The sequence below is a fragment of the Cibotium barometz genome, chromosome 2, assembly GCF_041138505.1.
Source record: "Cibotium barometz isolate CiBa-2024 chromosome 2, ASM4113850v1, whole genome shotgun sequence".
Lineage (NCBI taxonomy): Eukaryota > Viridiplantae > Streptophyta > Polypodiopsida > Cyatheales > Cibotiaceae > Cibotium > Cibotium barometz.
In genome coordinates this window covers 43,484,052-43,545,604 of record NC_141047.1, presented here as the reverse complement: position 1 = coordinate 43,545,604, position 61,553 = coordinate 43,484,052, and the positions used below count along the sequence as shown (strand labels likewise).

At 40.6% G+C, this 61,553-nt stretch overlaps 1 protein-coding gene across 2 annotated transcripts; it reads left to right on the top strand.

The window, feature by feature from the left end:
* The first annotated feature begins 8,043 nt into the window (after positions 1 to 8,043).
* On the top strand, positions 8,044 to 30,994 carry LOC147641110 (protein CLT2, chloroplastic-like). 2 transcript variants are annotated; one of them, XM_086818199.1, is made up of 10 exons: positions 8,044 to 8,930; positions 12,430 to 12,575; positions 12,703 to 12,740; positions 12,847 to 12,962; positions 13,290 to 13,392; positions 13,575 to 13,610; positions 13,727 to 13,777; positions 13,962 to 14,085; positions 14,404 to 14,529; positions 30,764 to 30,994. In XM_086818199.1, the coding sequence occupies exons 1-10, from the start codon at positions 8,341 to 8,343 to the stop codon at positions 30,775 to 30,777; spliced, it is 1,344 nt and encodes a 447-aa protein (XP_086674325.1). In that variant the 5' UTR covers positions 8,044 to 8,340; the 3' UTR covers positions 30,778 to 30,994. The 2 variants fall into 2 exon arrangements, with proteins under 2 accessions (XP_086674325.1, XP_086674316.1); XM_086818190.1 differs by lacking the exon at positions 30,764 to 30,994 and adding an exon at positions 30,027 to 30,637.
* Positions 30,995 to 61,553: the final 30,559 nt, after the last annotated feature.

The window sequence follows — 61,553 nt, the reverse complement described above, 5'->3', positions numbered from 1 at the left end:
CTACAAAAAATTGTAGAGAGTGACATACACGATTCAATGTGGGCTATATGTCAAACATCTCTACACAGCAAGGTAACTTGCCAAGGACGGTTAGGTGGCCAAGATGGCAAATGCAAAAAGAGCATCAAGAACGGTGGGGGGCAAGGTGTTCCAGCTCCTTCTTTTTATGGTATGAGAGAATGGTCTAGGGGGCAAAGGCATCAGTTCATGTGGTTTTGTAATAGCAGCGTGGATCATACTTAGAGAGTATGTAACACCATTTGTCAATCACCTGCTAGACCCCCGGTTGGCCAGTGGGACGAGGTACAAACCTGACTGTGGATGAGATTCGAGAATTGGAGGCTGGTGGGTTTGTGTTGTAAAAGGGACAACGTTAGGAAGCAAATGATGTGGGCCAACAGTCAACAAGGTATAGAAGTGGCATATCAGATATGGAAGCTAGGTGAATAGATTCGGCAGTCTCAAGTACAGCTATGGTCTTTGAGCATTTGGTCATTAAAGTTGGGCAAATAGAAGTTTTTGTAATTGAGATTGAGAAATCACTAGTGCGCAATAAAAAATACCGGGTGACTATGGGAAAGAATCCATCATGCACATGTCCCGATTTTCAAATCAGGGTAGGTGGACAACCATATTGTGGATACAAGCACCTTTACTTTATATATTTGTGTATCCTTGGGTTAGATGCGAACCATAATATGTTTATACATCAACCCACTCTAAAAAAGGAGGACCTAATGAGAATGTTCAATAGCAGGAGAACAATGTGAAAAGAACCTAGTACTATTGATGACATTGTTGTAGTTTTAAAAAGATCCTTTATGTTGCAATAATAAAATGTCCGACTATTTACTTTTCATTTTTTTAAAATGTTCTAGCAGGACAATTAATATGGTTATATGTCAATGCCTTGAATATGTTCATTCCATTTATCTACTTTTTCAAAAAAAAGTGGATAGACATGCATCTACTTTTCTAAATTTAGGGAAAAGCCATGCATGTACTTTTCTAAATTTAGGGAAAAGCCAAGCATCTACTTTTCTAAATTTAGTGGGTAACCATGTAAAGTAGCTTTTTGTTTTATGTATCTATAAATTTGACCCGTGTCTCTTACTCTAATCCTCACTTCCAAATCTTGTTGCCTTCCTCTCCCTCTTGTTGCCTCCCTTGCCGTCTCATTGTATTTCTCTCCCTCTCTATTGTTCTCTTCATTACAACCCTCACGACAATCAAATACCTTTGCTCATCTCTAATGGCCCTAGCTATACTCTAAAGGAAACCTTGGAAAGGACTTGCAAAGATTTATGCAGCAAAACGGGTGGATATGCAACAAAACATCTCAGAATCACGACAGAGGCCCGCAATCTTTAGACAAAGATGCTAGCAGATGAGCCCGTTGATTCTGGAGATTTGTTCGTGTGGAACATATGAAGATTGGAAGCGCCATTGGTAATTGGTGAAGTTTCGGATACATTGCTGAAGAGACAGAGGAGCCCTACGGGAGGAGTTAAAAAATATAATAGCCCAAAAAAGTGTATAGGTGTAGGATCCGTAGGTAGTTATAGTATGTTTTCAATTTTAAACAACCTTTTTTTGGAATAAAATGGTTTCAAATATAGATCGCCATGTCTTTTGTATTAATTATGGGTTTGTTGTTGTTATGATTAATTATATCAAATTTTAGGTTTATTGTATGTTTTGAATAGCAACGCCATGTTCTTATCTTTCTCTCTCTCTCTCTCTCTCTCTCTCTCTCTCTCTCTCTCTCTCTCTCTCTCCCTCTTCCTCTCAAATAATTAGGCCATGATCTCAATAATAATCTAAAAATTATTGACCTTAATTAATTTACATTATTCATTGCTTCTTACGCAAGGCATAGTAAAAAGCTTGTATGTATAAATCTTGAAATTATTCACCTTGTTAATTGTACTCACATGCAAAGATATGCCGTCACATGCAAAGGCTTTAAATGCTATGAAGTCACGTGAAAAGACCATGGAGTACCTCACATGCACATATAATAACATCCACATGTAATAACATATGGATGAAGGGTGGAACAAGGAGAGGGAGGGTGAGAGAAGGAGAGAGAGGGAGTGTGGGAGAGTGAAAGGGAGGGAAGAGGATGGGACAAGGAGAGAGAGGGTAGTGTGGGACAAGGAAAGAGAGAGAGAGAGAGAGAGAGAGAGAGAGAGAGAGAGAGAGAGAGAGAGGATGGGAGAAGGAGAGAAGGGAGGGTGGGAGAGATGAGAGAGAGGGAGGGTGGGAGAGAGAAAGGAAGGGAGAGAGGAGAGAGAGGGAGGGTGGGAGACAGAAAGGGAGAGAAGGAGAGGAGAGAGAGAGGGAGGGTGGGTGGGAGAGTGAAAGGGAGGGAAGAGGATGGGAGAGAGAAGGAGAGAGAGGGTAGTGTGGGACAAGGAGAGAGAGAGAAAGAGGGTGGGAGAAGGAGAGAGAGGGTAGTGTGGGACAAGGAGAGAGAGAGAGAGAGAGAGAGAGAGAGAGAGAGGGAAGAGGGTGTGAGAAGGAGAGAAGGAGAGAAGGGAGGGTGGGAGAGAAAAAGGGAGGGTGGGAGAGATGAGAGAGAGGGTGGGTGGGAGAAGGAGAGAGAGGGAGGGTGGGAGAGTGAAAGAGAGGGAAGAGGATGGGAGAAGGAGAGAGAGGGTAGTGTGGGACAAGGAGAGAGAGAGGGAAGAGGGTGGGAGAAGGAGAGAAGGGAGGGTGGGAGAGATGAGAGAGAGGGAGGGTGAAATAAGGAGAGGGAGGGAGGGTGGGAGAGAGAAAGGAAGAGAGGGAAGGAGGGTGGGAGAGATGAGAGATAAGGAGGGTGGGAGAAGGAGAGAGAGGGATGGTGGGAGAGAGGGAGATGAGAGGGACGCTGGGAGAGAGGGAGATGAGAGAGAGGGAAGGTGGGAGAGTGAAAGGGAGGGAAGAGGGTGGGAGAAGGAGAGAGAGGGAGGGTGGGAGGTGAGAGAAAGGGAGAGAGGGAGAGGAGAGGGAGGTAGGTTGGGAGAGTGAAAGGGAGGGAAGAGGGTGGGAGAAGGAGAGAGAGGGAGGGTGGGAGAGAGAAAGGGAGAGAGGGAGAGGGAGTGTGAGAGAAGGAGAGAGAGAGAGAAGGAGTGTGAGAGAAGGAGAGAGAGAGAGAGAGAGAGAGAGAGGGAAGAGGGTGGAGAGAGGAGAGAGAGGGAGGGTGGGCTGGGCTGGGCAGTGGTGGCCGGAGATGGTGGTGGCAATAGTTAGAGAGAGATAGTTCAAGTAGAGAGAGAGGACAACCAAGAAAAGCTCCCTCCACCAAGAGGGAAGGTGGGAGAGAGGGAGATGAGAGAGAGGAAAGGTGGGAGAGTGAAAGGGAGGGAAGAGGGTGGGAGAAGGAGAGAGAGGGAGGGTGGGAGGAGAGAGAAAGGGAGAGAGGGAGAGGAGAGGGAGGTAGGGTGGGAGAGTGAAAGGGAGGGAAGAGGGTGGAAGAAGGAGAGAGAGGGAGGGTGGGAGAGAGAAAGGGAGAGAGGCAGAGGGAGTGTGAGAGAAGGATAGAGAGAGAGGGAGTGTGAGAGAAGGAGAGAGAGTAGGCTGGGCGGTGGTGGGTGGAGATGGTGGTGGCAATAGTTAGAGAGAGATAGTTCAAGTAGAGAGAGAGGACAACCAAGAAAAGCTCCCTCCACCAAGCTCCCTCAAAAATCACACTCTTTCTAGGCATGTAACACTCTTAAACTATTCATATCTTGCCCTTAACCTAAAAGGAGTGCTTTTTAGTTGAGTTTTTGGAGTGAATGCTCCTCCAATTTTTTTGTTAGTTTGTCTAAGCTTGATCATCTCTTTCTGGATGATTGAAGTAGTCCTTCTAACTTATTTACTTGCTGAGTTTCTGAGATCACAATGTCTTCTAACCCTTTAACAGATTTCTTATACACACTAAGAATGGTTTCAGCCATGTGTGTGTGTTAATAATGGGAAATAGTAGCTTGATTGTTCAATCTTGAGCAGTACCCAAATAAACCTTCTCTTCCATCCCTAATGAATTGAACAAGATCATGCAAAGTGCTAAATGATGGAGGCTTACCAGTTGATGGGTCAAGAGGATATAGACCTCTTTGAACCCACAAATCCACATGCTTCTTCCCTTTCTGCATAGTCTTTGAGCTTTATCCTCATCATGTAGAGCTTTATGATGAATACTTTTCCATGTGCAATAGTCTTTGTCAAGCACCAAGTTGATATGTTGTCTTTTATTTGAGTGAAGGTCAACCCCTTGAGTCTCCATAGCACGAATAGAAAAGAAAGTAGTATTGAATACAAAATGATGAAGATTCAAAGAGAAAGCAAGAGATGGCGAGGAGGGAGAAAAAGACAGTAAAAAGAAAAGAGAGGGAAAAACTCACGTCATGCCCTATGGAAGAGAGAAGTATGTTATGGACTCAAATATTTGAAATAAGATTATTTTAGAAAACATTCAAGAGTGTATAAAGTAGGAAAAACGACTGCCAAATATAGGTGAATTAAAGACACTATAGATACGTGATGGATGGAATATTAAAGACACTATCCTCTAAATATAGGTAAAAGGGACACATTTAATATGGCTATTTGTCTCTACTGTTTTAGTTAAATCACTTTGATTAAAAAAGTTAATCTAATCCTTACATGGCCCTTTTGTTTTCATTTTTGGTCCTAATGTGAGCACTTCCTTTGTTGTTACAAAATTGCCCAATAGATCTGACTCATTGCTTAGGCCAAGAACATGGATGTACTAAGGGAGGCTTCACAAATGTTTGTGAATGCCGAAGGTCGCTACATTCACTAATCGGGTTGGTATCCACTACCATGATCTTCATAAAGGGTGAACACTTTTTTTGGTTAATACTAATAATTGTAATCATTTTTCACAAATTAATGGTGGGTCTAGTGGTTAGAGCATTTGGGATTAGCAAAGACCTTGACCCACTATATGATGCTTTGTTTCTCTCTCTAAGTACCAAAATTACCTTACTTATACATGGGTTAGTTAAACAAGTTCCCACAATAATAAGCATAAATCAAAGTTCTTATGCTTTGTTTCTCTCTCTAAGTACCAAAATTACCTTACTTATACATGGGTTAGTTAAACAAGTTCCCACAATAATAAGCATAAATCAAAGTTCTTATTCATTGTAAATCTCCTCAAATCACAATATGTGTCCAACTATATCTATCTATATATAGCTCTAGATAGCTTGTCCATGAAAAACCACAAGTTGAGATCTAACTTACGTCTTATGTGGCATCTCAACATCTCAACACATCTCCATATCTAATTATCCTCATCCACCACAGACCTTAATCATATTTTTGACTTCTTCCACATTCTCCTTCAACCCATTAAGTCTCTCTAGACAATATAATTTTCCCCCCAAATAAGCCTTTTAACACACACTATTAAACTAAGAACGATGCTCCTCCTCAACACATAATGTGCCATCACCACATATTCTAAAAACTCTAAATCGTTTCAAGGAGGTACTGTCCATAAGTACCATATTTCTTCATTAATTTGTTTATAATCAAGCCAAATATATGCTTATGTAACTTTGTAAATTAAAAATTATTCTTCTATATAAAGAATGACATTTTAAATCTTCAAATTATCACATTGCAAGATAGCTTAAATTTCACTTTGAAGTTTTGCTCCTTGATAGTCACAATCAGTACACAATTAGGGTGCTTTTCAATGGTGTGCAATGTGAGCATTCATGTTTGATGAATGATCCAAGACTTCACAACTTTACAACCGGGATACCTATTGAGTAAAGCCTTTTAAAAGACCAAGAATCTACCTTTATAGAGGGGTTCTTTTTCCATGTATTAGTCCTAGCCACCACATAGGGATTTAAGCTATGTTGTGGAGTAGGCAGTTAGGAATTATTGCTTGTCCAAGTCCTTGTTTAGGATAGATCGAGGAAAGGATTTGAGATGATTACTGCACTCTACATTATTATGCACTAAAAATCCCTCGCCCCCACTTTCTACATTTTACATTTTACGTACCTTTAGATATGAAGTAAAAGTCGTCACATCTACATTTTACATTCTACATATACCTTTAGATATGAAGTAAAAGTCGTCACATCTACATTTTACATTCTACATATACCTTTAGATATGAAGTAAAAGTCATCATATCTAAGGTGTCAAAGGTGATACAAAATGTGAGCACACATGCCATACCATGGCTTAGTTAGCAAGAAATAGAAGTGTTGAGCCACTTGTATTTGAAAAATAGCACTAATGTTCAATCAAAACAAATATTCATTGATGGTCCATGATCCTTGCCACTAGAGACTTTCATTCATGATGGATATATTTCTGTCTCTTATGTGCATCTCTCTCTCTCTCTCTCTCTCTCTCTCTCTCTCTCTCTCTCTCTCTCTCTCTCTCTCTCTCTCTCTATTTGTCACACACACACACACACACACACACGCACACACAACACGCACCCCACAATGGGTCTATATCTCTTCCTACTTTGATGAGTTTAACCCTTGTCTTCATTAATGTGCATATCATCAAGGAAAGAATATCTTGCGTACCTTCATAATTTGGAAATCATTATAGTATATGAGGAGCTAAAGTTAGATCAGTACTAATATGTTATGCAAGTGACAATAATGCAATATGCTAATGTGTTTGTTCATGATGAGTTTCTTTAAAAATAATGTGTTTAGCCTGCAAGTGTCACCTTATAGAGAGGACACCGAAGGAAATGCTAATGCACCTTTTTGCGGGTGTGGTGGGCAAGGATTGAACCCATGACCTTTTCATTCCTTGCTTACTCCCTTAGTTAACCCATCATAACACCCGTGGGTTTGTGCATGATGAGTTGATATCATTAAAAAATGGGAGTTTGGGTTTTGCAAACACTTGGAGAAAGAAGTCCATGCTAAATTGGATGTCTAACTAGAAATGCTAATGCACCTTTTTGCGGGTGTGGTGGGCAAGGATTGAACCCATGACCTTTTCATTCCTTGCGTATTCCCTTAGTTAACCCATCATAACACCCATGGGTTTGTGCATGATGAGTTGATGTGATGAACACACATGCATCATTTAGCTATTTTTATGTGAGTCATTTGATAAAATATTGGATTTTATGAGCAAAATTAACTCATAAATCTAACCATCTACGAAAGAGATGAGTAATCTTCATCGAGCAAATTTAAAGGAAAATTTTACCATCTACAAGATTTGACTTGTCTCATCTTTAAAGGAAAATTTTACCATCTACAAGATTTGACTTGTCTCATCTTCTTATTATTATTATTAGTTTAACTGTAAACACAATTAGTTTTTGAAGAGCAACTAAGCAACAACCAATTAGTCAAAAGCTTTCAAACTAAGTACTATTATTGGTGAGCATATCAAAGAGTGGCTTTGTGAGTTTGGTTTCTTTATAGTTACAATGAGGAAGCAACTTGGGTCCTTGGTTAATCAAGCTTTTGGTGTTAAGCAATATGAGGGTCCGGAGTATGCAATGTGGGACAATCGTGTTTGGTCAATGATTCATGAGTTTACAACTTTACAATTGGAATACCTATTTGAGCTAACAGAAGAAGAATCTACCTTTTGAGCGGCTATTTTTCCTAACCATTTTGTGGGATGGGATGGGAGGCACGCAATCTCGCTTGTCCCACGTCCTTGTTTAGGAGAAATCAAGGAAATGATACAATTCACTTCTACCCTTTTTTCTTTTCAGACTTTTGGGCCTGTCAGGCAGCCGTTGTTGCGCTTGCCCGCGCCGTCGTGGACTTCAACCCTTTGGGTTTTATCCACACCACAAGGACATCACTCTAGGTCCTAGGTACATTTGTCCTTGAGAAAAGCCCTCACAATTGGACATTTTTGTTAACCTAATGTAATATGTATGAAATGTTATAACTGATGCTTATTTGGATGACGTGGACAGGTGACGCAAATCAACACGAATCAAAAGAAGCCACGTCGCAAGTCAGTACGGGTCCCACGTGTACTAGAAGCCCATACGTATATATAAATATTATATTTTTTCTTTTTCATTTTGCAGGAGGGAACTCCTGCTATGCTAAGGTAGTGATTATATGATTGGGATTTGCTTAATCCCCTGTCTAATCCTCTACACAGCAACAATCGCTCATTTGCGCACGTTAAAAGAGCTAGCTTTGCATCGCTATTTGCTGAAATCTGCAAAATACTTTCGGCAATCGCCTTAGTTTAATGGAGAATCTGCCCAGAAAACGAAATAAAATCGGCTGGTTAAGCTAGCAATTGTAAGAAACATTGTTGATTTAAGTCAGAAACCGGATCAAATTCTTTTGAACTTACTTCAACGCCATAGCCATGGCTTGCTTTGCCAAGCAACAGTTCTTCTCTGTGCATCCATCGCAAGAAGAATTTGCTGCTGCCTGCACCAAGAAAAACAGACTACCATTTCATCCAATTTATCATCATCAATCAGTCGACATATCAACGAGATGGTTTCCATGGAAAACTTTGTATCTGCAGAAGAAGGAATTTCGCAGTTCTGTAGCTATGGTGCCCTTGCTGAACGGAGGAGCGCTAAAAAACTCTCCTTTGCACAGAAAAACCCTAAATTCTCCGCATCTGCACAGGGAAATCCTAAATATCTCCTCTCTGCACAGAGAAACCCCGAAATTTCCCCCTCTGCACAGGAAAAAACTAGATTTTCAGCAATCTAGGTCAAAGAAGGGCTTGTTTCTGGCGTCTGGTTCAAGCGCCTCCTACAGTGAGACTGTGGAAGGGGGATTGCTGAGATTAGGAGGGGTTTGTTTGTCCCGAAGGGATTTGCAGATTGCTAGTGGAGCTGGCAGCACCATCATCTTTGCTGTCGCCAACAAAGTTCTCTACAAGATGGCCCTGGTGCCCCTCAAGGAGTATCCATTCTTCCTTGCATTGATCAACACATTTGGGTAATTATGTATTTATTTTTATTGCTTATTTTAAAAATTAGTTAATATTTAATCTCATATAGTTCCATTTCCTCTCTTTTTTTTCTTTCAATTTTTAAAAAGACAATAAATTTGTAAATAAAATGTACCAGAGCACTCTAATGTTTGTTTGATCAATTTATTTATTCATTTATTCTAATTTCTCAAAGAATATTGTTTAATTGAAAAATGTGAATAATAATGCAGGTATCAGTCTGGTATACAGTGTAATATTGACGTCTTATCTCATAAAGTAACATTTTTTACTAGTAAAATGAGTAAAAAGCCTCACACATTGTGCTGTGCCCCAAAACACCACCATCATCACACCCCCCCCCCCCCCCAAAAAAAAAAAAAAAAAAATTACTAATAAAATGCACCATGTGTCCTTGCTCCCTAATCTACCTAATCTACTTTATATTACCAAAACATGCTATATTTACAATGATCTTGCTGATTCACAACTTCATGATGCATACCAAAGATCCTTACAGCCCTCTACTTGCAATCGGACTTGCTGAGCCACCACGGTGTCCTTGTTGTTGCCTATGGATCCTCTTGATCGTTGAATGATGATCCTAATGAATGCCTAATGATCCTATTTATAGGGAAAAGGTTTGAATTTGTAATCAAGTCAGGGCTTACGAGGAGGATGGTGGGGGACTAGTCCTTCGGGTCTCTCACTTCCGCATTTTCGGCAATACCAGTCACACTGCCCCATCTAGAGACCACTGGCATCCGGGCTCATGTCAAAAATAGGAGATTTGCATTAGCATCGCAGCCTGGCACATATGGCGAGCTAGATGCAGCGAAGCCATCGAGGGTACTCACACTCCGCCTAGGGAGTCCATCAGGAGCATTTGGCTCAACATCATTCATACCCTCCGCGGTCAGTGTGGGAAGTTGCAGGGAAGCTCTGACCGCATGCGAACGCGGCAGGAAGCTTTCTTGAGGCTTTGGCGGCCTGGTCCCTTCTCACCGATAGAGGTGGTTATCCCACTTGGCACTACAAACCACCAGTGTGGTTATTCCCCCCCTCCTCCTCTATGAGATAGCCTTCCCCTCATAGAGCGGCCATACATAGGGGAAGTGTATCTTTCTCCTTTTGATTATTTGATCCCCACCTTGTACGGGTGGCAAGTTTGTATCTAGCCCTTCGTAGTTGTATTTAGCCCATTGTGGCTGGTTTTTTTCAGTAACTAATAGAAGCATCTTTTTCCCGGGAAAAAAAAAGAAATTGGTGATGGTCAGCTAGCAAGGAAGGAGGGGTGGTGGTTGTGGCCGACACTCTCTTAGGAGTGTATCTCTGTGTTTGTGAAGCTCCAATAAGAAAAGTCCCAAGCGGTACCTCCCATGGATCTCCTAGTACACTGGGCAGTGACAAGTGTAGTGCTCCTCTATCTCAACCCCTATGTGGCATAATCTGCAGATCCTCTCTTTCTGAGGTCTCCGTATGAGCTCTCCATCTCTGAATATGCGCTCTGCCCGCCCTGTCTCCATCCTTAGGCGGTGTGAGGATACCCGGCCTCAGGTGAGGCACTCTAACCTCAGTTTAAATTCTACTACGATATTTTATTTAGATGTAGGGGGTAGGGGTCTCACATCTAGTATCAGAGCTAAGGTTTTGAAATCATAAAGAACTACGCACATCTTATGCTAAGAATTATCATTAAGCTTGATTTAAATAGAGATTTAAGTATTGAGTTTCTCCTCTTTTTTTTAGATGGCCCAACAACACCCACATCTAGCTGAATCATCCTTGTTTGGAATCCCTGAATTATCCATGAAAGACAAAATGATAGTGTTTACAGTGACATGTGAATACCCAGGTAGCCTGGCTGGTGGATGAAGCCATCCTCTATGAGCCTAAGGAAATTGTAGAAGTGCATTTTCGGTCGGAGCTCCGAAGGTGCAATCCATATGCTGTGTATGTGGAGACTAAGGAGGTTGAACTGAATAGTGGAGAGCTGGAGAAAAGGGGACTCTAGACTGTCGTACTAGAGGCGGGAGGTGGTCCATCTGGAGCCCATGTCCTGAGAATCAGGTGGAAACTCGGGCGTACCATGCTCCAGTGTCACCCTCCAGTGCAAACTATCTTGAGGACTCCAGGGCAAGTCTCGGGTATCTGTGGGGGCTCATCGTGTTGATGCGCTGGACGTAGGTGACTGTCTGAAAAACTGCAGCCACCACCATCAGGGCTGCAGTGAACTCTGTGTGAATGATCGCATGTGGGACTGATGGTTTGCTGCAAAGCATGCAAGAGAACATCATGACCTGGGGCCTCTCCACCGTGCTTTGATATAACTGGTCCCCAGAAAGGTGCTCCATACATCAAGGCTGGTGTGATGAGGGTGTCGAAGAACCAACCCTTCATCCTGGGCTCCTGGAAATGGGCCTGGAAGCAGTGACGCTCAAGTAGGGCCAAAGCTGCATATCGCCGTGTCACTCTAGTGTGTGCTGTTGTGGTCATGGTAAAGCTGGGGCTACTTAAAGTAACTCCGAGGTACACATATGATGGCACAATCTCCATTGGGGCTCCCCTATACGTGAAGCTCAATCTGGATGTGTAGGGGTGGGAGGTGCTGAAAACCATGACCTTGGTTTTACCAAGGTTAACAGTGAGATCTCACTGTGTACAGAAAACCTGTAGAGCATCCAGGTGTCTCTGAAGCCCCAGGCTGAATCTGACATGAGCACAATGTCATCTGCATAGAGAGGAGGAGGGGAATGAGTATGCCTACAAGTAGAGCACCTGGCCCGCCTAATCTGTCAATGAAGGTCGAGATCTCATCATTGAAAGGGCAAAGAGAGTGGGTGAAGGGCAGCCCTGTTTCACCCCAATAGTACTAGAGATCTCTTGTGACATCCCTACTGGGGCTTTCACCCATCCTGTGACTGACTCATAAAGAGTGATGATGCTCCAAATCATGTTGGATGGAGCTCCAATGTCCTGTAGGCGCTGGAGTACTCTGGCCCGAGGAACAGTATCAAAAGCTTTGTGGAAGTCCACAAAGATCCTCTGATGGCATGCTAATGATGGCTCAAAGGGTGAAGATGTGGTCGAGGGTAGAATAGCTCCTTTGGAAGCCTTGTCTCTCTGCAAAGGAACTCAGCTCTATCTCTACCACCGATCCATATATAACTTGGCCAATGTGTGGCCAATCATGATCATCCTGGAGTTATTGGGGTCAAGTGGATCTCCGGCTTTGAGGATGAGAGTGATGGTGCTAGTGGACCAGGAAGGTGGGAATCCCTCACACATGGCTCTATTGAACATGTAGGCTAGTAAGGGCGCAAGAGACAGAGAGAGAGAGAGAGAGGGCTCAGATGGTCCTCTTGAGACGTTTGCCGATCCATGTATGCTGCAAGCCTTTAGTTTGGACTGAATGGCACGGAGAGAAAAGTGTGGGTTTCTTTTAAAAACTAAGATTTGTATGCCATTGCTGGGGGTGATTTGTTGGCATCATTGCGGTGTGCACAGGTATGTTCTGGTTTACTTTTCTATTTTATACATACGATACCAGGCGGGTATTGTGACAGATGAGATGTTGGAACTTCCAAAGTCGCATTTTGTTCTTTCAGGTGCCCTCGAGGCTCTTGGTGTTGCTTCAGGCATGGCAGCTGCAGGTACAATAAAGCCCTGGATTTAGAAATATATCTTCCAAGTAGGAATTTATATGCACAAGGCCCAAGTTTTATTAATGTGTTAACATTATACACTTGTTTGTTTGTGTGATTGGGTTCAAACAAGCAGCCGTTCTGCCTGGGACATCGATATCTATTTTGTTACAGGTGTTAATTTTATGACATTTGTATTCATTTATTTTTTAACTATGTTTGGATGTCTTGAGTTTCCTGAGCTCAAGAAAAGCTGAGATTCTTGGGTCTGTTTGTGCAGACTTTTTTAGTCTGGCAACTGGTACTTTCTATGGTATTCTTGAAGAAACGTTATTCATTCAGTCAAATTGTGGGTTGCACAATGGTTCTCGCTGGAGTTGCTATTGCTCTTTCCGGGTAAGTTTTTATATGAAGTTTCCTCTTCATGTTACCTTTTTTTTCCAAGGTGTCGATACTCTATGGGTTGTGCAATGTGTAAAAAGGGCTAGCAGTTGGCTTTAGGAGAGTTTGTCAATAATCCCATAAAAGCAGCATTGCTAATACTGCCTGGGGCCTAAATAAATGAGTGGGTGTTCACGTAATTGAATGTTGAGTGTGTGGGTGTAAATCTAGTCTAGCCTAGAAGCGGCTAGTGGGTTGCCAAACCCTTGGTTGTTGTAAGCCTCTTAGATCTTAGATTGTATTATATCAAGAAAACTGACACAGGTATATATTTGTATGCAGGAGTGGAAGTGGATTGGGATCGTCTGCTGATCAGACGGGTCCTTTCTGGCCATTGCTAATGATTTTTTCATGTGCTTTTCAAGCTAGCTCAACCGTTGTCAAGGTACAAGTGTGTTTGTTGGTGGGTTTCCATCTACAAGTGACTTTGATATGGAAGATTTTTGAAGTCAATCATGGTAATTTATCAACCAAATTAAAGAAGATAAAGGTTTCTTGCAGCCCAGGCTTAAAACTTCCATCAATTTTCTCTTTGTTTTCTGACTCAAATTACATCGTTGGCTACAGGAATTTGTGTTCCGGGATGCTCCAAAGCACTTGAAGGTGTTATTACATGAGTCTGCTTTTAGTCCTCTTTTGTACCTGTTGATCAATGATTTACCTTGCTAATTACAGCTGTTGCTATATCTGATCAAGTCAATGGATTTATATTTGCTCAGGGTAGTTCAGTGGATATCTTTGTTGTGAACTCTTTTGGGTCAGCCTTTCAGGTACGGCATGTGTAATGAGAAGTATCCTTTACAAGCCCCCATTTTTAAATCAAATGAGACTTCCTGCATTAGCATGCCATGCATATCTCTTGCAGATAGAAAAACTGTATCACTAGGGATTTGCATAAGCTGTGGTGTCATCTGTTTGCTTTCGATGACTCTCCTTACCTCACTCGATTTGCAGGCTATTTTTGTTCTTTTAATGTTACCCTTTCTGTCGCGATTGCGGGGAATTCCATTCAGTGAGCTACGCGGCTACATGACAGATGGAGCAGGTTGCTTGTTTAATATTGGCTCCATGAGTAGAGGTACTGAAATTCACATCTGCTTTTTATTTTTATTTTTGCCTACTACTTACTGTGTATAAGAAGGACTGCATTTTTCATTTTATTTGTTCCTACTACGTACTGTGTATAAGAAGGGAGCTCTGTTGGGGTTTACCGCTTTTTTCATTTTATTTGTGCCCACTACTTACTGTGTTTAAGAAGGGAGTGCTTTTGGGGTTTTGTAATATAAAATTTTGTGGCCTTTAAATTACTATTGAAAATCTTTTCATGCAAGCAAGATCATCCTATGATGCCAAGCTTCATTTTGCTTAATGAATTGAGTTTTTTTTTTGCCTGCAGAATGTTCTGGAGCAACACTGCTGACATTCAGTTACGTGGTGGTGAACTTGGCATTCAATATTTCGCTTCTCTCACTTTTGAAGATGTCATCTGCAGTGGTTTCTTCTCTCTGTTCAACCCTTGCAGGTAAATAAGCTGTCCCAGTTATCGGTGCTTTTTTTTTGGGTGTGGGGGGGAGTCATTCAAGGGGATAAAATGTAGAAAAATTTCAGCCCCCATTTTCTAATATTCCCACAAACTTCTTTAAGTGTCTTATATGATCTTGAAGAGTTACTGAGAATATCATTTTATCATCAATATAAGCAATTATAAATTCCCTGAATTCTCAAAACATCATATCTATCTTCTTATGGAATTCTGATGGAGTATTCTTCAGGACGAACGGCATGGAGATCCATTGATAATGTCCTTTTGAGGCGCAACAAGCCCTGTTTTGTACCTATGCTCCTTAGCAATCTTAAATTGCCAAAATCCACTTTTCAAATCACAGACAGTAAACACCCTAGCATACTTGATCAAGGAAATTAGCTCTTTCTAGTTTGGGATAGGATGCTTGACGTCTTTCAGTTGTGCATTAAAAGTTCTGTAGTCAATTATTAAGCTCTTCTTGCCTCTTTTGAGCTTGGAATGCTTTGTAAATAGAATGCCGGCCCCAGACACGCCCAATCTGATGTAGACGGCTCAATCACTCCTTTTTCTAGAAGTTCCTCTATTTCCTTCTTACAATCCACTATCACTTCAGGATTCATTCCTGGATGTGAAGCCTTGGTAGGGTTGGTGTTTGGTGTCTCAGGCAGCGTGACTTCAAATTTGGCTGTCCCAGTATGGCAATGGTTTGGCAACGTGACTTCAAATTTGGCTATGTCCCAGTATGGCAATGATTTCTCACTGCAGTTTTTCTTAATTTCTCCAAGTAGTTCATTGAGTTGAGGTGCTACTTTAGTCTTTTCTTCTTCCAGATGGAGCCTGGCTAAATTGACATCCTTGGGGGGATACTTGATCTGTAGAGATGATAGTATGCTGGCATACCTGGCTTTTCTTCTAGTAGCAATTCTCTGGCCTTCAACTGTAAAGTAGACTTTGTGCAAATTCACCATTATAGGGTAAAGGTTTTGCAACGTTGCACAACCCAGCAAGATATCCTGAGACTGGGTGTTGTTCCCAAACAACCTAGCTTTGAAGTGTCTGCCTTCAACCCTTAGGAGGATGTTGAAGTATTTTGTGAGGAATGTCTGCTTGCCTGACCCCTATGTACATCCTACCGATTCTGGGGCTGTGAGCGCAAAAATTTAGTGAAAAGACCCCTCTTTTGATGAGCGACATACTTGCAGTGCTGTATATCATAGCATCGATGTAGAATTCCCTAGTCTTCTGGCCTGACCCCTATGTACATCCTACCGATTCTGGGGCTGTGAGCGTAAAATTTAGTGAAAAGACCCCTCTTTTGATGAGCGACATACTTGCAGCGCTGTATATCATAGCATCGATGTAGAATTCCCTTAGTCTTAGCTTGGAGGATACAGAAATAATAGGCATTTCTACAAGCCTGTGATCTCATGCTGGTTGATCTCTTCAAATCTATTGATGGTTCCTCCTTGTGGTTCTGGTAAGACATGTTCATATTGTTCCATCTCTTCTTGTTCCTTCGCTGCTTCTGCCTCTAATCTGGCTGCTTCTTCTTTTAAGATTCTGGCTCAGCGAGCTTGTGCAATTTTTCTGTTACCTCTGTCAATCCTGTCTTGCCAGTTTATCCTTTGCTTTTCAAATTCATCATCTTCTTCATTAGGTAGAGATTGTTATGGCAAGGCTGGTTGTTTCTGCAGAGGTGGAATGGTGCTTTTATCAGCAAGCGGTTTTGGTAGCTATAGAGCCAGTTCTTTAACCATCCTTTTTACTTTTGCTTAACCATCCTTTGTTTTGACCTCTTTAGCAAATTCCTCAGGTGTTTTCTTTTTTCTTCCTTCCCTTGAAAGTAACCTCTTTAGATCACCATATGGATCTTCATTGATAGGGATTATGACTACCTTATCGACCTCCGGCTCCAAGAACTCGAATAATGCACATCACCTTACTCCAGACCAAAGGCTCAAGCCGGCAAGACAGGTGGTAAGCTCAGCCCTGAGGAGCACAATATAAGGAGGAGGGGAGATGCTTCTCATAGGTGGCCAAAGAGTTGGCCTCCTATTTGACAGCGGCAATATGGAGGACATGGAACACACCGCTCAGCGTGCTCATTTCCCGTTGACTTTGGTAGGTAAGCAAGTGGAGGGATTTAGCACAGGCATGACAATGAGCATCAAGTTTGAAGCTCATCGTGCTAAGTTAGTCATGCAGGGTACATAATTCATGCGAGATTTTATGGTGGCCCCTCTTGTAGGTGCATACATTATCTTAGGGATCCACAAGTTTACCCCAGACATTCACTAGGAGCAACACACTTTCCGGATTACCCGAAATGTGTACAAGGTTCCCGTGGTCATAAAATTTGAGCCAGGAAAACCTAACTTTCCGGTCATTAGCCATATCTAGGCTAAACGAGAGATTCAGAAAGGTGCACAATGTGTGGTGATCTGTGTTCAAACCACCCAAACATTTGCTAGTGCTTCGGAGAAGTACAAGGCCCTACGTGACCGGTTCCAAACGATCTTTGGTTGGGACAACCTCCCCCCTAAGCTTCCCCCATCTAGACTAGAGGACCACCAAAATTGAACTCCTCCTAGGTTTCGAACCCCCGAGCAAGTTTCCATATTTCCTTAGCAAGGCCATGGAAACAGAGTTGGACCGCCAACTCCAAGAGTTGCTATAATCAGGTTTCATACACTCTAGTGTGTCTCCATTCACAGCCCCGATCCTTTTGGTCAAAAAGAAGAATGGACTCTCCTGACTTTGCGTAGACTATCGTGCTCTCAATAAGCTAATAGTCAAAAGCAAGTTCCCAATGCCTCCGATGGACTACATATTAGAGAGATTGAATGGAGTTAAGGTGTTTTCGAAGATTGACCTAAAAAGTGGGTATCATCAGGTACGAATTTTGGACGGGGACATTCCCAAAACCGCATTCTGAACTGAACGGGCCCACTACAAGTTTGTGGTCATGCCCTTCGATTTGTCAAACACCCTAGCTACATTTAATCGCATGATGATGCATGTGTTCAGGGACTTAATCGGCAAGTGTATCTTCATCTTCTTGGATGACATACTGATTTTTTGACCTACGGAAGAGCAAGACGACATTCACGTAGAGAAAGTGATGAAATTGGAAAGCAATGAGTTGTATGTCAATGAGAAAAAATTGGAGTTTTATGTATATGAGATTCATTACCTTGGATACATAATTAGTGCTGAAGGCATTGGATTAGATCCCACAAAGGTGGCAGAAATCCTAAATCGGGAGATCCCAGAAACTGCATAGGATATTCAATCGTTTGTGGGCATTTGCCAAGCATACTCCACTCACATTGACAATTGACATCTCAGCAGCTCTCTGTTGTGCTCAAAAGGTGTCAAGACTCGGAGGCAACATATTCACACGACCTCTTGTGGATTACAGGCTTTCAAGGACCTGAAGGTTGCATTATCTGAGGCTCCTTGTTTAGCACTAACCTCATGGAATGACCCATTCTAGGTGATCACTAATGCGAGGTCTTGCAGCAGCAGAATGGGCATGTAGTCGGTTGCATGTCCCATAAGTTGATTCTAGCCAAAAATAACTACTCGGTCTATGATCAGGAGCTCCTCGTGGTGATACAGGCCCTAAAGCATTGGAAGAACTTCCTCTATGGGTGCGATTTTGAGGTTCACACAGATCACCAAGCTCTATGTTGGCTTCATATGATGCCAAGTGCAAATTGGAGTGACCGACAGTACCACTGAAGCAAGATTTTCCAACAATTTGGTGGAATGATCAAGTACCCTTCAAGCAAGGCCAACTCTGTGAGCAGGAAAGGAACCGTGTCCCACATCCAATCTATACGGATGAATCTCATTGGTACAAGACTAGACGAGATGAAGCACAAGTATGTGGAATTCGGTACTACTCAGTGGGAACAGGCATTGGATGCCACAAGACTGCCACTTCTTGATACACGATGGTTGGCTTTTCTACAAAGGTCGCTTGCGTGTCTTGAAACAATTTCAGGCAACTCTTATCCATTGTCATGTGCAAGACATGCACTGATTAACCTCAGAGCTAATCCTGAGGAGAGAAACCAGATAAAGAAGGAACAGAACCAAAGATTTGGAGAAGCTAGAGAGAGTTTTATCGGCCAAGAATGAGGCAAGACGTGTTTACACATGTGCACTACTGATTGATTTGTCAGAAGGTAAAAGCTCCCCGTGGGAAGAAATTAGGGTTGTTACAACCATTGCCAATTCTCAAAGGACCTTGGAGAAGTTAGCGAGACAATTTTATTGGCCAAGAATGAGACGAGACGTGTTTACAGATGTGCAATACTGTTTGATTTGTCAGAAGGTAAAAACTCCCTACAGGAAAAAAGTAGGGTTATTACAACTATTGCCAATTCCCAAAGGACCTTTTCAGGATATCTCTATGGATTTTGTGACGAATCTACCTCCTAGTCCGGGTAAGCATAATACGCAGTGTTTAACGATTGTTGATCGTTTTAGCAGGTTTGTTATGTTTATTCCTTGCAGGGCCAACGTTACTACCAAGGATGTTGCTAGGTTATTTATGAAGCATTGGTACCCCATACATGGCATTCCTCATAGGGCCAACGTTGGCACCTTACCTCTTCCTATTCGTCGTCGAGGCCATGAGTAGTTTTCTCTCCACTTAGGAGACTGGGCTTTAGGGATTGTGTCTCCTCCGCACGCAGGAGGAGCTGCTGGACTCAGAGTTTGCTAACAACACAGCAGCTTTCCTTGCAGGAGATGTGGGGAACCTACAGAGAGTGGCCAGCCGGAGGAGAAGCATCTCTTCTTCTCATGATCATTTGATTCCCGCCCTTAAATGAGGCGAGTTTGTATTTAGCCCTTTATGGCTGTTTTTTCTTTAACTAATTTGAAGGATCTTTTTCCCATTAAAAAAAATATATATGATTTATCAAGGCTGCAACAATACTGTCAAAAGATGGAATACTTGATGCTGATGGGAGAAGGAACCTGAATTAGGGTTTAGAGTTCATTCATGGGAGATATACACAGAGAAGCAAGGGAGAGAGAGAGAGAGTTGTGGGGATAAGTCAACTCATGAAAAGCATGAGTGTGTGACTCCCCTATCACACATGTATATTGCACTTAGTACACATAGTGCACTTAGTACATTAAAAGTACTAAGTGTACTATGTACTATAACTTATGGGCTTGTACACACTATAAGGGTGGGCATAACGCCTTTACCCCAACAACCTCCCACTTAAAGGCAAAGTGCCCTTAAGTAAAGGAAAAGAAAAAATCAGCATGTACATGATAATATACAAGGCCATATCAAGGCTGAAAATGGCCTCATCCAATGCCCATCAAGTGTCTGCAATGAGCAAACCGCTCCGGAGGCAAACTCTTCGTCAACAGATCAGCCGGGTTGTCATCCGTATGAATCTTAACAAGCTGAATTTGCTTGTTCTCTATCACCTCTCTGATGAAGTGATACTTCACATCCACATGCTTCGTCTTTGCATGAAAAACAGGGTTCTTTGCCAACTGAATGGCACTCTGACTGTCACAATGCAACAATGGAATATCCCCTGTATAACCCAAATCAACCACTAACCGAGATAGCCATAATGCCTCCTTGCAAGCCTCTGTGGCTGCAATATACTCGGCCTCTGTAGTAGATAAGGCTGTGCACTTCTGCATCCTGGATATCCATGACACAGCACCTCCTGTGAATGTAAATACATAACCGGTAGTAGACTTCCGGTTATCTGGATGACCGGCATAATCCGAATCCGTGTAACCATGCACTAATGCATCCTGTTTGCCAAAGCAAATGCACAAATCCTGTGTGCCCTTCAGGTATCTCATGACACCTTTCACTGCTTCCCAATGCTTCTTGCCAGGGTTGGCCATGTATCTAGAAACCACTCCCACTGCAAATGCAATGTCCGGTCTAGTAGCAACCATGGCATACATGAGACTGCCACAAGCTGAAGCATACGGAATCTTGGCCATATCAGCCCTGTCTCTATCTGACTGTGGGCTGTCCATAGCACTGAGTTTCACATATGGAGGCAAAGGAGTACTAGCTTTCTTCCCCCCGTCCATATTGAACCTCTGCAAGACTTTGCCAATGTATTCCTTCTGAGACAAATACAACACATGCTGATTTCTGTCCCGAAGTATCCGCATACCCAAGATGTGATTTGCATCACCCAAATCCTTCATATCAAAGGTTTGATGCAGCCTCTGCTTCAAGGCATCCATCTCTTTACGAGATTTCCCAGCAATCAACATATCATCAACATACAAAATGAGAATCAATAGACTGCCATCCAAAGCTTTTTTGGTGTACAAGCAGTGATCTATGTCACTTCTCCTGAATTTTTGTGATTTCATGAATGTATCAAATTTATGATACCATTCTCGTGGTGCCTGTTTGAGCCCATAAAGACTCTTTTTCAGCTTGCATACAAGCTTCTCCTTTCCACTCACTGCATAACCCTCTGGCTGCTGCATATATATCTCCTCATGGAGATCACCGTGAAGAAAAGCAGTCTTCACATCCATCTGAATCAAGTCCAGATCATCATGCGCAACCAAAGCCAACACAGCTCTAAGTGTGGTCATTTTGACCACTGGAGAGAAGATCTCCTCAAAGTCCACACCATATTCCTGCTTGAAGCCCTTAGCCACTAACCTGGCTTTGTATCTTGGCTTAGCATCTGATGCAACTTTGAGCCTGTATACCCACTTGCATGGCAAAACCTTCTTGCCTGCAGGCAAAGGCACCAACTTCCAAGTTCCATTTTTGTGCAGAGAATCCATCTCTGACTTCATGGCACGCTCCCATAGAGCTTTGTCTGCCCTCTGTAAAGCCTCTTTATAACATGAGGGCTCCCCACAGTCAGTTAGCATCAAATAGTCAACCCCTGGAACAAACCTGTCAGGGACTCTGGAGGGTCTAGTGGACCTCCGTACCCAATGACCATCATTTGCAGGTTGCTGTCCAGCCTGCATATCACCCATTGGTGGCTCCTGTTCCATGCCATAAGGCTGAAAAATCATGCCCGGTATCTCCTCTAACTGTGGTATATCCATAGGGATATCTTCTGCCATCTCTGGCTGTCCATTTGGACCATTTTCAGCACCATTTAAGGGCTGGTTTTCCTGCTGTAATGGCTGATTTACAGCCCTTTGTTGTTGTCCATGATGTCCATCATCATCAAAGATGACTCTGCCAGGCTCCTGTTGCCTTGCAGGCTCCTTATACATGCATGTTTCATCAAAAATGACATCATTGCTGCGTATGATCTTTTTATTCATGGGATCCCAAAGTCTATACCCCATTTCACCTCTGTCACCATATCCTAGGAATATGCATTTGTGAGACTTGGGATCAAGTTTGGTGCGCATTTCCCTGCGTATGTGCACGTACGCAACGCAACCAAACACTCTCAAGTGCTTGTATGACGGAGGCTTCCCTGTCCATACTTCTTCTGGCACTTTCCCACCAAGCCTCGTGTTAGGTGACCTGTTTATAAGGTGAACGGCTGTCATAACAGCTTCAGCCCAAAAACCATGAGGTAATGCAGCATGTGACAACATAGAACGGACCTTCTCCTGTATGGTCCTGTTCATCCTCTCTGCTGTCCCGTTTTGTGGAGGATCATAAGGAGTAGAGAGCTCCCTCTTGATGCCTTTAGCATCACAAAAGTCCTGAAACTGTTTGGACGTATACTCTCCACCATTGTCGGAACGCAAAGCCTTCAGTGTTTTGCCAGTTTGATTCTCAACAAGAGCAACAAACTTCTCAAACACTGAGAATGTATCACTCTTCAAACGAAGAGGATAAACCCACACCTTGCGTGTGGCATCATCAATAAAAGACACAAAGTATTTTGCCCCTCCCAAAGAAAGCTGAGGCATCTCACATACATCTGTATGCACAAGCTCTAACTGAGCATCTTTCTGTCCAAGAGCTTTCTTGTGGGGGCACTGTAGTTGCCTACCATATATACAATGCTCACAAAACTGAAAACTTGAAAACTTTAGAGAAGGCAAGTAACCCAAACGAGACAATTGCTCCATTCCTTTGACACTCATGTGTCCCAACCGGCTATGCCACATAGAGATTTCCGGCAGCTCGGTTGCATTTACATTAGCATGGTGACAAACACCTGCATGCATGAAATAAAGAGTGTCCACCTTAGAGCCTCTGGCAACAACCAGTGAGCCCTTACTAATCTTCCACTTTCCACTACCAAATGTGGTAACATAATCAGCATCATCAAGCTGTCCAGTAGAAAGCAGATTCTTCTTGATCTCAGGCACATGCCTGACATCATGGAGCATAAGCTGTGAGCCATCTGAAAATACAAGCCTCACATCACCTCTGCCAAGTATCTTGCATGCATGGTTATCACCCAAATAAACCACTCCTTCATTGCCAGCAGTGTACCTGACAAACAAGTCTCTGCAACCTGTGACATGAAAGGAGGCACCTGAATCAATGATCCATGAGTGCATACCATGACCACCTGTAAGAAGTGAATGGGCATCAAGTGAAGACGTAAAGAGGACCTCATCCTCACTGCCACCTGCATGTGACACATTGATTTCTTCGATCTTGACTCCACTTTTGCCCTTTGGCTTTACATCTTTGGCTTCATCTTTCTCTTTGTCTTTGCCTTTTCCCTTTTCTTTTTGATCATTTTTCCATTTGTAGCATTGTTTTTTGATGTGTCCCTTCTTGCCACAATAATGGCATTCCAAATCCTTTTTCGAGCGAGATTTGCTCCTTCCCCTTTCTTGGCTTTTCCCCCTTTGTTGGGATCTCCCACGTGCATTCATTGCATTAGACTTGCCAACAGAGTTGTTTTTCCTGTTCATCTCTTCTTGAAGAAGAGCACCCTCAACATCTGCATATGACAGCATAGCATTCGAATTGCTAGTGGCTGTCCTGAATGTGTCCCAACTCTCTGGCAAAGTGCATAACAAAAAAGTGGCTTTGAACTCATCGTCCATCGCCAACTTTTGATTGATGACCTGGCTGACAATACCATTAAACTCATTGAGATGGGCTGTCATAGAAGCCCCTTCCTTCATCTGAAGGCCTATGAGTTTCTTCAACCAATACACTTTGCTTGAGGCACTTTGTTGGGCATACAAGTCCTGCAATCTCTGCCACATTCCCCAAGCTGTCTTCTCTTCACGAATGCTGAAAAGTAATGAGTCTGACACAGACAACATGATAGTAGATCTTGCTAGCTCATCCATATCTTCCCACTCTTCAGCTGTAAGAGAAGCGGGCATCACACCCCTTTCTTTGATAGGCTTGTGCTGCTTTTTCTGGAGCAACACATTGTAGCACTGGGTTTGCCAAATATCATAGTTATGCGAGCCTTCAAGCTTTTTGATGTGAAGCAATGAAGAGCTCTCACCTGTGGTTGCCATAACAATATGCAACCTTTAATGCCTGACTCCCTGCAAATGTGCAAACACTGCACCCAAGATGTGCAAACACTGCACCCAAAGCACACAAAGTGCTCACGAATGTTCTCCCAAGCTTTATCTCCCACTGCGGAAGCAAGAATGCAACTTTTCTCCCACTTTTTGTGATGAAAACACCAAAATCTGGTTGCTGCAGATTTTGGACAGCACCTTAAATGTGCTCTTTTGCCCTTCCAAAGTACTGTACAGCAGTACCAAGTGCTCACCAATGATGTACCAAACCTGTACCGGCAATTTCAGCAGCTGAATTTGAACCTTTTGATCACTCAAAACAGTGTACAGCCATGCCAAAACATGTACAAATCTGTACCAAATCTGTACCAGCAGGTACAATAGCAATAAATGCTCTCCTGGCTGTCCAAATGAGTGAAAATCAGACTTTTACAGTCCTGTATACTGCATACAACAGTTCCGAACAGAAATTGGGCAAAAGCCCCTTGACTGCAAGCTGATTTCTGAGGATTCAAGGCATAAATGTCTTGCCTGCTGCTTTGCCAAGCTCAACAAGCATACAAACTTGAAAAGCCCCTTGATTTGAGATCAATTTCTGATCATGCATGGTACATTGACGCACATGAAGGCATCCTGTGTGTTCACGATGCTTCCCCCTGGCCACATATACATCAAATACATGAAAGCCCTTTGATTTACAGGCACATTGAGTGCTTGTAAGGCATCAGCACATTATCCACAGCATCAAATGCGATTGCCGGCATGCAAATCAACCAAATCGGCACAAAAGCCCCTTGATTTGCACTGCAATTTGCTGCAATTTTGCCCAAATGTGCGATTTTTTACATCATACAGCATGTATGAGTGCTTAATTGCACAATTACATCAAAAGCCCCAAATTTCGACATCCAATTTCCTGCAAATTGATCCTGATTTGACCAATTTCCTGCAAATTTATCCTGATTGTGACCAATGTCACCCAATTTTGCCAATTTTGCTCAAAAATTGAGCAATTGGGCACCTGTACCTGCTCAATTGCTTGATTTGACAAGGAAAATCCAAAATTGAAGCAAAATACCTTTGATTTCTGATTTCTGTTGCAATTTGCAGGCTAAATTTTTGTTGTTGGAGGAAAAGGGGTAATGATGATGCTGCTTGTTGTGCAGGTAGGCAATAGCCTTCGCCTAGCGCATCTACGCCCAGCGCTACACGCTTGTAGTCGTGGTGATGGAGCTGTGCGAGGGGGGAGACCTGCTCAAGCATCTCAGGGACAACGACACAATGGGGCTGCTAAAATCCTCCGCCATGACCTGGCTCGTAACGGACTCATTCAGAGGTTTCCACTCTGCAGTGTTGCTGCCCATTATGGCCACCTGAAGGCGCTGATTAATTGCCTGTACATGGGCGGCGTCCCTCTTCAGACTCTCCGTGAGCGAGTCACGGGCGGACAAGCTCTGGGGCTTGGAAGCGGCGAGGCTATCTCGGTTCGCAGCCAGGCGAAAGGCGAATACGTGGCAAAGGGGAGCGAGGTAGCATGGCGTGCCCTCCACGTCGTCGAAGACTCGACAGTAAGAGAAGTCAGCACGCGTGTTCGTTCACCTGCCTTCGCCTGTGTTCAGCGCAGTAGTGGCTGCCCAACGAGTCTTCGCTCCAATGCTCAGATGCCCAACGAGTCTTCGCTCCAATGCTGCGTTGACTGTCCTTGCGCCAGTTGTTGTAGGCGCCTGTGCTCGTGGCTGCTGGGCAGCCAGCCTGGCTGCTGGGCAGTCCTCGCTTGGCTGCTGGGCAGCTGGAGCAGCCCACGCTGATGGCTGGGCAGCAGTTGAGCCAGCCCACGCCTACTGGCTGGGCAGAGACCAGAAAAATACAGGCAGTTCTGTCAGAGATTCAGCAGGCGACCAGCTCCAAGAGAGATTCAGCAGGCGACCATGCTCTGATACCAGTTGATGGGAGAAGGAACCTGAATTAGGGTTTAGAGTTCATTCATGGGAGATATACACAGAGAAGCAAGGGAGAGAGAGAGAGAGTTGTGGGGATAAGTCAACTCATGAAAAGCATGAGTGTGTGACTCCCCTATCACACATGTATATTGCACTTAGTACACATAGTGCACTTAGTACATTAAAAGTACTAAGTGTACTATGTACTATAACTTATGGGCTTGTACACACTATAAGGGTGGGCATAACGCCTTTACCCCAACAGATGCATGTGGCGGGAAAAGAAGGAGAACCAACATATAAAACATATTTTGTCAACAGCCTCCCTCTTAATCTCCAAAAACCAACGTCTATTACATATTAACCATGGACAACCAAGGCACAAGGAGAGGAGAGAAAAGAGAAATCATGGATTTCTAAAAAATAAGAGGAAAAAATCCCTTCGATTGACCCTTTGTATTTTGACTTCCATTCCTGCGTTTCACTTCTTAATGTCTTTTACATACCGCAGCAATGCACGGGTTGAGTACTAGTAAGAAAAAATGAATGACAATGGTGTAGAATACTAGTCTTGCCCGAATATACCAGTGTGTAAAGGAAGTAGTCAGAGACATGTGCAAAGACATCTGTAACCGATCGGGGACCCAAAAGAGAAGATAAACACTTCAATATGCAAACAAACTATAACATAGCAGGAAGCCACAACAATATAAAGATAGCACACTGAGCTGGAACGGCCGGCCCTCCGTAGGAATTTCTTTATTCAGAAGAAGCTTTACAAGAACTCAAGGCAAGGGTGCACATAGCACCAGATTTTCCACAGCTATACTGAGCAACCTTCCACAAAGCATAAACAAGTTTCAGACCCAGATCTCTTTCCAGAACCAAAGACAAATCAGTCCCGAAAGCTGTCCAAAATCTTTCTCAAAACAGTCCCGAATCAGCCCTGTAGGTAACCAAGAGAAAATAGACACCACACGGCGCAACCACCAATTTGAAGGTGAGCACAAGATGGATATTTGGGCACTGTTGCTGGTCAGTCAGCCTTTGCCACAACAAAGCGGAAGAGATAGAAGACCCAGCAGCTGTACAGCCAGTTTGCAGAAAGAGAGGACTGCTGCTGTGCTGTACACAGCCAGGGGAGAGCCAGTTGACTAGCTCATGAGATGGGAGGTGGACCCTCAAACATGCCCTACAACCCGAGAACAATGTGTTCTCAATTTGTTGTCGAGCACTCACTAATGCGGTCACATAGGCCGCACAAGCAGACATCCTACTTGGCAACGTGCCAAGTCTACATAAGCCATCTCCTAACCATTTGGCCACACTTGGCCATCATCTAGTGTCCAAACTGGGAACTGCCGAGCGCCCAAGTGCTAACCACAATGACTATTCCTCATAAAGGGGGCCTTACAAAATAGAGCACATCTATCACCCACATTAACAACATGAGGGTGAAGCATTGAGCAAATGCTTTTTCAACACCCCCCCCCCCCCCCTCAATAACCACCCAACGCCTAGTCGATGAAGATGGTACTCCAGTAAATCTTTCCCAAGAGCCTCTGTGAAAATATCTACACAATTCTCTGTCGTTGGGCAGTAGACAAGCTCCACCTCTTCATCCATGATAAGTTCACGCACATAATGATATTGTATCTCAATGTGCTTCGTGCGAGCATGAAACACTGGGTTCTTGGCAATCGCCATGAAACTTTGATTGTCACACAGCAACACTCCTCTGTAGAAGAAAGTGCCATTGTAGGCTGCTTATTGTTGGTCTAGGATGTAATTCCAAAACCAATAAGAAAATGGTAACCAGAAACAAATATCTTGCTATGACAATCTCCTGCCCAATCTAAGGTTAAAAAATCCCTATCACGATCTCCTACCCAATCTAAGTCACAAAATCGAGTTGAGTTTCCTCATTTGTAAGTGATGCCATACCCAATGGTATCTTTGATGTACTTTAACACCCTCATCCCTACCTTCCAGAGCTTCTCTCAGGGCTGATTTGAGAACCTGCTAAGGACACCAATTGCAAAGCTGATATCAAGCTGCATATTGCACAGAAAGATCAAACTCCCCACCAACTTCTTGTACGCCTTCATATCCACAAGTGGAGAAGCATCTTCCACAAAAAGCTTCACATGAACCTCCATGGGTATAACCCACTGACTTGCACTCGGGCATGCTAAATTCCTTCAGAATTTCTCGTGCATACTTTTGCTGAAAAATAAAGATTCCATCTAACTTATGCCAAACCTCATTAAATAGAAATCCATTAGCCCAAGGTCTATCATTTCAAACTTTGAACTCAACATCTCTTGTGTATGTCAGATCTTCTCTTCATGGTTTCCCATCATAATGAGGTCGTCTACATATTAAACAATGACCATGTACCTGCCCTACTCAAAGAAAATATTCAAATTTGCATCTGATGGACTTTTAGAAAGACCACTACTTACAAAGAAAGCATCTATCTGTTGGTACCATGTCCGAGGGGCCTGTTTCAGCCCGTACAATGCCTTCAGGATTTTTCACACTTTGTTTTCTGAATCGGGTATCTCAAACCCAGGTGGCTGCGCCATGTAAACCTCCTCCTTGAGATGGCCATTTAGAAATGCTGACTAAACATCCATTTGCAATACCAGCCACTTCCCATGAGTGGCCAAGGCTAGTACTTTGTGAAGTGGTCAATCTAGTTGTGGAGACAACTGTCTCTTAAAAGTCAAACCCTTCGACCTGTGCAAACCTTTTGCCACAAGCCTCTCTTGTACTTATCCAACGTACCATCAGACTTGTACCTATCCTTCCAAACCCACTTGGTGCCAAGAACCTTCCGTTTTGGATGATGATCCACAAGCTCTTAAGTGTGGTTTCTCAAAATTGAGTCATACTTGACTCCATGGCCCCCCTCCAGTTCAGATCTACTAATACTTCCTCCAAGATGGTTGGCTCACTATTGGGCAGCATCCTGATGCTTTCATTAATCCTCCTTGGAGACCTCTATTTGCTGCATTTTAGGAAAACGCTGCTGGTCTCCCTCTACCGGACCAGTAGTATGGCTGGAAACTTGTTGCAGCCAGTAACCTTTTCCAGAGGCTTCCACTGGAAAAACCAGTCTTTTTAACCTTTCTGAATGGTCAAACAAGTGTTGCACACCTTCTAGGGTGCATGCACAATGCAGATTTTTACTTGGCTGTCCACTGCTAGGCAGTTTGCTGCAGCAGTTTTGCAGGCATTGCCCCAAAAATGAGAGCAAGAGCTCCCCGGGTAGCAGCCCACACCCTCCTTTGCTCTCCTGCATGCTCATGCCCTCCCTATGCACACCCCCTGACCACCCCATCCCTTCTTCTCACATCCCTTCTTGCACGCACTTTCCGTGCCCTCCCTTTACTTTGTGCCCCTGCCTCCGCATCCTGCTGCCCCCCTTCCCCTTCCTTTCTGCCCAGCTTCCTGCTCTCCTTTCCCCACCCTATTTATTGACCAGCTGACTGCCTTTGCATTCTTCTCCCCACCCGTTAGCAGATCCCTCTTTTTCCTCCCTCTCTTTCCAGGCACCCACTCCCTCTTCTTCACCCAATTTTCGACCTTCTTCCTTGCTGCGCTCTTCTAGCCACCCTCTTCCGGGTTCCCTGCTGCTCATGTTTGTTCTTCAATGCACAAGATTTTGCAGTTCATGGGTACTTGATTTCCATGTGTTGGGCAAGCTTGACAGCATCCGCAAAAGATTGCAGGTGGAAGACTGGTGTCCAATCCGAAGAGAAAGGCACCCTATTTTCTCCCAACCGAGTGACACCTTGTTGGCAAAACGGAATCGGTACTCGTCCTTGAGACGATTGATGCACCTGAAAAAAGCTCTAGAAAGTGAATTAATATTTTCTTTTGAGAATCAATAGAGTTCCTCTTTTGATACCAGGTCAATGCCGGTCGGCAGGCCTGGTCGTAATCAATAGAGCAAGTCTTTCTAAAAGCTTGAATCTCATAAAACTCAGGTGTATCTAATGTACTTGAAATTGCAGCTTGAACTAGAGTCATATCTGGATATAGTTAGTCCCTCCTACAGGGATGTGTGATTCTCTTCTTTTTTTGGGGTGAATGCAGTGCCGATTTCAATCTACATGTTCACTCTCCCTCTCCCATATGTTGGTGCCACAGCTTCTCTGCATCCACGTTTTTTAGTCGGCACCACAATCCTACTAAGCGGGCTTGCTTTTTACAATTATTTTGGTTGTCTCAAGAAGTTCTTGAAGCATGAGTAAGTCAAAGCACCAGAGCAGGTGCAAACAGCAAGGATTAGCAGCAGCTAAACTCACTTGATCAGCATATCAAATATCATAGTGGCAGAAGAAACACTGATTCACAATTACATGGACACTTATTTCATCTATTTGATTTGCCCCTTGCAACCTGCAAATCAGGAGAAAACTGGTGGGGCTCTTCAGAAGTCTTTTGCAATAGCATGCTTTAAGCAGCCTTCTTAATCCTTGTGTATGGATGAACATGATTACTTGGTAGCTTTTGGACATTGCCCTTTTTGGCACAGTTAGTGTCATGTGGCAACCACCCATGGTTGGGTTCAATAGGCTGATCAATCTGCAAGTGATTAAAACATAGCTCCACTGATGCACTATATTGGCCAAACAATATTTGAAGAATTACAAGAAATATGCACACTCTTTTACTAATATTACATTCAAAAAATTGCGAATTTTCTACATCTATCTTAGCAGCATCCATTTTTTTTTGCGAATTTTCTATATCTATCATGCCAGCACATCCACTAGTTTTTATTTATTATTAGGTGCAATGATTTTTTTAATGACACACAATTCTCACAGGCAAACAACGGTGAGGTCAAATACATGGGGATAGTGCATTCTATCCAACATTATTATACTTCAAGGTGTGTTTCTCACAAATTATGATTGGTATATTTGTTGGTATACATGATATGGAGAACACATGTCATCATTATGCATGACATTAACACCTCTGTTTTCAGATATTTATGTATTTCTTTGATAAGGGAAGAAATGGGGAGGGGGGCATTTCCAACATATAGCCTCACTCCTTGTTTCTATTTTTATAAATTTAGGGCATTAGGAGCACCACTAGAAGAATGATTTTTTCATCCCCCACATTGTAATAGTCTCTAAGCAAAAGATTAGTTCTTGCTCTTTGGAATAGTGAAAATGGGAGTTTCGTGCCAAATAATTTCTTAGGGTGAAAAAAACAACATAGAGCATGCTCCAATTGAGCACATGTTCCAATCTCCATTTCTTGGGAATGCAAGCCCAAGCACAACTTGGATGGGAATTCACAAACTTCTCCATCCAATAATATCATCTTCTTCAAAATTTGCAAGCACCATGTGGCCACCCTAAATACAAAAAGTTAGGCCCATGCACAAGCTCAAATTGATGACATGCTGACTTCAAGATAGGTTTGTCCACAAAGCCTCTCTTCTCTAACTTTAGCCTCCCTTTGAGATTTTCTTTTAAGCTCAAGTGCTTGCTTCTTTTACTCTTTCTTCTTCTGGATTTGAAACAATATGTCTTCAACGCCTAGTTTTCTTGGTCTCTTGGACTTGTTTGGAGGTGTTTAATGTTTCTAATCCTAATTAAAGGAGTCTATGTGAGTGATTGGATGTTTAATGGTTGTCTTTGTTGATTTTTTTATACGCTTGAATGCTACCAAATGCAAATGATACATGAACAAGATTACAAAATAACTTCCACACAATTAGAGCTTATAGTAGGCAATGTTTTTGGAGCAAGGTAGTAGTTTAAGACACCAATAAAATAGCAGTAGTTGGGTTGGCAAATGTTTTTATATATGAACCTAAAACTTTAGAAACTTGGGTGAATCTTTGAAATTTTACATCTTATATGGAAGAGTGTAGTGTACTTTTGGCGAATTTGTTTCCAAAATTCACTAAAAACTAGAAAATGTTGGGCAATCTCTTCTTTAAAAAACGTTTCTAGTGAAATAGCCCGACAATATCAAAGACTCCTCTAAAATAGCCCTTGGGCTAAAAATAATCCCTAATTTTTTTCGTATTTTGGAGTGGGTGTCACTCCTAATCACAAAAATGCCAAGAAAACTCTTGGCTTAATGAGTACTTGGAGGCATAGTACATGCAAGAGGCACATTGTGAGGTATAACAAGTGCAGAAGAAGCTCATTACCAAGACATAGTGATAGAAGATGTTAAAGAAGATGAGGACATGGAGAAATACCTATATAACCTCACAATCAACAGGTACTCAAAGGAGATTAGTGTGCTTAAAAGGGAACGTAGACTAGTATTCTCAAGATTTCAATCTCAATCAAGGGCTTAATAAGAAAGGCCAAAGAGCATACATTCTAATTCAAAGAAGTCCTTACTATTGTGGTCAATCGAATAGATCCGTTAAAGAAGGAAAAATCTTGCCAATTGTAGTGGCTCCACAAGTGTCCAATCATAGCATAAGAAATAATTCAAAAACTTAATGCATTCATAAGCAACAATATACCCTTTTGAGAAAGAGAGGCAGAAGAGGTTCAAAAGAAAAATCAAGTCAACCAATTCTCTATGCTAAACTAATGCCACCACTATTTACTATACAATATACTTTTTGATAAAGAAGAACATTTCTTCCAAGTGGTGAAAAATTGCACGGAGGTAGTTGATCACAAATCCATCTCCCTTGATGTCCATATTAACAAGTTTCTCAAGAGAGACTCCCTCGCATTAGGTCACACAAGAGGTGCACGAGAAAGTGGCAACTACTATGAATTAGAACGAGCACCTCGCTCCCACAGCTGTATACATCATGGGCAAGAGGATGAGCCAGTGCAAGTAATGTTATCACCTTGTCAGCCTTGTCCACTTTAAGTTCCCCTTCAAGGGGGCCCTTCAAGAGGAGGTTCCACTGCCTTACACTCCACTCCATATTTGGCCACCAATACGTCTTCGCCCTCTAGTAGTGCAAGATGACATAATGGAAAGCATTGTTTATTCCACCTTTCCCACTAGTAGGTGCAATCTATTTTCCCACAATGTTGATATGTCTTTCGACATGTGGGTGCTAGATCATGTTGAGGAGATTAATGTGTAAACCCATTGCTCGAAATCTACATTGCGATTCATTATCACTTTGTGTGCAAGCTTACATTGGGATTCATTATCGCTTTGTGTGCAAGCTCATCATGTTCATGGAGGTCACACCCCAAGTAATCCAAATTGAGACAAGATATTGCTACGTCTATATTACAAAACCTAGAAGAAATTTGCCATTTGATCAAAGGATTTTAATTGTTTGTGCCTTTTGTATCTGTAATCAAAGAGGTACTTGTCACTCTTTTGTATCTGCAATCAAAGAGGTACTTGTCACTCCCATCTGCAATCAAAGAGGTACTTGTCACTTCCATTGACAAGTACCTCTTTTGTATTGGTAATCAAAGAGGTAATTGTTGTCACTTTCATTGACACCTACTTTTTTATGCATTGTATCCTTCTATATGGGCAATGGTAATCAAAGAGGTAATTGTTGTCACTTTCATTGACACCTACTTTTTTATGCATTGTATCCTTCTATATGGGCAATGGTACTCAATTGTCATCTATTTCATGCACTTAAAGAGTGCTAATGAAAGTTGATGAAGAAGAGGTTTATGGCCTCTAGTCAATCCAAATGACACAATAACCCCTCATCTCACCATTCAATATCTCTATTTCCATGCTCACAACCTTCACAGATTTTCCATTGTTGTTTTGAGATTTTTATTACAACGTAATGGACTAAAACTATGAGCTTCTACATCGGGCATTGTCTTGTCCCTCGAAAGATCAACATATTTGTATAACTCCTTTCCTTGCCAATATCATAAATATAAGAAGGAAGTAACAAGAAGAGGAGGAAGCACCAAGAGCACTTGGCTTGCATCCCTAATTTCCTTGTCAACATATTTGTATAACTCCTTTCCTTGTCAACATCATAGATATAAGAAGGAAGTAACAAGAAGAGGAGGAAGCACCAAGAGCACTTGGCTTGCATCCCTAATTTCACATCCACAGGATTATATGTGAAGGAGTGATGTTAACCCTACCCACCATCATAAAGGGAATAGGCAAGCCAACTACTTGTCATTCTTTGAGAAAGTTGGCAAGAAAACCATTACTATTGTAGAAAATTATAAAGTCCACAATGGCATAAGGATATGCATGTTAATGTGTCTAGGCTAACACTTTTTCCTTGATAGTGTTAATGAATAAAGTTATAAGTGAGTTATGAGTTAAGGACATCTATAAGGTGTCTATAAAAGGTATAAGTGAGTTAACTACATCTACAAGGTGTCAATTTCTTAATATTTCATGCTTACATTTACTTTCAGAGCTTTCCCTCTTGTTGTTATTTTTTGTTACACTATATTTTGGTACACTTTCATTGATTTGTAGGAATTATGGAATTTTCAAGTCCTCGAGCTCTCCAATGAGCCTTTTCTAGTTTAAGTTAGAAAGAGAAAATCTCTATGGCTTGGGATTAAAGTCTATGTTTTGTGTGGTAGACATGCATAAAGATTCAGCTAAGGAAAACCCTCTCACTTGAAATCCTTGCAAATGAGTGTAAGGAAGCTTTGGATGGGAAGCTAGCTCGCTTGAAATCCTTGCATTGAGTGTAAGGAAAGCTTTCAATGGGAAGCTAGTAGGAGACTAGCATAGATTGAATATGTGATAAAGTTTATGGATTGATGTGGGATTTTGAATTTGCAAGTATGAGTCCCAATGGGAAAGAACTATCTCACTGAGATATTTCTTTCCCATTGGACTCATAGATTGAAGATTTGAGAAAGTATATGGATTGATGTGGGATTTTGAGTTTGTAAGTATGAGTCCCAATGTGCAAAAAATATCTCATTGAGATTTTCATTAAGGTATTATGGACACATAAGGAAGAATATCCTTGGTGATGGATGCTTGGTAGAGAGTAGAGTAGCAAAATTTTGATTTTCACAAATTGGTCTAATTGATGGCACACCATGCCTTTATCAACTTGCCCAATGCCTAGGAGTCATGTCCTAAAATGTTCCATTAAAAAGTCTCTTACCAAGTCTTTTATAGAGTCCCTTGCTAAGTCTCCCATTGAGTTGGCCATAAGCCACCCTTGCTAAGTCTCCCATTGAGTTGGCCATAAGCCACCCTACAAAGTCTCTTACCAAGTCTTTTATAGAGTCCCTTACTAAGTCTCCCATTGAGTTGGCCATAAGCCACCCTACAAAGTCTCCTGCCAAGTTTCTTGACATGTCTTCCATCAAGTCCCCTATGGAGTCTCCTACCAAATTTCATGCCAACTTTCCCTCTACCTATCTCATCTCGTTTATATCACACGCGTTTGAACTGACAAAGGGCTCAAGGTAATTAGTTTTTCTTCTCTTATAGACAAGGAACTAAATGAGATTATGCACACTTTATAAAATTTCCATGGATGATATTAATAGTTGGCATTTAGTCTAGATAAAAGAAGAAATGAGAGAGTTGATCATAGGAGTAGGAGTAGGAGTAATAGTAGTCTTGTGATGAATTCACCAATTGTAGCATTCCTTTTTTGTGTTAACTAGAAGAGGGAGGAATAACTAGACCCAACAAACCACCTCCGGCCCTTACCACAATAGTGTAGCCTCTAACATGATTAGTGATGACAAACCCTAAGAAAGACATTTGTGTACTCAAAATGATTAGGTTAACAATGGTTGTCCCATGTTAGTTGCCAGATGATACCCACATAAGACATGTTTTGAGATGGCTTTTTGGATGGTGTTATCAGGTTTAAATTACTGTAGAAGATTTAATCATTGTTTGGTACCCAAGAAGTTATACACATAACTAATGATGTGTTAAAGATGATATCAGTTATTTTTCTAGCTATATGGCTTGGCCCACTTTCCTGACAAATAATCATGTTTAAGATGGAAATAAATAATCATTAAATATGATATTAAATCACTTTGAACCAACGCCTTGGCCCAAGTTGGTGGGCCAACTAAATCACTTTGAAATCAACTAGTTGGCTATCTAGTTGATCCCATATTAAATCACTTTGAACCAACTAATCGACCATCTAGGTGAGCCCAGCTAAATGGACTTATTGTGTTTTAAGATGCATCTCGATACTAATCTTCTTTCATGAGAATATAATCATGTTGATTTTTGCTTCTCTTTTCCTCCACTTTTAACCACACTACCATAGAAAATAGACCTAAAGCATATAAGATTGCATGATGTTGTTTTGTCTCCTCTTATTGTCGAGCTTATCAACAATCAAAGAGGAAATCAAGACTCAAGATTTAAGATTGTTAACCCCATTTTGGGTTAACTAGATTCTCTCTACCACATATCAAAGTGAAGAATAAGTGTCATGCAAAGGCACTATAAATATAAAGTTGTATCAATTTATGAGAAATCTAGCCACACCCAAACCCATTTAGTTAGGTTAAGAGTTTTGGGCGGTGCCCAAGTGCAAATAAGGACTAGTTTTGTGTATAAGACATTATTTCATAATGAATGGGCACAATCCCCCTTTGTGCTAAATGTATTCTCCGATTATCTACTTGTTCTTTGCTTCTTTTTGTGTGTGGAAAGAGAGAGAGTTAAGAGTAGAGAATCAATTGTTGTGTGTGGAAGGAGAGAGAGTTAAGAATAAAGACTCGATTGTTGTTTAGCACATGTTCCTATCCGCTCTTTATGTGAGAGAAAGTAGATCATGAGAGAAAACTCAATTGTTGTTTAGCACATGTTCCTATCCACTCTTTAAGTGAGAGAGAGTAGATAGTGAGAGAAGAGTGAGTCCTTGTGGCAAATTGTTACTTGGCACATTTTCATATCTACGCTTTGTTATGTGAGAGAGAATAGAAATGAGAGGAGAGTGAGTCCTTGTGTTCATAACTGCTCTGTTGTGAGAGAGAGAGAGAGTAGAAATGAAAGGAGAGTGAGTCCTTATGGCGAGGTGAAGCAACTTCCTCTATGGTCAGAGAGGAAGAGAGAACAATAAAGAGAGAAGTTAGTAGCCACCACTAATTAGGCTTGGATGGCTTAAAGAGACCAAAGCATAGAGGTGAGGTAAGTACCCCACGACTATTTTTACTTGTTTGTACAAATCTTTTTGAATGGTTAAGTCCTTTAAGAGGGCAAAGAAGGGCCATAACATTTTTGGCACCACTATCGGGGAGACATTCTTGCTTCATTCACATTCTTTAGAGCCTCCGCTCCCTTGTACAAGCATATTTTTCCATAGCCACTATTTCTAAGCAGTGTTGTGTTGGTTGAGAAGAGGATAGAGTTTTGAGCTTTGTGAGAAATTCGGTTATTTTTATGTTTTTATGTGTTGTTTGGGGTTCTGAGTACTTGGGTAACCTATAGTAAAGGGAACCAAACATTTCTATGCATATTTTCTTGTTTAGATCCCTGATTTTTGACACCATGAAATTGCAAGTTTTAGGCTTTTTGACTTTGTTTAGAAATCATCAAATTTTTCAAAAAAAATATGTGGCTCAATTGAGTCCCATTGATAAGAGAGTTGTAAAATTTATGCTAAAAGGACTCAAACTAAAAGCTTTAGACATGAAAAACACTCATTAATGTCATCAAATCATCAAAAAAACAAACCTGATCTTTCACGTCAGATAGTTTTTCACACTCATAAAAGTTTATTTTTTTCACTCTTTAAGACTCCAAAAAAATAGGCCATAATTTCAAAGATTACCTTGGTAAAATTAGAAACCTTCTTTAAGGAAATCTTATCCTTATCTCGAAGCAATCTTAGTTTTTCATGCCCGTAAAAAAACTTAAGGACTTATTTTTCATGTCCGTAAAAAACTCAATATAATATGATTAAGGATAGGTTTGATATGAAAATCATCATTTAACATCAAAGGACTTCAGTGTGCATCATTCCAATCATCCAAATCAAAACTAAAAAATTTACATATTTTCATGCCAGGAAATTCTTTTTCATGACCATGAAAAACCAACAAATTTTTCTTTGACATGAAAAACTCATTAGCTTTTCATGCCCATTCAATCTAATCTCAATAGAGAATGAAGCACTAAACACCCTCACCATACCCTCTTCTTCCTTGGGTGTAACCCCTTCACCACTCTCCTCAACACAACCTAAGCACCTCACCACTGCAGCTCTCACCCATCCCCAATTCAAGACCATGGGGGGAACATAACCATGAGTTGAAGAGCAAGGGGAAACCTCTTTGCCTATTCACAACTTGGTGGATCACACATTTTTTGGAAGCCTTCAAAGAGCTACAAGATGCTTCTCCCAAATGGTGGGATACACCTGTGCCAATTGGCCCACTTCTGCTCGCGACACAAAATCATCAACTTTCTCGATGGGGACTCTCCTTCAAGAAACTCAAGCTGGGGTGTCAATCTACCAATTGTTGGAAATTAACCACATTGCTAGCAGCAACAACTGGGTTTACTTCTCAACCAAATGGAGGGAGAGGCATCAATAGAATCTCATAGTGGTGGGCAAGCAAATTTGCAAGGTGCATGGGAGTTGGTTCATCCAGTGCCTCTCTCACAAATTACTGAAGTCCTCGGCTCACTATGAAAATTAATGGCACCTCTTTTCCTGGTGCAATAGTACATGGTGGATCAAGTGTCAACTTGATGCTTGAATCTACACTCCATGTAGTTGGACTTCAGATCACTCATCCGGCCAACTTCTATGTCCGCATGGCGGACTAGTGTAAAGTGAACACCCCTTGTGTTGGTGGAAGGAATCACCGTACAAATTTAGGATACCACCTTACTTGATTTCGTGGTTATCAGACTTCCAACAACAGTCAAAGGTGCTTACTCCTTACTCATTGGTAGACCCTAGTTAAGAGGTGTAGGTGTACTGCATGATTGGGGGAGAGATAAGTTATACCTTCCTCAATAGAACAGGGCTCTAAGGAATCCAAGTTGGAGGAGGGACTAGACCAAGGCATGCAAGGGGCTACGTTGACATCCACACTATCCATACTGACACTAACTAAAGGCATAGTGCCTATGGAGAGGAGTTAGAGCTATTGGATTGGTTGGAATCTACTCAGGAATTCACATGCTACATGGTGGAAATTTCTGAGTTTCCCCCTCCACTAGAACCCTCAGAAAAAAATGAAGTGGTTGGCCTAAGGGAACCAACTATGAACTGGCATTGGGGCAAGAAGTTTAACAATCACCCATTCTCTGCCCATCCAACCAAGGACGATAGTTCCACTCCTCTCTCTGGTGCCAACAACACTTTGATTCCCTAGATGAGCATGTCATCCGCCCATAGGGCTTCATGGAAACAAGAGCAATATAGGGGCTTTTCACTTGATCCACACCTTGCTCATGACCCAGCTGCCTTCTATAAAGTAGTAGATACAGGTGAACCTCTACCCATTCTAGCATGCCAAGATCCAGTGCAGGAATATAATCTTGGTACTTTTGAAGATTCTTGTCCCATCATGTTGCTGCTAGCATCTTGGTTGTGGGATCACCCCACCCTCTTCTTGGACCAAGCCACCTCTTTTTTTCATTCCTTCAAAGATGTGTTCTCTTGGACCTACAAGGATCTAGATGGTGTGCTGGCAGACATTGGGGTTCACACCATTCCTCTCCAAGAAGGTACAAAGCCACTTAGGGGATGTGCTTACAAGCTCAATCCACAGTATGCAGTGGCGGTCAAGGTGGAATTGGAAAATATGGAATCCACCAATATAATGTCTCTAGTGGAAAACTCAGAGTGGCTCTCCCCAATGGTCATCACCCCCAAAAAAGAAAACCAATAAGATTCAAGTGTGTGTTTATTTCCATTCTCTTAATACAGCAACAATCAAAGATGGGTTTCCTCTCCCTTTCATGGATAGGGTTCTCGAGAATGCAGTCACAATCTCCACAGCTTCATGGATGGGTTGAGTTCGCTACAACCAAGTGGCAATACACCCAGATGACCAAGCAAAAATAGCCTATGTTACACAATGGGGCACATACTTTTACAATAAGATGCCCTTTGGTTTGTGCAACACACCAACCACATTTCAACGCATTATCACTAATGCCTCCTCAATTTCCTCTGTGCTTTCATTGATGATTTTCCTAATTTCACTGGTACTCACTTATCCACTTGTCTAGAAGCCTTTGCTAAACACCTATTTCAACTATCCTTAATATTTGCCAAATGTTGGTCATCCAAGCTGCACCTTAACCCTTTTAAGTATCGTTTTTTAGTGGTTCAAGGTACCCTACTTGGTCACATCATCTCTACACAAGGCCTTGCACCTGACCTCGAAAAATTTGTAGCCATCCACAAGTTGCCCCCTATCATCAGTCTCCCAAAGGAACTCAAGTGTTGTCGGCCACACTAGTTATCATAGAAGATTCATCACGGGATGTATGCTAACATAGACCTACCACTAACCCATCTATTGCACCCTTCCACTCCCTTCCAATGGTCAACCAGAGAATCCAATGCTTTTTCTTATACTAAAAATGGCTCACTGAGGCTCCCATCCTCATCCCACCTAATTGGTTCGTCATCTTTCATTTCCATACAAATGCAAGCCACACTGTTGTTAGTGCAGTTTTGGCCCAGCCCAGCAAGGAACATCAAATGGACTGGCCAATCTATTATGACAGTCGCTTACTCAATATTGTAGAAAGGAATTACAGCACCACTGAGTGTGGGAAGGTCTGGCAATTATCTATGAATGTCAAAAAATTTGACACTATCTTTTGGGTGTTCATTTCATTGTGATCACCAACCATAATGCATTTAAATAATGCAAGTGGCTAGGAGGGTGTGGTGGTGGCTCCTCCTTTTTCAGGAGTTTGACTTCGAGATTCTTCTTCACCCAAGCAAACATCATGTCATGGAAGATCATGTTTCTAGAATCGACTTTGAAGAGCCAGGCACACCCTTAGGTATTGATAATGACCTCCACATTTCTCTAGCATGGTCACCCCTTGAAAGGGGGGGATTGATTTTGTTGGACGACCCATTAAACCCACTACCCATCCTAACATATGTAGCTACCTTCTCATGGCCACAGATTATGCAACAAAATGGGCGGAGTCTCAAGCAACAAAAGACTGCACCACCCAAACAGTGGCACTACTTCTCTATGACTAGGTTTAGATGTCCGCTTCTTAAAATCACAAGCGATCGGAGTATCTCACTTTGTCAAAAATCTCATCTCAACCCATCTGGCCAACTACCAAATCTTCTATATAAAATCATGTGCCTACTACCCCCGAGCCAATGGCTAGGCCGAAAGCACCAACAAACTTTTGTGCCAACTTTTAAAAAATATGTGTCACCACCACCCAAACAAATGGCTAGAAGCTCTTCTTGGCACCCTTTGGGCATACCACACTGCTTATAAGGCCACAACTCAACACAACCCATTCCAATCGGCTTTTGGCTTGGAAGCAGCCTCCCCTTTCAATTCAATAGTGGATCACTTCGGGTAGGTTCCATTTGCTTCACTCAACCCATGGCCATGCATACAACCAAAATCCTCTGTCTCTCTGTTTTGGAGGAAACATGGGCAAGGGCCTCTCCAAGCACTTTAGGCTAAGAAGAATAGAAGAAACGCATGGCATGACTGTCACTTACGTCGGCTAGACTTTGGGCCGAGAAGAATAGAAAAAAAGCATGGAATGACTATCACTTACATTAGCCACACTTTGGCACAAGTGAATAGTACTGGTGTGCTAGGCACGGTACTTCAAGCAGGCCAAAAAGTTAGTCCCACCATGGGAAGGACCATTCATCATTTAGCAAATCTTGGATGGTCAACCCCGACCCTTGGTCAATGGATCCAGGGTCAAGCTATACCGACAGAATTACCATTTCGACCCTCAAAGGCCATCGTGAGCCTACTTTAGCTAGTCCAAACTATCCTTATGTTCCCTTCTTTCTTCTCAACTTTGGTGTCCAATAGTTTAGTTTATTTTTAAGCCACATACTTTCTTTCCTAACGTCCCCTTGCTATGCCTACAACATTATTACCCAAAAAAGAAGCCATTTTGTTTCGTTACTTTTTTTATTTCCAGCTTTCCACCATCACATGGTTAACACATGTATTTTTCCTCTTCACTACTCAATTCCTCAAAGCCATGTTCAGGTCCCTCGATTATGCCACTTTATCTTCACCTCACACTGCTGTAAGTCATGGGGTTTATTTTCCAGCTTTCCACCATCACATGGTTAACACGTATTTTTCCTCTTCACTACTCAATTCCTCAAAGCCATGTTCAGGTCCCTCGATTATGCCACTTTATCTTCACCTCACACTGCTGTAAGTCATGGGTTAGTGGCCTCTCTTCTCAACTACATCTTTCCTCCACTTCCCAAGATACGTTGCTCACCGTCTCCCATGCCTCTTTCCACCCTTTGGTCACTTCCCCCTACCCATCTATTCACCACGTTTTTTTTTCAATGATGCCTCTTTCCACCCTTTGGTCACTTCCCCCTAACCCATCCACTTCACATTGCTGGGCCAACCCATTCAACCCACCCTTCAAAATTCGCCCCTACTGGTCACACTTTTTTATAGAGCAATAATATACTTGTATATACAACACAATGTCATGATTATAAATTGTCATTTTCATTTTTATCTTTTTAAAGTCACCCCCATAGCCAAACTCTATTATGGTCATACCTCTTAACAAGTCACCACCACTGCTTTTCCCCAAAAGTGTGCTTTTTATTGGTCTCAACTTCCATACCACCAAAATTGCTTGATCACCCACCCTCTTAAGCTCTATCCCATGTGGTCCTTCTGTTGCACATCCAAATTTTGCTTTAAGCACTTTCCATTATCTTCTCACACCCATCCACCCACCCTCACAATTTTGGTACACCGCCATCCCATCCAATTTCATTGGTGTGTTGGCACACCGCCACACCGAGTCATCAAATCTTCACCTTCTTTGGCACACCATCGCACCTTTTTTGGTGCACCACCTCGCCCATCACCCTCCTTGCCCTTTTTGGCACTCTCACCATTAATATCTTCCCCCCTTTTTGGCACACCATCACCTTTTTTGGTGCAGTTCCTCACCCATCACCCTCCTGGCCCTTTTTGGTGCACCATCTCACCATCATGATCTTCCCTCTTTTTGGCACACCGTCTCCCCTTTTTTGGTGCACCACCTCACCCATCACCCTCCTTGCCCTTTTTGGCTCACCATCTCACCATCACCATCTTCCCCCTTTTGGCACACCGTCTCACCTTTTTTGGTGCACTACCTCACCCATCACCCTCCTTGCCCTTTTTTGGTGCACCATCTCACCATCACCAACTTCCCCCTTTTTGGCACACTGTCTCACCTTTTTGGTGCACCGCCTCACCCATCACCCTCCTTGCCCTTTTTGCCACACCATCTCACCATCACCATCTTTTCCCTTTTTGGCACACCATCTCACCCATCACCATCTTTTTCCCTTTTATGGTGCACCGTCTCACCCATCACCCTCTTTTGCCTTTGGAACACCGTCTCACCCATTAACGAGTCATCACCTCTTCACCTTCTTTAGCACACGATCTCACCCACCATCAATGATATAAACAAAGTCCATAAGTGTATAACTACAATGATGTAAGCAAAGTCCATAAGTGTACAAATGTGTGTATCAAATTTATTTAAAAAGAGATAAAATGTTCAATAAGCCCTCCAAAGCAATGTAGATTATATGAGGCAACATCACTCTCATAAGTAGGCATTACACATGAGATAGCCTATGCATGAGCATTATAACCTAAAGATTTTACCTTAATATCTAATTCAAAGAAAAAAATTACATCATAAACACAAGAGAGAGATATATATATATATATAGAGAGAGAGAGAGAGAGGGGGGAGGGGGATGGACTAATCCGCTTGATTTCTCCCTTATTCCTACCCAATTCTCACTCTCACTTTCATTGTGGCCTATCCTTGCCATCTTTGCATGCATAATAACCTTTGGAGGCATATCTCTAAACAATAATTTGATTTGTGGGAGGGAATGTGAATGTTTTAAAAAAAGTCAAAGCTTTGAATTATTATTGTTATAACTAGTGCATATCTCTACACAACAATTTGATTTGTGAGAGAGGATGTGAAGATTTTAAAAAAAGTTAAAGCTTTGAACTATTATTAAAACTAGTGCATAGGAGGTGCTTTTTGTGGTACCATTTTACAGCTCCTCAAGGATCCTAGTACCCTCAAGCTAGAAGAGGATTTGGGATCGAGCAGATGTCGGGGTAGTTAAGCCATCCTAAAATTATTGGGAGCTTGTCTAATGATAGTTCCTCTCTAGTTAATTTGTAGACTTAGATTTCTGTAGCTAAGCCTATCACGGGAGTGAGATTTTTTAGAATATTTTATCATGGGATTGAATCCAAATAACTATGTGTGATGCATGGTTCATGTGTGAAGCATGGTAATGAATGATTTTCATTTGTTATAATTATTTTGTGAGTGATTCCAAAGTAATTATGATCTAACATTGTGGAGTATGTTAAGTATAGATCATGAGTTCAAGACGAGCAAGGTAGGCATTGGACGAGATTATCTAGCCAAGCACGTGTGCTAAATATTTAATTTTGTATGGTTTGGCCCATTGTACATATGTTGGGCAAGGGTTATTTTTTATGAGATGCTTTAAAAGCATTGGACTAAGGTTCAATTTTGTAAAAGCCCAATTTTGGAAAAGCTATGCTAATTATGGCTCCAAGGGCTAAATTTATTAATATGATTTAAATACCGCGTGTGGGGGTGGAGCCACACACGTCGGGGGGGAGATTGCACCCAGTCTTGTGTTCTTTGATCTTTCATGTTCTTGATTTATACTATGATGTTATGGTTTATTTCTTTTATTATTTAATTTGTGGAATAATCTGATCTCCATGTACCATGGTCCTGTTAACAGTGGTATCAGAGCACGAAAAATTCAAGTATTGAATTTGGGTCATGGAGATTTGAAGAAAAATCAAGAAATTAATTTTTACTCAAAGGTCATTGGCTTGGAGCAAATTTATCAAAGCTTTATACTAATCTTTAATAATTATTATATATATATATAGAAGTTTAATTAATAAGCTTATATATCCAAGCTTAATTTCAAAAAAACTTTTGAAGGTTTCAAAGGAGAGAAAGGGCCATAATTCAAAAAAAATCTTCATATTCGTTTAAAAGCTTCCTGCAACAAAGGTTTTGACCATTATTTCTGAGTAATATTTCTGAAGATCTTTCGAAGTAGTTTTGAACGAGCTCTTTTGGAATTGTCAACATCAAAACATACCGGATCATTATACTTATTCTTCGTGGGACGCTATCAACTTCAAGCACTTCAACGACACGAAAGTCAGATAAGTTTACTACCTTTTCTATTTTATTTCTGCAATTCCATAATATTTTACTTGTTTCTTTTGCAATGGCAATCTATCCACAACCACCCACCATCCAAGATCAAGTAAATGCACTTCAAGCTCAGTTGTTGAGTGAGAAGAGGCAAAGAGAAGATTTCAAGCGGAGATTTACTCGCAAGAAATGAAGGCATGCGTATTCTGAATCTAATTCTTTGGATTCTGACGACAATCCTATTCAAAGAACTGTGCGAGCTACTCTAAAAGCTCAAGAGCCTCAAAAGGAACACAAGATCAGCAAAAAGGCTTTTACTTTTCAGGATTATGATGGCAAAAGGGATGCACATGTCATACTCGCATGGTTGAGCCAACTTGATGATTATTTTTTTGGAGAAAAAGGATAAGGTTAAATGTGCTACTAAAAGTAGTGCATCTCTTTGGTGGAATGTTATTAGACAAGGCAAACACAAGCCAAAGTCATGGAAAGACTTCCAAAAGAAGCTGATCAAGAAGGATTTCTTACCTCCGTCACATAAGAGTAAAGCCAGACAGCAATGGGATATTTTTAGATAGCTCAAAAAGGAGAACATATCAGCCTATATTGACAAATTTTGGCAAACTTTATTGCAACTTCAAGCTATAGAGAAAGTGCGTGAAAAAGAGCAAAGTAGAAAGTTCATAGCAGGTCTCAAGCCAGTTATTAGAGCAGAAGTGAACATGTTTCATCCTCGTTCTCTTAGCAATGCCATCTCTCTAACAACATACTGCGAGAAGAAAAATGGATTTCCGAGGGATACTAGAGTGACAGATTTGCATATTCTTTCGTCTTCTCAATCTACACATTTTGAGAAGCTTCAACACAAAGAGAAAGCAAAGAAACACAATGGTCCACCAGTGAATGGAAAGAGTACTGAAGCTACAAAGAAGACCAATAATGGAGATCAAAAATCACATGTGATTACATGCTACAGATGCGACAAAGAAGGACATTATGCGTATGAGTGTCCCAAAAAGAAAAAGAATCAAGTTGCAGTCGTGAACGTGGTTCAAGACGAAGACAAAGGCGACCAACCTAAACAAGAGGGTACTCCCAACCATGATTTCTACCTCTAGAGAGGTAAGCCTAAAACTCATACTTATGCATTGTTTAATTTTATTATTATTATTATTATTATCAAAATATAGTTAAATTCAAATATAATGGTCAAGATAGTGTAATGATTGATATGTACTTTCTATACGCGAAACATATTAGACTATTCACTATCAAGACTTGAGTAAACTAACAATGATGCACATATATTTTTTGACTGATCACCAAAGAATGTATGTAACTTATTATTATTTCACATTTAACCTTTAAACTTTAACACCTTATTTAATACACTTTTTTCAAATTATTCACTTTCTATTTTTAAATAAGATTAACCAGGTATCTATGTGAAAGATAATTGTGTTGATGTCTGGTAAGAGAGATACTTGTGTTAGTATCTGTGAAAGATACTCGTACTGGTGTATGTGAAGGATACTCTGTTGATGTCCGAGACGGATAATCTAAGTGATATTTATCTGTGATAGATAACTTATCACACTCTGGTGTTGAGAGGAATTCTATCTATGACGGATTTATATCCTAACTCTCTTCACTATACGTAACTGAGATCAGTTGCAACCCGAACAAGAGGGAATGTTATGGTAATTAATTTCTTGGGTGATCCAATAAGGAATAACAATATCTTGGGTGACCCAAGTGTGATTAAGTTGGTTGTGAGTGAGTCCAACCAGCTGTGATACATGTAAGACGTGTGGTATACTTTTGAATACGTGAGACGCATATGAAAACATTGTGAGTGAATCCAATGTACGAGTTTGATTGTAAGTGAATCCAATCAACTCTTTTGAATTAATTCTTAATAAGGGTGACCCTAGTTGGTTGTGAGTGAGTCCAAAAAGCTATGACACATGTGAGACGTGTGGTATACTTTTGAATACATGTGATACGTATAAAAACATTGTGAGTGAATCCAATGTAGGAATTTGATCATGAGTGAGTCCGATCAACTTACACGTGTGATGCATGTGAGGATATGTGGGAGTGAATCCACTTAAATACATAATGACATACTTTGTGAATACGTGTGATGCATATGAAAACATTACGAGGAATCGAATGTGGGAATAATTAATGTGTTTAATCACCCGTGTGTGCTAATAGTACAACCAAGGACGGTTTTCTTCTCAAACAGGAGGACTATCATAGGAGTGATATTTTTTAGAATATTTTATCATGGGAGTGAATCCAAATAATTATGTGTGATGCATGGTTTATGTGTGAAGCATGGTAATGAATGATTTCCATTTGTTATAATTATTTTTGTGAGTGATTCCAAAGTAATTGTGATCTAACATTGTGGACTATGTTGAGTATAGATCATGTGTTCGAGATGACCAAGGTGGACATTGGACGAGATTATCTAGCCAAGCACATGTGTTCTAAATATTTAATTTTGTATGGTTTGGCCCATTGTACATATGTTGGACAAGGTTTATTTTTTATGTGATGCTTTAAAAGCATTGGACTAAGGTTAAATTTTGTAAAAGCCCAATTTTGGAAAAGCTATGCTAATTATGAGAGGTGAGAAGGATCGAACAAGAGAGCACGGAGGTGAGAGCTATGGCAGGATGGAGCAAGAGCAAGAGAGAGAGAGACACCAAATGTGGGAACTCCAACAGTAAAACAATGTGTGACCGGCCTTCCTTTATGTCACTGAAAGAATAAAGAATGAAGTGACAGTGATGGGCGCCCGTTGCCTGTAGTGTGCAGGTGCGGGTACTGTCAGTGTAGTAATACATGGTTAACTAGGCGGAGGCGCCTTTACCCCCAACAATCCAATGGCTCACCCATGCGTGACATACCAGACTTCCTATGCAAGTTCCTAGTCTGCCTGCCATATAAACAATGATCGCATGAATCGAAATGCGAGTAGTCAAAAGGCAGTAAGTACTGCAAAGCACTAAGCCTTTAAGAGACATGTGCTGCAAAGAGGCATGCCACAAAGATACATGTGGGATAGAACCCACAGACAAAACATGATCAAGAGTAGAACCAGATACAACCAAGGGGTAGAGGCTGCCAGACTTGGCACCTCTTGCAAGTACAAGCCTGCCATGCAGAGTCCCCAAAAGACACATGATATCCTGCATCATCAAGCTGTCCAGCTGACATAAGACTGCGGGTCAATGCAGGTACATGGCGTACATCACGCATAATAAAAGTGTTGCCAAAGGGAAACTGCAGCATAACATCACCTATGCCCACAATATCAAGAACCCTGTCATCACCAAGATGCACAGAACCAAGAACAGTGTGGTATATGAAACCACTCTCTACAAGGTATCACATGGAAGGACGCACCCGAATCCAAAAGCCAACACTGTGCATACATAGAGTGAGTGTCAGTCATCTGTGAGGCATCACATGAAGAGGCTGCAAGAATATAATCTCCATCAGAGTCCTCGGGCTGCATAACATTAATTTCCTCAATCTTAACACTGGACTTTGCAGGTACAATACTGCGATCAGAGGACTTCTCGTGCACTTTCTCTTTCCCCTTTTCTTTGCACCTTTCATTGCGCAGTTCATGACATTGTGGCCTAATGTGGCCCTTTTTCCCACAATGATGTCATGTAACATTTGCATTCCTGCCCATGGGATTTACTGCATGATTTCCCACGAGACTTGGAGGAGCGGGATCTCTGAGAATCCCGTCCACAGCTACTGCCACTACCATTCTTTGCATTTCCATCATTCCTGCCTCTAGCTGTCAATGCATGAGAGACACGTGAGGCATCCAAATTCTTTCTGTTTCTCTCTTCCTGAAGAAGAGCACTCTCAACATCACTGATAGCTTAAGTGTAGTAGCTGAAGCACACAAAGCAGTACGAAAGATATCCCAAGAGTCATTAAGAGTGCCAAGCAAGAACAAGGGAGTCACATCCTCCTTAAAATCAATGCCCTGCAAAACCAAATGTTTTAGGATAGCATGGAATTGGCTCAAATGAGCATGGAACTGGATCAAATGTTTTAGGATAGCATGGAACTGGCTCAAATGAGCAGACATAGTCACATTCTCCTTCATGCGGAGATCCATAAGCTATTTTAACCAGTACATCTGGGAAGCAGGACTTTTCTTGTCATACAAGTTCTTGATTTTCTCCCAAAGATCCCATGCACTCTGCGGTTCCTCAACTACATTGTAGTGTACCTATTCTGTGAGAGACAATATGATAGTGGACTTGCACAATTCATCAATCTCAAGCCATTGCTCATTAGTCATCGTTGTGGGCTACTGCCCACTCAATATTAGTGGTTTAACTTGTGATTTTTGCACCAACACTTGCCATATTTGGCTTTTCCAATAGCCATAGTTCGTACCATCCAACTTAGTGATGTTGAATATAGCATTATCAGTGGAAGAAATAGCCATAATGCAAGCTGGAAATAGTGCAAACTGTCAAAACTGCTTGCTGTATATACTGTTGTAAACAGCCCAAAATGCCACCAAATCAAGACAAACGAGCAAGGGTACAAGTGATCAATGCTGCTGTCCACCAAGTACTAGTGAAAGTACATCAAATGAAAGTGATTCAGCATGATAAATGCATGTTAGTCCAAAGTAAACAGCTTGCTGTAATAACCTACAGCAGTAGTAGGTAAAAGAGAGCTAACAGTGAGCAAATGAAGATCCAAAGTTGATCAATGACTGCCAAATCCAAAACCGGCATCAAGTGGGCATAGCATAGGCATATGACAGCCAAAATACATGAACCAACACCCAAGTATGTCAAAGAAGTCGGTGTCTGCTCAATGAAGACGGATCCAAATCAGCTCATAAGCATTCAAGACGGACCAAGTAGCATGAACTAAGCTTCATACACAGTGAGATCCTAGTCTCAAATCTCAAGTAGCTCAAGTATATGACCCGCAAGCTCTAGGTATGGCCAATGACAATAGGCATAACCTCTCCCACTGGCACAAAAGTCGGTAGGCAATCAAGCATCAATGCTCACAGAAGGCATGTAACTACACCAGTGATCAAGTATCCAAGACCGTACATCAACCGAGCATGAAGAGCATGTAAGCAGTCAAGCATCTCTGATAGCATCCAAGTACATCATAGAGTCCAACGCTTTTTTCCTCATCAAGAGGCACAGTTGTTGATTCCTTTCCATAGAACAAGGATTATCCGGGATTTACTTCAACTACTATCATAACTTAACAGAATTGAGTCTTATTTTAGGGATCCATCAATCCAGCCTAACCCCATCCAATCCCATGGGTTAGCCAACCGCCCACAACCACTGTAGTGATAAGATCCATTTAGGAATTTGGTTATGTTTTACCCTAGGTACCAGGGAAAAGAGTTCCCAAGCCCCCTAGCCGGCGCTTCAAGCAAAGTTCAAGACAGTCACACCACTTACACACCCAATATGAAATTGACTTTTTCATAGATTCAGCTATCTTTAAAACAATCTTTTAATGAAACCATAGTATCACTGATCATAATCCTCCAAAATATCTAGCTTGAATTCTAATTTCCAATCATTCCTTCATCGGTGTACCTATGGCATCATTGGCAACCAGAACGCTCACCACCTATTCATTCAGGGGCCTTTTCAATAGTTCCTAGCTCATAGTACCCGGCAATATAATCACATAAGAAAATCTAGATGGACTCTCCATTGAAAGATCAGCAAGATTAACCAACAAATCCATTTAAGAGAGCCATGGACTCATCCGTAGGACCAGTAAAAGGACAATCAACCATATCCATGCCCGAGTTCAGAAAATATCTGTAACACCTTGCCCTCTAGGCTCCTTCACAGGTCACCTAGTGCTTTACTCATAGGCCGCTTCCTTGGTCCCTCATCCACCGTACCGGAAGAGATATTTCTTTTGGCCAAGCATGCATAAAGACATTGAGGCATATGTACGTGCATGTATTACGTTTAAATCAAACCGAGGCTGGTAAAGACCTCGGTCGACCTTGCTACGCGAGACATCCTCCATTGACTCTCCGTCAGCTGTTGCAACTTTATCACTTAGGTCTTCACGACCTCATTCACAAGATGGTCAAAAATGCTTTCCCAGCACTCTTGACATAAAACAGTCATTTAAAAACAGGCTTCATAAATACAGTTTCTAACAAACTCTCATCTTTCCACATTGTTCCACATCATTTCTCGTTATTCCATATTCTTCTACATCAACTCACATTGCTTATTTCACATCCAGTCATATGTATTCCCATCATCTTCATCCATTCTCATCCAATCACATCATATTACATCTCATCATATCTATCCTCATCATCATATCTCATCCATTCACATCTACCCATATCCACATCACATCCATTCACATCACATCTCATCCATTCACATCTACCCTGATCCACATCACATCACCTCTCATCCATTCACAACATATCTCATCCATTCACATCTACCCATATCCACATCACATCCATTCACATCATATCATATCCATTCATTCACATCTCATCCATTCACATCTACCCGATCCACATCAATTCACATCACATCTCATCCATTCACATCTACCTAGATCCACATCACATCACATTCATCCACCTTACATCTCATCCATCCATTCACATTACATCACATCCATTTATATTCATTCAGATCCACATCACATCAGATCCACATCTCATCACATCACATCCATTTATATTCATTCAAATCCACATCTCATCACATCACATCCATCCACATCACATCTCATCCATTCACGTCTCATCACATCATATTCACATTCATTTGCATCTCATCATATCATATTCACATTCATTTGCATCTCATCACATCATATTCACATTCATTTGCATCTCATCATATCATATTCACATCTCATTCATTCATGTCTCATCACATCATATTCACATTCATTTGCATCTCATCATATCATATTCACATCTCATCACACCCATTCACATCCATCACACCCATTCACATCCATCACATTCATTGCATCCACATCACATCACATATATTCCATCCACATCTATTCTTCTCACATCCATTCATTCCATCCATATCACATCAAATTCATTCCATCCACATTACATCACGTCCACATCTATCCACATCACATCTCATTCATTCCATCCACATTACATCACATCCACATCTATCCATATCTCATCACATCCATTCACATCTCATCACATTCATCCACATCCATCCATTCAGTCACATGCATATCTATCACATCACATCTCATTCTCATCCATTCATATCACATCACATCCTTTCACATATCATCACATCTCATTCTCATCCATTTACATCACATCACATCCTTTCACATATCATCACATCTCATTCTCATCCATTTACATCATGTCATATCCTTTCACATATCATCACACCTTATTCACATCCTTTCACATATCATCACATCTCATTCTCATCCATTTACATCATGTCATATCCTTTCACATATCATCACACCTTATTCACATCTTATCACATTCACTTACACATTTGTTTACATCACATCACATCTCATCCACATCTCATCACATTCACATTCACATTCACATCCACATCCATTTACATCACATCACATCCCATCCACATCCACATCCATTTACATCACATCACATCTCATCACATCCACATCCACATCCATTTACATCACATCACATCTCATCACATCCACTCACATTACATTCACATCTTATCACATTCACATCCACATCTATTTACATCACATCACATTCCAATCCACATCCATTTAGATCACATCACATCCCATCCACATCTCATCATATCCACATCCACCACATCCATTTACATCACATCACATCTCATCACATCCACATCCACATCCATTTACACATCTCATCACATCCACTCACATCACATTCACATCGCATTCATATCTATTCACATTGCATTCACATCTAGTTTCGTTTTCTACTTTCGATATACCGATAGGACTTTTCTAAGTTTCTGCCAATTGCTTGGCCTAATTAAAGGTACTTTTTCTCGATGGATATTTTCATATTCTTTCTCAAATTTCTCAACTGAAATATATTCAATATTTTTCTTTTTTAATAAAAGATTCATGGGATTTACAAAAATCAATTCTACCTATATTTTTCAATTAATAATGCTCAAAATTTTACTTTTGATAAATACTCATAATTTGAATTATGCCAAAATTTTCTCTTTTACCATTTAATTTCTTGGATCTCAATTAACATGGGAATTTCTCTTTTTGCATAAAAATAAATTTACCAAAAATTACTCTTTTACCATTTAATTACTTGATTCTCAAATATCATGGAAATTTCTCTTTTGCATAAAAATAAATTTACCAAAAATTACTCTTTTACCATTTAATTACTTGATTCTCAATTATCATGAAAATTTCTCTTTTTGCATAAAAGTAAATTTACCAAAAATTACTCTTTTACCATTTAATTACTTGATTCTCAATTATCATGAAAATTTCTCTTTTTACATAAAAATAAATTTACCAAAAATTTCTCTTTTCTTTAATTAATTATTTATGCATAAACACTAAAATTTTGTTTCCCATGAATTTGATGAAAATCATTCTTTTAGCAGGATGTCCAATCCTAGAATATGGTAGAAAGTCCTCTTTTAGCATTATGCATAAAAATAAGATATGTATTATTTTCTAAAAATTTTACCATAGCTTCGTTGCTATTACTGATAAATTTTAATTTTTCTAAAAAGAATAAGACTTTGTAATACAATTATGATAGAAGAACTATTCTTAAACTTAAATCCAAATTATGAAATTAAATCATAAATTTACCATAATTTTATTAACATAAAAGCATAAAAATACTATTTTCTTAACCTCTAGCTTAACAAGCTTAGAGTTTGGTTTTGAATTAGGAATTTATCAATGAGAAGCATTTTTTTTCTAAAGAATTAGCCATAGGAATGACTATTCTTTTGGGAGAGAGAGATATACATAAAAAGCATTCTAAATAGCATAAAGATTAACTTTTTATGATTAATCAATAAAGTTCTTAGAGAAAGCTTGATTTGTATTAAAAACAACTAATTAGAAACTTCTCAAGCTTAAGAGGGGTTGAGAAGTGAAATCATTTGAGAATATTAACAAAAACCATGAAATTCCTTCTTACCTCTAGGTTTGGCTTCCTTCTTTATCTAAAAGTGAAGCCCCCAACCAATCAATTGGTTTAGTGAGTTGAGAAGAAAGCTCCAAGAGTTGTTGAAGAGAGAGAGAAGCTCCAAGCTCCCCAAAAGTAGAGGATTTTTAAGGGATAATAGAAAATATGATTATTTTAATGTAATACTGGCATGGTGTAGCTCACAGATGAGAATACAAAAGAATGAGGGTCTATTTATACGTGAGGGAGGTCACTAACTGAGTCCAACTAAGTTCTAGAATTTTTCAACTTCAGTTTGGCTGAATTTGGACAAGATTTGGACCAGTTTAGCTCCCATTTTGATCCAGTTTGATCCAGTTTAGCTCCCAGTTTGATCTAGGAGACAGGAGAGATAAAAATATCATAATTTTTTGAATTAAAAAAACCTTTCCACACATGTGAAGGAGGCGCCTACCTCAAAGGTCTCCCCCTCCTTACCAAGGTATCAAAAATTAATCATTTCTCCAAAATATCTCATTTTTTTAGTAATATCTCTTAATTTTTAACTAATAAACCTTGTACTCAGTCAACTCTTCATCTTATGTGAGCATTTACTCATTTTTGGGTATTTTCTTTTATTCTTTGGGTTTATCTCATCCCAACACTTAGATTAATCCTATTGGCCCATAGGAACCTTAATTGGACCATAATCCAGAAATTTCTGAAAATCTAGACCCTTAGACTAAGGTCCCTTATATCATTTTTAAAATTGATTCCTAATGCACATTGGAAAGTTCATTTTGAACTTCTGTTTCAGGGGAAACCATTTTAGACACTAGGAGGATTTTTATATCCAAAGATATCTCAATTTTAGATTACCTCTCTCTAGATATTTTCTCTCTCTAGGCCAAAATAGGGTAAAAAAAGATCTTTCTCCTATTTCAGAGAGGGGAATAATTACAATAATAAAAGGGGAGGTTCTTATACCTTTACTCCTCAAAAGATGGAGGGAAGAATCTCACATCCTACCCCACTTAAAAAATGCGAGATGTTCTCATCTCGTAGCTGGAGGATAATCTCTTTCACCTTAAGATCCAACTGATTCTGGGGTCCCTTATAGTCTGGTCAACCCACACAAAATCCTGGGATAAATATCCCTTCTACAAGAAGAACATACAGAACTCATTATTAGAGAATAATTTATTCAGAACATATCATTCATACCCTTAACACAATAATGGTCCATCAGACCGAGAATTTCATCTGAACATTCCTCCACGAGAATTACAGTTATGCAGGTTCTCAATTTGTCGTCCCTTAATTAGATCCACTGGATCAAAGGTTAATAGCAGCAATCTGTCAGCACAATCCACTAATCTCATAGTGATTTGCTGAAGTCATAATCGTCATCCCAATTACTAACATCATCACTGGGATTCGTCCCATTCATCCTCATTGCGGCTTTGTTCAACTTATCTTCCTTCAACCCCAGAATTCAGGAATCATCATCTTTCAATCAAAATCCAAATCAACTCATCAATTCTCAACCAGAATTCTAAAATCATATCAACCAGCATTCGAATTCATCCTCTGGATAGCATTTTTGCTTATCACTTCAAGGTCTTAGATTTACTCATATATATTATCAGTAAAGAGCTGCAGATATACCCACGATATATACGGGTCGGTCCTTGGAGCTATAAGGTAAATACCATCATATCTAGGCCTCAAGCAAGTCAGGGATTCCATACAATTACGGTACTTCCATCTGAAGACCCAATTTCCAATTTATGAATTTTCATTCTGAACATCAATTTGTATGAATTTCATCATACAATTACAATCTTTTACTTGTACTTCTTAAATTTTTGACATTTCTGGCTTCTCGATTGTTCCACTTTAGCCAATTCACTTAAAGATCCCTGCTCCCTCTGTACAATAAATTCCGAGGGTGCTAGCAGCGGAAGTAGCACTTCTTACGCATGGGAAAACCTCTCACTCGGGGCCTCGCCCATGGATATCCGAACAAGAGATTAATCCCTCGGTTCTTCCGAAACCAAACCCGAAAAAACTTCCCTCACCCAGCAGACATAGGCGATTCTTCCAGGATATTTTTATTCTAACATAGTGAAGAGCCTTAACTAACCAAACTAATCCGACCGAACCCGTAAGTCACATGGTCAGATCGAGGAAAAGACTTACACTTGGATCATAGAGTCCAATGCTTTTTTCCTCATCAAGAGGCACAGCCGTTGATTCTTTTCCATAGAACAAGCGTTATCCAGGATTTACTTCAACTATCGTAACTTAATAGAATTGAGTCTCATTTTAGGGATCCATTAGTCCAGTCTAATCCCATCCAATCCCATGGGTTAGCCAACTGCCCAACCACTGTAGTCATAGGATCTATTTAGGAATTTGGTTATGTTTTGCCGTGGGTACTAGGAAAAAGAGTTCCCAAGCCCCCTATCCGGCGCTTCAAGCAAAGTTCAAAATAGTCACACTACTTACACACCCAATGTGAAATTGCCTTTTTCACAGATTCAGATGTCTTTAAAACAATCTTTTAATGAAACCATAGTATCACTGATCATAATCCTCCAAAATATCTAGCTTGAATTCTAATTTCCAATCATTTCTTCATCGATGTATCTATGGCATCATTGGCAACCAGAACGCTCACCACCTGTTCACTCAAGGGCCTTTCAATAGTTCCTAGCTCATAGTACCCGGTAATATAATCACATAAGAAAATCCAGATGGACTCTCCGTTGAAGATCAGCAAGATCAACCAACAAATCCATATAAGAGAGCCATGGACTCATCCATTGAGGACTAGCAAGGACAATCAATCAGATCCATGCCCGAGTTCAGAAAACATCTCTAACACCTTGTTCCATTTTCTTCCTCGATGCACGCGTGGTTATCTTCGGTGACCTAGAGCCCGAGCACCGTATAGTCAGTACCCTCTAGGCTCCTTCGCAGGTCACCTAGCGCTTCACTCATAGGCTGCTTCTTTGGTCCCTCATCCATCGTACCGAAAGCTCACCATTTAAATTGAACTAAGGCTGGTCAAGACCTCGGCCGACCTTGCTACGCGAGACGTCCCGTTAGCTTTTGCAACTTTATCACTTAGGTCTTCAACGACCTCATTCACAAGATGGTCAACAATCATTTAAAAACAGGTTTCATAAATATAGTTTCTAACAAACTCTCATCTTTCTACATTGTTCCACATCATTTCTTGTTATTCCATATTCTTCTACATCCAATCACATTGCTTATTCCACATCTAGTCGTATGTATTCTCATCATCTTCATCCATTCTCATCCAATCACATCATATTACCTCTCATCCATTCTCATCCAATCACATCATATTACATCTCATCACATCTATCCACATCATATTACATCTCATCACATCATATTACATCTCATCACATCTATCCTCATCCATTCTCATCCAATCACATCATATTACATCTCATCACATCCATTCTCATCCAATCTCATCATATTACATCTCATCACATCATATTACATCTCATCACATCTATCCTCATCCATTCTCATCCAATCACATCATATTACATCTCATCACATCCAATCTCATCCAATCACATCATATTACATCTCATCCATTCTCATCCAATCACATCATATTACATCTCATCACATTCATTCTCATCATATTACATCTCATCACATCCATTCTCATCATATTACATCTCATCACATCCATTCTCATCCAATCACATCCATTCTCATCCAATCACATCATATTACATCTCATCACATCCATTCTCATCCAATCACATCATATTACATCTCATCACATCTATCCTCATCCATTCTCATCTAATCACATCATATTACATCTCATCACATCTATCCTCATCATATCTCATCCATTCACATCTACCCATATCCACATCACATCCATTCACATCACATCTCATCCATTCACATCTACCCCGATCCACATCACATCACATCTCATCCATTCACATCTACCCATATCCACATCACATCTCATCCATTCACATCTACTCGATCCACATCGCATCCATTCACATCATATCTCATCCATTCACATCTACCTAGATCCACATCACATCACATTCATCCACCTTACATCTCATCCATTATATCACATCCATTTATATTCATTCAGATCCACATCACATCCATCCACATCACATCTCATCCATTCACGTCTCATCACATCATATTCACATTCATTTATATCTCATCCATTCACGTCTCATCACATCATATTCACATCACATCATATTCACATTCATTTATATCTCATGATATTATATTCACATCACATCACATTCATTCACATCTCATTACACCCATTCATATCCATCACATTCATTGCATCTCATCACACCCATTCACATCCATCACATTCATTGCATCCACATCACATCACATATATTCCATCCACATCTATTCTTCTCACATCCATTCATTCCATCCATATCACATCACATTCATTCCATCCACATTACATCATGTCCACATCTATCCACATCACATCTCATTCATTCCATCCACATTACATCACATCCACATCTATCCATATCTCATCACATCCATTCACATCTCATCACATTCATCCACATCCATCCATTCATTCACATTCACATCCATCCACATCGATCCATTCATTCACATGCATATCTATCACATCACATCTCATTCTCATCCATTACATCACATCACATCCTTTCACATATCATCACATCTCATTCTCATCCATTTACATCACATCACATCCTTTCACATATCATTCTCATCCATTTACATCATGTCACATCCTTTCACATATCATCACACCTTATTCACATCTTATCACATTCACATCCACATCTATTTACATCACATCACATCTCATCACATTCACATCCACATCCATTTACATCACATCACATCCCATCCACATCACATCCCATCACATCTCATCACATCCACATCCACTTCCATTTACATCACATCACATCCACTCACATCGCATTCACATCTTATCACATTCATATCCACATCTATATACATCACATCACATCTCATCCACATCTCATCACATTCACATCCACATCCATTTACATCACATGACATCCCATCCACATCCACATCCATTTACATCACATCGCATCCCATCCACATCCACATCCATTTACATCTCATCACATCCACTCATATCTTATCACATCGCATTCACATCTTATCACATCGCATTCACATCTAGTACCGTTTTCCACTTTCGATACCGATGGGACTTTTCTAAGTTTCTACCAATTGCTTGGCCTAGTTAAAGGTACTTTTTCTCAATGGATATTTTTATATTCTTTCTCAAATTTCTCAACTAAAATATATTCAATATTCTTCTTTTTGAGTAGAAGATTCATGGGATTTACAAAAATCAATTCTACCCATATTTTCGCTCAAAATTTCACTTTTGATAAATACTCATAATTTGAATTATGCCAAAAATTTCTCTTTTACCATTTAATTTCTTGGATCTCAATTATCATGGAAATTCCTCTTTTTTGCATAAAAATAAATTTACCAAAAATTACTCTTTTACCATTTAATTACTTGATTCTCAAATATCATGGAAATTCCTCCTTTGCATAAAAATAAATTTACCAAAAATTTCTCTTTTACTTGATTCTCAATTATCATGAAAATTTCTCTTTTTGCATAAAAGTAAATTTACCAAAAATTACTCTTTTACCATTTAATTACTTGATTCTCAAATATCATGGGAATTCCTCTTTTTACATAAAAATAAATTTACCAAAAATTTATCTTTTCTTTAATTAATTATTTATGCATAAACACTAAAATTTTATTTCCCATGAATTTGATGAAAATCATACTTTTAGCATAGGATGTCCAATCGTAGAATATGGTAGGAAGTCCTCTTTTAGCATTATGCATAAAAATAAGGTATATATTATTTTCTAAAAATTTTACCATAGCTTCGCTACTATTACTGATAAATTTTAATTTTTCTAAAAAGAATAAGACTTTGTAAATTATGATAGAAGAACTATCCTTAAACTTAAATCCAAATTTTGAAATTAAATCATAAATTCACCATAATTTTATTAACATAAAAGCATAAAAATAATATTTTCTTAATCTCTAGGTTAATAAGCTTAGAGTTTGGTTTTGAATTAAGAATTTATCAATGAGAAGCATTATTTTTCTAAAGAATTAGCCATAGGAATGACTATTCTTTAGGGAGAGAGAGATATACATAAAAAGTATTAACTTTTTGTGATTAATCATTTAAGTTCTTAGAGAAAGCTTGATTGGCATTAAAAATAACTAGTTAGAAACTTCTCAAGCTTGAGAGGGGTTGAGAAGTGAAATCATTTGAGAATATTTAAAAAAACTATGAAATTCCTTCTTACCTCTAGGTTTGGCTTCCTTCTTTATCTAGAAGTGAAGACCCCAACCAACCAATTGGTTTAGTGAGGTGAGAAGAAAACTCCAAGAGTTGTTAAAGAGAGAGAGAAGCTCCAAGCTCCCCAAAAGTAGAGGATTTTTAAGGGATAATAGAAAATATGATCATTTTAATGTAATACTGGCATGGTATAGCTCACAGATGAGAATACAAAAGAATGAGGGTCTATTTATAGGTGAGGGAGGTCACTAACTGAGTCCAACTAAGTTCTAGAATTTTCCAGCTTTCGTTTGGCTGAATTTAAATAAGATTTGATCCAGTTTAGCTCCCAGTTTGATCCAGGAGACAGGAGAGATAAAAATATCATAATTTTTTTGAATCAAAAAAACCTTCCCACACATGTGAAGGAGGTGCCTACCTCAAAGGCCTCCCCCTCCTTACCAAGGTGTCAAAAATTGATCATTTCTCCAAAATATCTCATTTTTTAGTAATGTCTCTTAATTTTTAACTAATAAACCTTGTACTCAGTCAACTCTTCATCTTATGTGAGCATTTACTCATTTTTGGGTATTTTCTTTTATACTTTGGATTTATCTCATCCTAACACTTGGATTAATCCTATTGGCCCATAGGAACCTTA

Bases quoted from the DNA above. Each gene is read 5' to 3' on its own strand.
- LOC147641110 (XM_086818190.1), top strand. From the start codon at position 8,341: ATGGCTTGCTTTGCCAAGCAACAGTTCTTCTCTGTGCATCCATCGCAA. The intron at 13,393-13,574 runs GTACAAGTGTGT...CGTTGGCTACAG, and splicing joins CTAGCTCAACCGTTGTCAAG to GAATTTGTGTTCCGGGATGC. The intron at 14,086-14,403 runs GTACTGAAATTC...TTTTGCCTGCAG, and splicing joins TATTGGCTCCATGAGTAGAG to AATGTTCTGGAGCAACACTG.